Genomic DNA, 72,089 nt, shown 5'->3' on the forward strand with positions numbered 1-72,089 from the left:
AACTATAACACTGTAAATGCAGCTCTATATTGTTCTAGATTTTTAAGTTTAAAATAAATCCCTAAACCTAAACATTTTGATCCAGAAGAAGGCAAAAAACCTGAACACATCTTGTGACGCAGGGAAAAATTCCTTCTTGACCCATGGAAAAGGCGATCGGTTCTGAAGCCCTGGATCAAATGTATTATTATTACTCATGTGATTATATTATAATAGTCTGTCTCTATTATATATTGGGGGAATTTATCACGACTTTTACATGTGAATACCAGTGTATAAGCCGTGAAATTATAGCCGGAAATTATAGATAATGCCCCCTAGTGGTGGACTGTGGAGTGGGACGCCAGATAGAGGCACAGGCTATGTTTAATTACTATTCTACTTTTATTTAATCAATTCTATGAATATATTTTTATTATTATTACGAAATAATTACGGTTATCACTATGTTATTACTATAGTTATTACTATAAATTTTTCTCTGCTACAATATTACTATTTTATTATTACTCTGTTTTCTAATACTATGTTATTACTATTATTATGACCATTTTTCTATTACTATAATGTTACTATAATCTTTCTATTATTCTAACTATATTTTTGCGTTTTTTTCTTTTTTATTACTACATTATCACTATTATTATGACTAAATTATTAATATATATATATATATATATATATATATTATTACTATTGCTATATTATTACTAAGGTTTTTTATTGCTATATATTTTCTTTTTTTCACTACTATAATATTACTATTTTATTCTTACTATATTTTTTTTCCTTTTTTGCCATATTACTATCATTATTACTTATTACTACCATATTACTTCATATTACTATGACTACATTATTATAGCTATAAGATTACAAGTACGTTTTTTTTAACTATATTACTACTATTATTATTACAACTATAACATGAGTATATATTTTTTAAACTATGTTATCACTATTATTATGACTATAACATTACTAGTATATATTTTTAACTATATTACTACTATTATAATTACTATGACATTACTAGTATATATTTTTAGCTATGTTACTACTATTATCATTACTATGACATTACAAGAATATATTATTTAACTATATTTTTACTATTATTATGACTATATTTTTAATACTTTTTTATTGCTAAATTATTATTATTACTATATGATTACCAATAATCCTACAGCAGCCATCTTGCGCTGATGAAATATTGGCTGCCTGGGAGCAGGATCTTCAGCCAGGATCTTCTCTGGTGGCTGAGTGAAAATCGGCAGATGTTGTGCTGCCTCATCCTGCGTCTTCTTGGGGGCTCTGCTTCCTCTTCAGAGTCTTCCTTCCTTTTCCTCTTCTTCACCTGTGTTTTGATGAAGGATGGCCACTCTTCTTCCTCATCGAGGGCAGCACAGAGCTCCCTGACCATGGCCGCTCTAAATAACAGAGTCCTGTCCATGGCTCTTGCTCTGGGAGGTTCTTCCTGTTTTTCCTCTTCTTCTTTTCCGAGGAATTGCTGTTGGGCTGCAGCGTTGGTCGGCATCAGGCGCTCCATCTTGAACAGTGGAGATGGAAGAAGTCCTGCGTAGAAGGCCATCCGTCTCAGAAGCTCTTCTGGTGGGATGCTGGCGTAGACTGAAGAGGAAGAAAAACAATAACAGTTATTATTCTGATAACATCTCTATAGACAAGGACTGCAATATTAGATTAATGGGGTCTTACATCCAGCACCCCCACAGATCAGCTGATATACAGAGAAGGATACAGGAAGAAGACAGCGCCATTCTCTATGTAGTGCCAAGACAAGCTAAACTGCAGTGACTCTGTTCAACCACTACACAGAGAATGGCGCTGTCTGCTTTCTGTTTATCAGCTGATCTGTGGCAGAGCTGGGTGTTCATTGCCCCCCAACCTGATATCATGATCCTAGCAAAGTCACTGCCAGTCTACTTACAGGATCCATAGTCGGGATAATATCCAGTGTCCATTTTCTTTCTTCTCTCTTTGTCTCCAAAAACAAAATAAAAGTCCTGTTAATATTGGGTTTGGTAAATGTGAGACGTTTGACCTTGTCTTGTATAGTGACAACTGTGGCTGATATTGGGGCAGAGGACTAGACTCGTCTATCAGCAGCCGCCATGAAATAACCCAACACAAACTGACATAACGGCAGTGACATGAACAGCACTGGTCAATGGGGGGCGCTGATAGACGGGTCTGGTCTACTGGTAATGTCATTTTGGGGATTGTACTATATACAGGGGTTGGGGTTCCCAGTTACTATATACAGGGGTTGGGGTTCCCAGTAGGCCCTGAACCTGCAATAACTATACATGAGTATTTTAGGGCCTAAGGATAAAGTGGCGCAGTACCCCCACCTGTAATACATTACCCATCCGGCACTGACCTGTAACAGTCTGAAGATAACTGATTTTTTTCCTGGTTCAAAACTATTCCGTGCAATCCTATTGGCTGTTCGTTCATACCGTTGCTATAGTGACAGATGCAGCAGAGTATTTAAAGGGACACTATTTTCAGTAGAGATGATTTTAATGGATCTTTTCTTTTATATTATCTTAAACATTATGGGATAAAAAAAAGCATCTGATGGGGGATGTTTAGGTTTCTCTAGATATTGGTATACTCCAGTCCTGCCAGTCTCTTCTTACATGCATTTGGCGTGTGATTACTAGAGACAATTGCTGGCTTCAGCATCATGTTATAACTCTGGCATCAGGCCACTCATTACCAAGTCACAATGCTAATTATACACCTCCCAACTTTGGGCTGGAGAAAAAAGATCAAAAAGTCCCTCCCCTTTTTCTTAAACCACACCCATTGTTCCACCTCTTACCTCAACCCCAAATATAGTATGGCCCCACATAGTATAATGCCCCTTCCTGTGGCCAACCCCCCTAATGACCCATATAATACCCCATTATGCAAGTCAGCAAAATATAATATCCCCTCATTAATTTTATCATCCCTTCACTTTTGTTCCCCCACTTTTACTCATCTCCACAAGTTTATAATGTCTAAGATTTCTGTATGCCTGCCTCATTCCCCTCTACTCCTCATATTGTGGCTGCCTGTCCTCCATCTTCTTCATATTGTGGCCAAAGGAGACACAATGTGAAACAGAGGGCACAAAGGAGGAAATTATACTATCTGGAGGTGAAATAAAGGGGGAAGCAAAAGTCGTAGTACAATAAGAAGGGGCACTGCTGGGGGTGGGGTAAAAAAGGGGGAACTTGCTATGGGAGACAAAATAAGAGGGGGAGCTGTCTCCAAGGGGCACAATAGGAGAGGGAGCTTCTTCCTGGGGGACAGACACAATAAGGAGGAATAACGGAGGAAATTATACTATGTGGAGGTTAATAAAGGGTGAAGTAAAAGGCGTAGCTTATGGCAAAAAACATTTCTGCTGGACGCGTACCACGTCAAATCTTTATACCTCTTTCACTGCTATGAAATTTGGGAGGTTTGCTCTCCTGTATTATTTTGTTTGTATATGTCCCCCATGATCTGTAAATATGTTGTTCATATAGAAATAATAATTGATTATATTATTATTGGAGCCATGAGGGACCATCAGTAATAAGGATTTTCTGTCCACTAGAGCAGTGATTTTCAACCTTTTTTGAGCCGCGGCACACTTTTTATACTTAGGAAATCCTGGGGCACACCACCAACCAAAATAGCACAAAATGACACTAAAACAGTCTTACTATACATATAGTTAATAATATACATTGTAAATTTATTTTACTCACTCATTGTGAAACCTGGGCCTGTTTCTATAAACACAAAAGGGATATCCTGGCAGGAATGGTGGAAAGACACACACGAAGCTCTTCCTCAACAGTTCTCAGTTTCTCCCTGTTTTTAGTATATGGTGCTGATTATTATGTGGCTCATATACTGCAAAATAAAGGGGTACAATGAGAAGTACTATGGACATGAGGCCAGAGTACAAGTGCCAGCTCGTATACTCAGCATATGAGCTGGTACTTGTAGTACTCCAGCCTCATGACTATAGTATTTCTCATTTTACATTGCTCATTGTTATATGCAGTATATTGCTGGAGTACTACAAGTACCAGCTCATATGCTGAGTATTCTGCCAACAGTTCATATACTCAGGCCAAAGCTCATATAGTCAGCATTATTGGCGGGCATTACATTGGCAGTGGGCAAATGCGAGAGTCTCTCCGCTCTCAGGATGATGCGCCGGCCTCGGTGACGTCATTTTATCGCGCGAGGTTCAAAGCTTGCGCATGTGTTATTGTACACGTCTGCTACATTGTAAGAAGCCGTGACTGCGCATTGCTGGGAAACAAAACACAGGGGGGCATCATAGTTTGGGGAACTTTCCCCGCGGCACACCCGACCATGTGTCGCGGCACACTAGTGTGCCACGGCACACAGGTTGAAAATCACTGCACTAGAGGGACTTTGCTTGATCCAACCCCTATTATTTTCAGTGTAATTAGATCATTTTTCATGCTGAATTTGTCACATTGATAAATAGGACTAATTCCATTCAAAATATTCAACATGGTTTTTGGTCAGACCATACTACTAGCAATTGCCCACAGTTAAAATGGCCGCAGCTGGACTAATCCATTCGTAAATAACTGAGAGGTTACGTCACTTCCTGCGAGTGACACCTCAGCAGCTGCAGGCAGCCGTCTCCGCGCTCCTCTCCCGGGCCGCTGTACATGCGCTTCCATGATCTGTAATGATGGGAATTCCGGCTCTTCTTAGCAAGAAGAACTGGCTCATTAGGCTCCGCTCACTAAGAAGAGCCGCCTCTTCTTGCTCCTGAACGGCTCCCTATGAAATATACAATAGGGAACCGCAAGACAGTCTATAGGTTAAAGGGGGCGTGGTAAGTCGTTTAGGGGCGGGGTTCACTGACGGGAGCCGGCTCAGGTCGTTTACGAACAAGAGCCGGCTCTTTGTGCTGGCTCGTTCGCAAACCTCCCCCATTGGGTGTCTACATAGATCATACTCCTCACAACACATCTGAACAGGCTCTACCACTAATACATAAATTATAATAAACATCATTCCCCCTGAATAAATTATATAGAACCCCTAAATAAAAATATATAGGGTCTCAATTTATTATGGGGTTATATGATTTATTATTATTCATTATTGAGGATGTTTAACTTAGTGCCATATCTGCAGGCAGCATGTCAGCTGAGCAAAAGGAGCTGAGCAGGCTGTACATTGGGGCTCATTTACTTACCCGTCCATTGGAGTTCACCGAAAGTGCATTTTCAGACAATAATGCACTGTGCCGCGATTCACTAAGATCGTGCGCCCGATATCCTGCATGTGTCACTTCCCCGCTAAGATCCGATGGAGTTCAACTGTTTCTTAGGTGGTGCATGTAACTGCACTTAGTAAATCTGTTTACTTCATGTTGCAGAATGGTGGCGCAGCTCAGTAATAAATGTGGTGCACTAAGCACGTAACTTTTTCTAAAGTGTTGGAAAAGTACAACAAGTCACAAAAGGCACAAAAGTGGCGCAAAACTTGTGCAAGCTCCAAAGACATTCATTTCAGTGCAAAGATAGACAAAAAAGTGACACAGTGGGGACATTTACTAAGGGATTTGTGCCGCACTTTTTTCAGACTTTGCCTTTTTTTCAATGGTAAAACAGCTTGTACGGGGGGTATTTAAGTAGTGGGTGTGCTACCATTGTGTCGCATGTGACCCTTTTCGTGGCGCAGCTGCGCTGGCCTTTATCGACTCAATTTAGGGGGAGTGCCGCCGGATGGTCGGACTGATTCGGACTGAGCGCAGGATTTAACTTTCAAATTGTGTCGCAAACCCAGGCACTTAGATGCACCACTAAAAAGATGGTGAATTCTGTTGGACCTGAGTGGGGAACCGACAGATTCATGATATCAGGCGCACGATCTTAGTGAATTGCGGCACAGTGCATTATAATCGGACAATGCACTTTATGTGAACTCCGGTGACCGGGTAAGTAAATGTGCTCCAGTCAGTTTAATATATCTGGGCCAGTGTTCTTTCTGCAGGAAGTGGATTATAGAGCAGGAGCAGCTGAGCAGATTGTCTTTAGTGTTCTGCTGAAACGAGGTTATAGAGCAGGAGCTGCGCTGCAATAACCAGGCCTGGACGCTGCACAGATAATGTAGTAGTTTCTCTGTGTTGTTTCTGGTTCCAAAAAGCAACTGCATTCAGTTGATGTATGGGGTTGCCAGGTATCAGGAGCTGATGATAAAGATGACACATCATAAGGGCTCTTTCACATTGGCGTTTTTTTTTCAGGTCCATGGTACAGTGATTTCCAAGGATGCCTGACAAAGCCATTGATTCCCATAGGTTTTTTTTCACATTAGCTTGTATTTTCACTGATCCGTCGTCCGTGGAAAAAATTATGAAAATGTCTTATTTTTTCACTGATGAGACTGAAAAAACTGTTGCAATGTTAAACCTTCATTTTTTTCTTTTGCTGACAGGGAGACAAAACGAAAGCAAAATGGAAACAAAAAGCAATGGATGCGCAACTGAAGCTGAGCACCAACATCAATGTGAAAGAGCCCGTAGAACAGAACACTACCTCCCTAACAACTTAAAATAGAATAGTATATCATGGCGTCATTAAGGGGTATGGAGAGGGCTCGCAGACTGGTGATACAGGTTTTTTTTTCTGTTAATTTTTTTAAAGCGCTACCAAAACATAAAATCTAACTAGTCTATAAATTTGGTATCTTTGTGATTATACTGATCCAAAAAATAAGGAGAGGTGTCATTTGGAGCGCACAGTGAAAGCCATAAATACGAAACCCCCAAGAAAATGGTACAACTATATTTTTTTGGCAGTTAACCTGCATTTGGAATTTTTTTCCAGCTTTCCTACAGTGCATGCAGGGCTGGCACTAGCCCTGGGCATACCTGGGCAAGTGCCGGGGCCCAGTGCTGCTGGGGGGGCCCACATAAGGCTGTACATAAGAAATCCATATGGTGTGAGGGGGGCTTTATATAAAATAACCATGAGGGGGCTGTTTGGTATAATAAACTATGGAATATTTTAGGGAACAGGGGACTGTTTTAGTTTTTGAATTTTTAATGCTGCCATGTGAGTTCCCTGCAAAGGGGCCTATTACAGCTCTGTCGCCCAGGGGCCAACTGAAACCTGGAGCCAACCCTGAGTGCATGGAATATTATATGCTGACAATAGGAAGTACAAAACCTAAAGTACTAAAGAGCTACCACTAATGATTCAGTAAACCAAAGTATTAGCAAGTTCTTAATCATTGTATACAGATTCAGAAAGATTTTCAATTTGGTTCCAGATATGCCGTTTCAGGCCTTTTGTGTTCTATCTCCAAAGTCCCCGTTTGTCTCCTGTATTCTTTCTTTGACTATTGTAGCATGATAAAAGAACAGCAGAGGCTGGGAAAATAATGGAGACAAATGAGGCAATAATTTCTCATCAACATTACTATGCCATTATTAGTATATTGTGTCTGTTAAAGGAAATCTACCACACTGACATACTGCTGTGCCCCCTCTGACAGGATCTGTTTTTCTTTTAGCTTCTTATTCCCTTGTTTTTGCAAAAAAAGACTTTGCAAATTCTGCAATTAAGACTCAGGGGCTCCAGGCTCTATAGGTGTTAATTCAACTTGGAGCCCCTCAGGTTAATTTGCATAATAAGTAGCTAAAAGAAGAGAAGATCCTGCCAGAGGGGGCACATACCAGTATATCAGTGTGCTTGGTCTACAATCCTTCATCCTGGTAGTAGATGTACTTTACAATACACTTATAGGGGCTTATTTACGGTCCCGCAGCCGCATTTCAGTCGGCTTTCTGACTTTTTGGGGATCGCACCACCGGGACAGGGATTTAGAAGCGATCACATTTCATACGACACAAATCGTGGGGGGGGGGGGGAGGAGTTGAGGGGGCGTTGACGATCCAACGGATTTGGACAAACCGCGAGATTTAACTTCAAAATTGTGTCGAATACAATGCACTTACATGCACCGGGAAGAAGATGGTGAACTCCGTCGCACCTGAGCGGGGGACCGACACATGCAAGGAATCGGGCGCACAATCTCTGTATCTGAATGCAGCTGTGTATTCTCGTCAGGGAACTCACCTCGGGAAACGCACATGGATGGGTAATTAAATGTGCCCCATAGTGTTATAGTACGCAAGAATTTGTGATTATTTCATTGCTCATACGCCAGAAAACTGGCGTAGAAACAGTGGTTACTTCCCCCCATTGAGACAAGTGTTCTGTTATTTCCAATTTTTTTTTATGATACTGCAGAAATCTAGCATTCTGGCTGCCTATAGTCACCATTAGGGGGAGTCTAAGTTGCACCTCGACTTCACCAGAGCCTGCCGCAAAGCAGGATGGTCTTGCTGCGGCGGGGTACCACCAGGTCGTTCCACAGGTACAACTAGCCCGCGGTGGCTGCCAAGGTGACAGTCTGTACCCGGAGGAACGTCAGGAGAATAGCAGTGGAAGGCACACTAGGACTTACGTCAGGAATCGCAGGAGCTGGCACACAGGAACGCAGGACCACAGGAACGGACTGGCACACAGAAACACAGGACCACAGGAACGGACTGGCACACAGGAACGCAGGAACGGACTGCCATACAGGAACCGACTGGCACACAGGAATCACAGGAACTGAGGAATCACAGGAACGCAGGAATCACAGGAGAGCTTTCTCTTCAGGAAGTTTGAAGATCCGGCAAGGGTAACAGGAAGAGCCAGGGGAGGTAAGTGGTGCCGGGCACCGGAGGTACGCGGAGAGCCACAGGTGCGCCCGCAATCCGAGACAAGGATCGCGGGAGCACCCTTCGGCCTCCCCTCTTCTTCTTGGTCCCAAGAAGTCTCTGGAGGAGAGTCCGATCCAAAATGTTCTCTTCGGACTCCCAAGATCTCTTCTCAGGCCCGAACCCCTTCCAGTCTACAAGAAAGAACCGCTTACCCCTTACGATCTTCATGTCCAGAACCTCCTTAACTTCATATACATCTCAGGAATCCGCCTCAGGAGGAGGGGATTTCTGGGAGAAGCGGTTCAAGATGACTGGCTTCAGGAGGGAGACATGGAAGGAGTTCGGGATGCGCATAAATGGTGGAAGGCGGAGCTTGTAGGCCACTTGATTGATGCGCTTGATTACCTCATAGGGACCGAGGAACCGCGCACCATAGGAGACGGGGACGATCGCCGCTGGAGCCAGGGGAGGTAAGTGGTGCTGGGCACCGGAGGTACGCGGAGAGCCACGGGTGCGCCCGCGATCCGAGACAGGGATCGCGGGAGCACCCGTGACAATTGTTCTATGTGTAGTAGCCTCCAGCTCTAGCTCCCTTATACTGCTAATGACCTGTCTATAAAATAAGTCATTACCGTATTTTTCGGACTATAAGGCGCACAAGAAATCCTTTTGATTTTCTCAGAAATCAAAGGTGCGCCTTATAGTCCAGTGCGCCTTATATATGAACCGCACTTACAGACAACAGCTGCCTTGAACTGTGCACAGGTCTGCCACCTGCTGGTCATTCATCCTTATAATCAGGTGCGCCTTATAATCCGGTGTGCCTTATATATGAACCTAGACATTTTAGCAGGCATTTATTGATGGTGCGCCTTATAATCCGGTGTGCCTTATAGTCTGGAAAATACCAACACCACCCATCAGCCCTTCTAAACCCCTCTAATATTGGCACTAGGAACAGCTTATTGCTACAGATTCTATGGATTTCATTGTGGAAGAGCTGATTTGGGATGATAGATTCCCTGACAAATACCTTAGATGCCACGGCAACTATTGACCCACAGCAATTCAGGCGTTAAAATGCAGCAGAGTGTCCCACCCATGGTGCAGTCTATGCGCGCCTACCTACTATGTAACAGTTAATAACGAAACAGTAATGCATAATACCAAAAAAATATGTCTTAGCAAAGGATTGGGGGCTCAGAATCAGAAAAATGTAGTCCAAATCTACAAACAGATTGCAATGATTTGGCTTCTATTCAGAGGTTGCCTTTTCTTATAGGATATTTAACCCTTCCATCTCTTCCAGTGTGTCTTTTTGCTGAAGTAAACACGATCGCCTCTTCCTTTCCGCCCTGGCTTGATGATTAGGGAGGCCATTGATTACTGAAAACTAATTGCTAGGATCTATCTCTCTCTCCTATCGTGTTCGGTTGAGCTAAGTAGCATTTATCAGGATGTAATTAGATGGCTGTTTAGCTGGCTAGAGATGGAGCTAGGCTTATTTCTGCAGTACAACCAATACATCCCTCATAATGACAACAGCAAAGTTTTTGGTACCCAGAAATAAAACACTTTTGAATCATAAGGATGTAATGGATAGTTATCCCATTTTAATCAAATGTGTTTGATATTACTATTATATTAAAGCTCTATTTAAGGGCACCTAAAAAGTGTGCAATACTAAAAGCACAATAAGCATGTAATAACTGAGAGAGGTCCCTGACACGTGTATGTGGATCTGACCTCCCTGACACGTGTATGTGGATCTGACCTCCCTGACACGTGTATGTGGATCTGACCTCCCTGACACGTGTATGTGGATCTGACCTCCCTGTCACGTGCATGTGGATCTGACCTCCCTGACACGTGTATGTGGATCTGACCTCCCTGATACGTGCATGTGGAACTGACCTCCCTGTCACGTGCATGTGGATCTGACCTCCCTGACACGTGCATGTGGATCTGACCTCCCTGACACGTGTATGTGGATCTGACCTCCCTGACACGTGTATGTGGATCTGACCTCCCTGACACGTGTATGTGGATCTGACCTCCCTGACACGTGCATGTGGATCTGACATCCCTGACACGTGTATGTGGATCTGACCTCCCTGTCACGTGCATGTGGATCTGACCTCCCTGACACGTGCATGTGGATCTGACCTCCCTGTCACGTGCATGTGGATCTGACCTCCCTGACACGTGTATGTGGATCTGACCTCCCTGACACGTGTATGTGGATCTGACCTCCCTGACACGTGCATGTGGATCTGACCTCCCTGACACGTGTATGTGGATCTGACCTCCCTGACACGTGTATGTGGATCTGACCTCCCTGACACGTGTATGTGGATCTGACCTCCCTGACACGTGCATGTGGATCTGACCTCCCTGACACGTGTATGTGGATCTGACCTCGCTGACACGTGTATGTGGATCTGACCTCCCTGACACGTGTATGTGGATCTGACCTCCCTGACACGTGCATGTGGATCTGACCTCCCTGACACGTGCATGTGGATCTGACGTCCCTGACACGTGTATGTGGATCTGACCTCCCTGACACGTGTATGTGGATCTGACCTCCCTGACACGTGCATGTGGATCTGACCTCCCTGACACGTGCATGTGGATCTGACCTCCCTGACACGTGCATGTGGATCTGACCTCCCTGACACGTGCATGTGGATCTGACCTCCCTGTCACGTGCATGTGGATCTGACCTCCCTGACACGTGTATGTGGATCTGACCTCCCTGACACGTGTATGTGGATCTGACCTCCCTGACACGTGTATGTGGATTTGACCTCCCTGACACGTGTATGTGGATCTGACCTCCCTGACACGTGCATGTGGATCTGACATAGGCCCAGATATATTAACGTTTCTGCGCCAATATTGTGTCGCGGCTGCACTGTGTCCGTGTCACCCCGAAATTCTGTACCGAATTGTGTTGCTGTATGTTAAAGGTCCAAGACCTTGGTTAACACTTCCTGTACAGTGCAGGGGGTGCCAGATTGATGAAGACCATGCGCCAGTATACGATAATCAAAGAGGCAAACTGCACATACTATTGTGGCCGCGAAACAACACAGCAATGCAAAATTCTTTACATAGGCCTATGAAATATAGAATTTTTACAACTATAATAAAATGACATACAATACCCCATACAATGAGGCATGTAATTTGTTGTTGAGACACATTTATGTATGCATTATAGTGCATGCTGCATTATCCCACTAAGTTAGCTTAGGCATTGTTCCCCTGAAATATACTAATGTATACATTTAAAGGAAACCTACCATTTGATTTGATGCATTATGAACCAAACATACCTTGAGACTGCTGTAGCTACACTGGTGCAGGATCATATCTGGGTTAATCCCTGAGTTGAGTGCTTTTGCTGAAAAAACAATTATACATTGGGACCTTGGGAAAGCTGGATGAGGCTGGCTGCTGTACATAAACACATTACAAATGGAGCTTAGTCAAGACATGACTAATCAACCTAGGCTAGATCTCACATGCACAGCACCTGGTGGATGGTGCAGCAATTGATTATTCTGCCTTCAGGCGTAACCCAGGAATTACATAATCCTGTGCAGGAGCGAATAACTAATGTGCTAGGAGTAGCGCTGCAACAGCCACAGAAGTGCGAGATATGATCCTGCAGCAGTGTAGCTACAACAATCTCAAGGTATGTTTGCTTCATAATGCATCAAATCAAATGGTAGGTTTCCTTTAATTACAATGAACAGTGTTTTTCAAATTATAAAATTGTGTCTAATAGTGACATGATTGTCATTATGTCATTATTATAATAGTGATTTACATATATACTTCACCAGAACAAAGCTTATTACATAAATATAGCACCAGCATGCAGTTCAATACATAAATACAGTACTAGAACCAAGGTTCATACAGAAACACAGCAATTCACGATCCCTATATACATATATAGTATCCAAAATGATTTTACATATGTACAGTACCCCCATAATGAATGAATACATGCAGTCCCCCCTTTTAATTCATACCATGCACTCTGTAATAAATATAGATAGATACTGTGCCCCCTGTATTAGCTATATACTGTGCCCCCTATATTAAATACACTCCTCACTTTATTAGATATACACTGTGCTCCTCAGGTTCTGGCGTAGAAATAACCACAGCCGGCGACCTATCACACGTGAATAGTTGCCGGCTGCAGCAAGGGAGCAGGCTTGAGGACAGTAACGCCCTGCGCCGGCCCACTTCCACCCGGCCACTCCCTCCCTTCACGCTCCACTGTTGTGAAGGTGGCGGGGTGGGCTAAATAATCGCAAGTGCTAGCAATAAGCTGGCATTTGCGATTATTTCAGGGCTTCTACTCCACTGACGTGGCACAGAGCCCTGATACATATGCCTCAAGATGTTACTTAGCCCATAGAGTGAACACCAAAAAAAATGTTAGAAATCTACTCCACCCCCTTCCCCCACACACAAAAGAATTAATACTTTTTCCACAATAGGAAATAGTCACCTCAAAATAACATCACTTTACCAACCAGAGCCCTTCAGGCTCATTAGAAAATAATGGGCTCAAGCTGAGCCTGCACTGCAACCGAGCCCTGGAGAGTAAGGTGTGTGTAGCACATTTATTATATTTATACCCCCTTTGCTCCCTATTTAATAAAACTTAACCCCGGACAACCCCCTTTAACCCTTTAAAGGGAACCTACCACCACGATTCTACCTATAAAGGTAGATCGGGTGGTAGGTGGATGTAAGGGATGTGAGGATAGCTCTTTTTAGAGCTAATCCTCACGTCCCTGCTAACTTTTGGTAAACTTTATTGAACTAATATGTAAATTTAGTTATGCGGCTACTGGGGCGTGGAGTAGCCGGGCACGAGGCTACACAGCACGGCTACTCCACGCCCCAGTAGCCACATTACTCCTCCTACCCTGTTGCGTGCTCCTGCGCAAGCCGGCTACTGCGCATGCGCAGCCGCGGGCCTCATCATGACGGACGAGGACGCGCAGCTACGAGGAGCTGCGCGCCGCACACAACAGGGTAGGAGGAGTAACGTGGCTACTGGGGCGTGGAGTAGGTGGTAGGTTCCCTTTAAAAGAAATGTTTTACTAAGCTAGCTGCCAAAATAAAATATTGGGATACTGATTTTAGCGCTGTGTCCTCTCTAAAACATAAAATCACAGTTTATCTTTTGAAGTTTGGAACTTGTGGTACTGCGTGTCATCCAGAGCTCCTCCCACTGCTGATTGACAGCATTCCTCATTATTGTGCACAGGGAGAAAGCTGTCAATCAGCATTGCATAGCAGAGGATAGGCAGCTCCTCGTGAATACACAGGTCGCCTCAGTGTATGTAAGTGACTGAGGGGATTCCTGGCTTACACAAAGCTTGGCCATCGCTTTATGTGATTTCTAGAAAACTATACCCAGAGAAGCCTGAGAGACTGTTACTACTGAGAGGGATCAGTACAGGGATGGCTGGTAAGTGGTGGAGGGAGGTCTGGAAACAATGTGACAATTGTCCTTTATTTTTGTGTCACATAACATCCATTCTATAATATACATTTTGTGTCATAGAATACACAGAGAGGGCAGCATATAGAAGATCTACACATTATCATCAAGTTTCTCAATGCCATGACTAGACTAGATCTCTCTAAAATAAATGGTCTCTGTGTATGATGCATGGAGGGGGGCAGCTCGCACCCCACTCCCTGCATGCAGCAGACTTCTTGCTCCAGGCCAGTGTCATTCCAGCCTGAAGTCTGGGGGCGAGAGTCTCCCCCTGTGCCGCCCCCAGATCCCTGTTGCATCCCCAGGAGGAGGAGGAAGCAGAGATTTCCCCACTAGTGAGTTGCTGCAGCAGCAGGTTCCTGTGCTCAGACTTGCAGAGGCGGAGGTGGAAGCGGAGGCGGAGGGCTGCAGAGACTCCAGCTCAGAGCCACTCACCACTGCAATGTAACCCGGTGCCAGTCACCCCTCTGCCACCCTCATGTGCTGCACTGCTACCCCTGGCATCTGACAGCAGGTAAGCTCAGCCCTGTCCAGCACATCCACAGGGCACACTCATAGCCCAAGCCTCAGACACTGGTGCTCAACTTTTACCCTGTACATATATCCCCCCTCCACTATATGACTAGTACAAACTGTACTGCACTACACTATAGGTTGGCACCACATTGCCCAGGGACACCTGCTGCAGGAGGAAACCACAGTGTACGATGGCACCCAGATGTCTCCAGAAGTAGGAGAGGACTATAGTGGTTGTGGTGAATGATCCCATATATATATATATATATATATATATATATATATATATATATATAATGTTATATTGCTATGATGGTGCTCTATAGTTAGTCAAAGTGTACTCTATATGAATAATGTGTTGCTATTAAAATAGTATACTGGATATATATTAGTATATATATGTATATATAGTAATATATATTAGTAATATATGTATATACATGTATATATTCATGGGCTGTGTTATAACCATGCATTCTGTACACGATCATCAGATTATTAGATATGACCATGTGTGTTTTCACTCTATTTCTCAGTATATGACTTCTGGTTTACTATAATGTATATAACATGAACTGTAATATATAATATACAGACAGGTCTTGTCTATATGTATTTGTATAGATCTATTTATAACTTTGGAGCTATGGATCTGCATGGTCACCAGGACTAAACTCTCTGTATAATACCACCTGAGTGCTCTGCACCCTGTAGGAGAGACCTGGCAGAAGGCATTAGAGTTGCTGTGCCAGGGAGTAGTCCTCTACACTGCCACTTGGCAACAGAGAATAAAGTTATGTGGAAGCTCCTAATCAGAAATGATCATAGAGCTTCCTCCCAATAAATGAATAGGTGCGTATCTACTTTGGCTGGCACGTATTATGGCACAGCACTGGCTGGCGTTGTGGTTGGCACTGTGTCTCGTCTTGCATTCTTCATTTGGAAAAAGAATGTAGTGTTTCATTTTGCTTTGTGATAAGAATTGTGTCTTTATGTTATTATTGTACAACTGTGGATTTGGATTCTCCACTCATGTTTGCTTTCATATACAGCCCTGGATTTTGTGTGTGACGCTTCTGTTGCCTCGTCCGCTCCATGGTGTTTTACTGAATATAGGGATTGGCCAATAAGATTATCACATGCACAGTGGGTACCTACCTTTCATACATGTCTCTATGGACTCCCACACTCTGTTTTATTGCAGGTGGCTGCACTGATGCTGCCCCCACCTTGCTGAGGGTGGTGCAGCCTGAGGCAAGAGGCTCAACTTGCCTCATGGCTGCTGCACCTCTGCAACTCAGAGTTATAAAATAAGATTATCCAGAATGTTTATATTATGGAGAATACAAGTATTTACTAAAACAAGAGTGTGACAGGTCTGTTATTATAGGTAATAATTTTCCTGATTATTGTGTATAGCCATTTATATGGATACTGTTGTTGTTATTGAAGTCAGTTTATGGACCTTGTTGTAACATATAAAGTTGCTACAGCTGGAGCCTCTAGGTGACTCAAAGTGGTTAATACAGAAGATTACAGGTCCAATCATTTCAAAGAGATCCCAATGAGCGCTAGCATTGGGGCTATTTAGTGGTATAATTTCCAAAAGTGGCTTTGCACATAAAATGTGGACACCTCAAATATCATCTCACACAGCTTTCATAATAATATACTAATATTATACTAATAGTCTATGGAGCAGCATAGGAAACGTAGTCAGTTGTCTGCCCGGTATATAGGAGTATTAGAATTACATTTCAGGCTTCTCCATCACTGTGACAGCCTATTCTATTACCTTTGATTGGTAATTCCCAGATATATATCATTGTACTATATGCATCTTCTCTGCCTGTGATTTGGGAAAGATAATCATGTCCTCTTGTTCAGCAGCTGGAAACATATGCAATAACTGCATACAGGAGATTAAAACTGGATGGAAGAAAGTGATTTATTTTGTTTTATTAAAAATATGCCAATGCCAGTTCTGCCAGAGGAACCCAGATTAAAAAATAAAAATAAAAAGAACATTGCGGAGAGGAGTCTTCTGCCTGACACTGACTCTACACATAGAAAATGGTTGGTTACTCTGCTGAGAGGTGACAGCTTGGATTATTAGATATGTAATTGCTGGGGGAGAAGGCATAAAATATGATGTTTTTGTAATTACCCCAGTCTAATGAGGATTAAAGATATTGTACTTAAAATATCCCTGGAAGTGTGAAATCTGGACGGACAATGTCTTTGTGACTATTAAGATTCAGGGTTATTCTGGGAACGTGAGAACTATTTGGAGACTTTTGCTAATAAGAATCCTGACAGAGGTGTAATGTCTATCCTGCATATTTATGGTAATTTTCCTTTTTCTTCTGGATTTTAGACATGCATATTTTTTTCTATACTTTCTGAATGGCTGGACTCTTCCTGGTGTAAAATTACAGTTGTATTATGTACTTTTATCTCCGATATATCTTCTTATTGCTGCTTATCCATCCTGTTTCATGTTCTGTCACTTAAAGGAAACCTTACACCACAATGTACCTACTCCATATAAGTCTTGTTATGTAGGGCTATGGCTGCACATGCTGCTCCTTTCATGCCACAAATTCAGTTTAATAATAATTATTCTTTATTTAAATAGCGCACACAGATTACGCAGCTGCACAGATCTTTGCAAATCGGTCCCTGTCCCCAATGGAGCTCACAATCTAATCAACTTACCAGTAGTGTTTTGGAGTGTGGGAGGAAACCAGAGTACCCGGAGGAAACCCACGCAAACATAGAGAGAACATACAAACTCTTTACAGATGTTGACCTGGGTGGGATTCAAATCCAGGACCCCAGTACTGCAAGGCAGAAGTGCCACACACTCAGGCACCATGCCGCCCTGTCTAGGAATATGCAAATAAAGCTGAAGTGCTTTTAGGATCCTCTGCAGACCGCCACAGGGCTCTGGCTCCACATCTCGCTGAACTTAGGAGTGGCTTAGCTGAAGGGGGAAAGAAGATAGAAGGCGTTGGGTTTTTGAAGTGTAGCAGGTGCTTTGTTATTGCTCTGGAGCTGTAACCCTAAGGTCTCTCCTCAAAGCACTTCAGCCTTATTTGTATATATATGTATATATATATATATATATATATATATATATATATATATATATATATATATATTCAAGTGAAGCTTTGGCACAAAAGGTGCAGATTGGAAATAAAAACAATGGTATTGGTGGCATGTGTGGGTATAACCCTACCTTTTTTCTATTTATTTGATAAGAGTCTAGGATATCACACAATAACCTTAGCACTCTGTACTGAATAAAGTACCTTGGATTTTTTCACTGACCACTCTCATTAAAGGAAACCTACCACCAGGAACCTACCACCAAGAGGCGCAGTAGCCGAGGCTACACGGCACGGCTACTCCACGCCACAGTGGCCTCCTTGATCCTCCTACCCAGATATCTTCAGCGCACAGCTACAAGGAGCTTTGCGCCCTTGTGCGAAAAACCAGCGTTCTGCGTATGTGCAGTAGCTCCGCCTTTGGACCCGAGACCACGCAGCCAGCGGCCTGTGTTCTGCACATGCACAGAACGCCGGCTTCGTGGACGATGGTAGATATCTGGGTAGTTGGATCAAGGAGGGGCGTGGAGTAGCCGCGCTGTGTCGCCTCAGCTCTGGCTACCCCACGTCCCAGTAGCCTGTTTGCTAAATTAGCATATTACCACAATTAAAGATTAAAAAAGATAAAGTATACCTACATACATTAGATCCACCTACCACCGGATCTACCTTAATAGGTAGATCCGTGGTGGTAGGTTTCCTTGAACGTGACCTAGAGATTCATACTCATTTTACTAATTCGTCCAATGGCTGTGTCATGCGTGCAAACATGAAAAACATATGGTATATGTGTATTTTTTTAATCTATTTTGAGCCTCCCATCACTATACAAAATATATAGCTCAAAGGACATCTGCCACCAGGATCAAGGATTGTAAACCAAGCACACTAATGTGTGCCCCAATTGCAAGATCCGCTCTTCTTTCAGCTTCCTATACCCTTGCTTTTAAGAAAAAAAGGCTTTAAAAATTATGTAAATGAGCCTGAGGAGCTCTGGGCTCCATTAACACCTATGGAGCCTGGAACCCCTTAGTCTCATTTGCATAATTCTAAAAACTTTTTTTGTAATAACCAGGCCAGAGGGGCGCACACCAGTATGTCAGTGTGCTTGGTTTACAATTCTTGATCATGTTGATAGATGTCCTTTAAAATACTATGACGAAAAATATAGAACTTCCATTCCAAAATCCATTTTTGCTCTACAGACAGCAATGTAATGTAACTTTCCTCTATTTTTATACAACACTTACCGTATATACTCGAGTATAAGCCGACCCGAGTATAAGCCGAGGCCCCTAATTTTACCACAAAAAACTGGGAAAACCTATTGACTCCAGTATAAGCCGAGGGTGGGAAATGCATTGGTCACAGCCTCTCCAGTATGTAGCCAGCCAGCCCCTGCCCCAGTGTATATAGCCAGCCAGCCCCTGCCCCAGTGTATATAGCCAGCCAGCCCCTGCCCCAGCGTATATAGCCTGCCATCCCCTGCCCCAGTGTATATAGTCTGCCAGACCCTGCCCCAGTGTATATAGTCTGCCAGACCCTGCCCCAGTGTATATAGCCTGCCAGACCCTGCCCCAGTGTATATAGCTTGCCAGACCCTGCCCCAGTGTATATAGCTTGCCAGACCCTGCCCCAGTGTATATAGCTTGCCAGCCCCTGCCCCAGTGTATATAGCTTGCCAGCCCCTGCCCCAGTGTATATAGCTTGCCAGCCCCTGCCCCAGTGTATATAGCTTGCCAGCCCCTGCCCCAGTGTATATAGCTTGCCAGCCCCTGCCCCAGTGTATATAGCTTGCCAGCCCCTGCCCCAGTGTATATAGCCCCCCCCCTTCCCCGTCGTGCAGCACAACAATACCGGATGGATCGCACAGAAGATCTACGGGTGCCGCCAGAAAGGCGAGTTTTGATTTATTTATTTTTTTTGACTCGAGTATAAGCCGAGTTTGGGTTTTTCAGCACATTTTTTGTGCTGAAAAACTAGGCTTATACTCGAGTATATAAGGTACTTTCTATATATTTACATGCACTACTGATTTATGCACATAACATTGCTTACATCAAACACAGTTGGAGTTATATAGCAACTATAATGCGTGTAATGTGTCAAGTAACAATCCCACAAGACTTTTTACAATGTGGTTAATATTTTGTAAATTTAGAATAATTTTAACCCAGGTCGGGGTCAAATTTCATTGTACAAATGTAGCTCTGAATAACATGACTGGCTTAACCCATTAACCAGATGTGATAAATTAATCTGTAGTGTAAGTGAAATAGCCATTTTCTGTGTTTCTGATATAAAGAGAACCTGTCAAGACTATTTAAGAGCAATAAACTATCCATAGGTCCATATGGACCGGTGGTTTAGTGCCCCAAATTACCCTCTATGAGGTTTCTACTTGGGTACAATGAAAAAAAAAATTTATACTTACCTTCCCTCCTGAGCACCATGTGCCGATGCTGTGCTGAAAGTGAAGCCGGAGTAGTAGAGCATGGCGAGAAGACACAGCTGCAGATGTGAGTCCAATGTTCCTAGGGAAGTATAAATGTTTTTGTTTTTACATGGGGGCCAGGTAGAGTCCTGATACTGGCTGATTTTTGACCCTAAACCACAGGTCCATATGGACTTGAAGTTGGTTTAGAATCCCAAATCGGAGTGACAGGTCCTCTTTAAGTCATGGTAACCAGTGCTGCATCTCTAGTTATAATTGGGTACACTGTATCATACAAAAGTGTCATCATGTGGCAACAGGTGATTAAATGTCCCATAAGACAATAAATACAGACCCAATTCAATGACAAATCAAGCCATAAGCCCAAAAGCTTTATACAGTATAAGTTGCTATAGAAACAGTTTTCATTTACAGCGATCATCCTTATATATCAGATACTAGTAGAAAATCAGTATTACATTATAACTGTACAGTAATATCACCAATATACAACTCTGTATTATTCTGACCATGGATATCTCATCACATTAACCCAGGGGAGGTGCTCAGTAGCCTCTCTTATGTCTGTCTTGTAATGATACTGTTAAATCTACATTCATTTTGTGTGGACTATAGAAAATACTATAATTATAGAAAAACTATAAACATAACTTTGCCAATGCATTGCATTACTTGCCTTTTTCTGATCATGAATTACAACCATTGTCTTAGTCTTTAATTAAAAATGTTGCCTTCAGAGCTGAAATCTAAAGGATTCTTTTCTTTTTTGTTCTAATGACTTGCTTCTGTGAAGTAGAGCTGTAGTATTTTGATATACAGATCTTATAATGGGCCAGTGAAGTAATCTACATAAAGGTCATTTTGCAGGGAGAAGGGAGCTAATAATGATGTGCCATCATCTATAGTCAGTAGTGATGTAATGATGGGTCAGTGTTATCTATATAGTGGTCATTGTACAGGGAGGGGGAGGAGATAAGCTGTGACATCATCTATAGTCAGTAGTGATGTAATGATGGGTCAGTGTTATCTATATAGAGGTCTTTGTACAAGGAGGGGGAGGAGATAAACTGCGACATCATCTATTGTCAGTAGTGATGTAATGATGGGTCAGTGTTATCTATATAGAGGTCATTGTACTGGAGGGGGAGGAGATAAGCTGTGACATCATCTATTGTCAGTAGTGATGTAATGATGGGTCAGTGTTATCTATATAGAGGTCATTGTACAGGGAGGGGGAGGAGATAAGCTGTGACATCATCTATTGTCAGTAGTGATGTAATGATGGGTCAGTGTTATCTATATAGAGGTCATTGTACAGGGAGGGGGAGGAGATAAGCTGTGACATCATCTATAGTCAGTAGTGATGTAATGATGGGTCAGTGTTATCTATATAGAGGTCATTGTACAGGGAGGGGGAGGAGATAAGATGTGACATCATCTATAGTCAGTAGTGATGTAATGATGGGTCAGTGTTATCTATATAGAGGACATTGTACAGGGAGGGGGAGGAGATAAGCTGTGACATCATCTATTGTCAGTAATGATGTAATTATATGTCAGTGTTATCTATGTAGAGGTCATTGTGTGGGGAGGAGAGGAGATAAGCACTGCAGGAGATGTATAAAAGTTTTTTGTCTATTCTCAGGCAACCCCTTTAAAAATTTGATGAGTTTGAAAAAGGAGCCCGCTACTTAAAATTAGTGCTTAGTGTGACAAATCCAGTGTGGAAATAGGCGCGCAGGAGACTAAATGCAGAGTAAATATGAGGGCCTAACTGTTCTTGAACTCAGCACAGTTAATAGCTATGCTCGTCCAGAACAGGTATATATGTATATGAGGGGTCAAGTTTAAAAACCAGCCGGGAGCCTATGGTTTTAAAAATCACTCCAAAGGTTTAGGTCACATAGGCAAACACTATGGGGCACATTTACTTACCCGGTCCTGTTGTAATCCAGCGGCGCATTCTCCGACGAGGATTCAGGTCTTCCAGCAATTCACTATGGCGTGTGCCCGATGTCCACCAGGTGTCGCTGCTGCGCCGAGGTCCGCCGGAGTTCACCAATCTATTCCCGGTGCATGTGAGTGATTGATTTTGCGACACAATTAGTTTTTTAAATCCTGCGTTTTTTCCGAATCCGTCGGGTTTTCCGACGGCCACGCCCCCCGATTCCTGTCGCGTGAAAGCCGGCGCGATTGTGCCGAAATACGATCGCATGCGCCAAAATCCTGGCGAAATTCGTCGCGAAACGGAAAAATTCGGGCAACCCGACGAAAGTGCGGTCGCGGAGCACTTTGTAAATGAGCCCCTATAGGTCCCTGACCTGTGCAAAAGTATAAATTAGTTTTGTGTTACCCACTTCCCATAGCGTCTTCTTCCAGAGCTGATATTGAGAACATAGTGAAATGTCAATGCATTCTGTCATACCCTCAGGATACTAACTGACCAGAAAATAGCAATTGCCTTTTTAAGCCCCCCCCTGGAAACCCCTTTAATGTTAAATACTGTGACTGTGTTTCTAAGTTACTATATTGTATTTCTGATTTGGCTTGGAGCTACTTTGCGTTGTCAGGTGTTAATCATCTCGCGCTCCCGGTTGATCAGCATGGGACCGCACTGCAAACAACACATACTATAAAACCTCTCGCCTTCTGACAAACTAATCATACTCTTTTCCTCTTTTCTCATTTTTGTTTTTCCCATACATACACACACATATATATATATATATATATATATATATATATATATATATATATATATACAGTATATCACATGAAATCCTCCTGAAACCATGGTAACAGGAAGAGGACTTAAAAGCAGTCAGTTACTAGAATAAAAACTTTTCAGTTTACTCCCAATACGGCAATAGCGGCACGGCGTGGGATTTTCTATGGAGCTTGTGGCTACTGGGACCAAATTTAGAATTTGTGCCTAGACCCCCAACCATAATGTAGTGTGCTTGAGATTGGTCTCTTTTCTTACAGGCCCCTATGGCTCCTTAGACTGCTCATTTATGCCCCTGGCTCTATGCTATCAAGTTGTGCAGAAGTGGTCATATAAATATGGCTTTGGGCTGCATTCTCTGGGGGCTCAGTATGAATTGTTAATCCAAGTCAGGGTCATAATCAGGCCACTCCAGATGGTGGATTCGACTCACCCTAGCAGCCCAGTATCCCCAGGGACCCTCCTGGAGGCTAAACTTAATCCACTCTCCAACCTTTAGGTTGTGGAGGCGCTCCGACAGGTAGGCCGCATGATGAAACGGTGGGGAATTAAAACATCCCGGCCAATGTAGTCCTCACTGGCAAAGCTATACCCTGGTCAAAGTAGCGTACCTGTCCACTAGTATGATCTCGCTGCACCCAGACACCTTCATTTGAACGGCCCAGTATGTAGAGTTGGGCCTCCTTCTCCCAACATTGCTGCTCAGCAATGCTCTCCTGTGGGTTGCACCTCGATCACGTGGAGACAAGGCTGCTGGAGCAAGTGGTGGTACAGCAGCTATACACATGGGCTCTATGGGTGCAGCTAGGGGTGCAGTGGGCATGTTAGCGGCCTGCTGAGTGTCCACAGGCTCTCCAGTTTGACTAGTTGGGGACAGAGACTAGGGTCATACCTCTACAAAGTCTGTTTGCAGCAACAGATCTCTCGAAGGGATTGCGCAGCTATTACTGTAACAGTCTCTAGGGCTTCCAGAAACTCTGGTTCCTCCTCAGAGGGTAATGATCTGGGAAACGCCATGATGACTGATGAGTCATTGGCTTTTTTCCTTCTCCTTCCTGCAAGTTTCAGGAGCAGGGCTCGGTCACTGCTGGCCCAATATATAAAGAGGGTTTTTCCAACCAGTAGCATTTATTTGGCGGTAAGGTAATCTTCAGCTGCCTAGGTGTGCACATTGGCCCACCTTTATGAAGGGCTTTTTGGCCAGTTTTCTGTCAGACTTTGCCTGTTCTTTTCAGTACAAACGGATTGCACAGGTATTATAGAAGAGTTGAGACACATTTCTGGCGCATGCGATACAATTGTGGTGATGCAATTGAAGCTCCACTCCGCGCATACATGTACATGAGGGGTGTATGAAGAGGGCTCAAGGGCATATTGTAGCAAACCCCCACCGCTAATAATGTGTGCCGCCATCTTGGATCGCCGCTCTCCCGAACAGCATCGGGGGGTGGTGGTGGGGGGTCGATCGGTAGCAATGAAAATGTCGTCTCATTTTGCAAAAAATGACACCTAACACAGCTTCGTACACCAAAGTATGAAAAAGTTATTAGCATCAGAAGATGGTAAAAATGTTTTTTTCTTTTTTGTACATATTCGTTTAATTTTTGAAAATGTATTAAAACACAATAAAACCTATATTAATTGTACTGAGCCAAATAATAAAGCTGAAGTGTTATTTGGAGCGCACGATGAAAGTCGTACACAGAACGCCCGCAAGAACGTGACACGGACGTGTTTTTTTTTTTTTCAATTTTTCCACATTTGGAATATTTTCCAGCTTCCCAGTACACAGCATGGCATAATAAATAATGTGATGAATAAGTAAAATTTGTTACACATAAAATAAGCCCTCACACAGCTCTGTACACGGAAAAGTGAAAAAGTTATGGATTTTTGAAGGTGGAGAGCAAGAAATGAGAGAAAAAATCCTGCGTCCTTAAGGGGTTAATGAATCGGCATTATACACAGGCAGAGCACTTTTAGTGAGGTTTCCTACATTCTTTGTAAATATGCCCCATTAATTCTTATAATGCCAGAGCAGTGCTCCCACAGCACGGCACACCATAAAACACAACTCAGTCGTGCCGGGGCCTTAAAGGGGTGTTCCCACTTTGGCAAATTAATGTTATTGTTTGTATGATGAAAAATGATACAATTTTCCAATATACTTTCTGTATCAATTCCTCACAGTTTTCTAGATCTATGCTTGCTGTCCTGCTATAGAAAGCTTCATTGTTTATTCCCAGTGGACAAAACTCTGACCATGGTCACACAGGTGCACGGCTAGTTAGTACCACAGAGAGTAATCAGAGCTGTGGGTTATAACGAGCCGTGCACCTGTGTGACATCACATGACAAGGGATATAACGAGCCGTGCACTTGTGCGACCATGGTCAGATTTCTATCCACTACAAATAAACACTGAAGCTTTCTATAGAATAACAGCAAGCAGAGATATAGAAAACTGTTAGGAATTGATACAAAAAGTATATTAGAAATTTGTACAACTTTTCAATTTTTAACCAATATCAATTACTTGTTAAAATGGGAATACCCCTTTAAGCCTTTCCAGGCAGCAGGATAAGGTTCATGGTTAGGTTAGCAGTACAGTTCAATAAAGCCAGTATAAGGCACAGAAGTGAATATCCTGTTCATGACGCCACTTGGCGCTTTATCCCAATGGGGTTGACAGTGGATAAGGGGACAGTTAGGTGGTTATAACTAGATGTTCAGGTTTGGTAGTGGCCTTACAACCGGAGTCACGGTGGCTAGGTCCTAAACTATGTCCTCAAACTACCACAATAGTTGCCTCATCTGAAAATAGTGTAACTGCCAAACTTGTTGCCTTCTTGTAAGTTAACTTTACAGTTATACAGTTACATCTGTCTTTTACCACCATTATACATAATGTAGCAGCACTAACATTCCATGAAACAGTGGTGCACCTTCTCATCTCCTATTCTGTGGAAATTGTTAGAAAATTTGTAGAAAAATGTCTTTAAAAGTCCAGATAACATATTGTTAGTCTGCTGCGTGACATATTTCACCTATCAATGCATATTCTTAAGTTGTTTTACATTCATATCTTCATCAGGACTATTGAAACGCTATTTTTAACCATCTCCTGATGGAGAAATAGGAACTTGGATTTCTTAGATATAGGCTGCAGATGACTGCCTCGGGTCTGCTGTCTCAGCAGCTTACTGTCCCTTGATATTATTGCAAACTAATGACAACTGTGTAATTGCTATAATCATACAATAATAATGAGTCCTGTCCATTCCAAACATAGGCTGATATGAATTCTGCTGTTCCACCAGAGAACTTGCAATATGTGATTTTTATCTTACTTTAATAAAGTAGTTATTCCGCAAATGACTGAGAGTGTTGTAGGACCCAGAGGCAATTCTTGACTGAAGGTTTATGGTAACCCTCTGACCAACGATGCTCAGGTAATGCCTAACTGCCATTGCTCAAGAGCACAGAACATAAAAAACAAATTTCTAGGGGCAGCTCCTGAAAAAAAGCTAAAGATATATTAATAAGATTAAGCTATGATCATACTCTATGATCTGCTATAACTTGTTATATCCATTGTACTTACAGTCCTGCTGATTGGATAGAATCATTGTAACCCTGAAATCATCCCAGTAAAAAGTCTTGTTCTTTAATCCAACTTTATTGTTGCTAATGCAACCCTTGAGCTCTACCACTGATTACTATTAATGTAGCATTTTATAAAATAATTTAAAAAAATGCTATACCAAACTTTTCATACAAAGGTGGATGCATATTTTTAGCCAGACTCCATCCAGCTCTATGAGAGCACCAACAAGAGCTGAGACTTTTGCTTGCTAGTCTCCCTTAAACTCTCATAAGAAACTCTGTGAGATGTGGGTACAATCTATATACAATTTGCTCAACTCCCCTTGCTCCATAGCACCATGTACATATAGGACACTATGTATAATCAGCTCAGCACCTTCTACTCTATAACATGCTGCCTGCAGAAGGAGGGGGCTATAGAAAAAATTGGCTATTGTGGGGCATTTAGCTATTGGCTACTATTGGGCAGGCACCATGACCATGGACTTTTTTGGGTAGGTACCGTGACTATAGGCTACTGTTGGGCAGGCTCTGTAACTATAGGCTACTGTATGTGGCAGGCACTGTGACTATTGGCTACTGTGGGGCACTGTGACTGTTTGTTCCTGTAGGACAGTATGACTATTGGGTAAAAGGAGGCACTATAACTTTTGGCTACTGGGGGCAGTGACGCTATTGGCTACTCGTTGACACTGTGACTATTGACTAAAAGGGATTACTGTGTACTCTTGTATGCGGAGACTGTGACTTTTGGCACCTTTGGGGAACTTATTGGCTATGAAGGTGTCTAAAGTTATTGAACAATATATTCAATTTTGTTGTTGCCCTCAAAGATCTTATCTTAGAAATCTACAATCAAAGTCAAGCATGATAAACCAGGGACACCTACTCATGGATCCATGCACCATTGTAAAATCAACATCTAAAATTGGGCTAATGAGACCGGAGGACTCCTAGGGCTCCTTTATGCTGCAGCTTCAAAGGATGTTAGACTTTATCCCCCTCCCACTGCAGCACTTAACCCCTCCCTCTGCCTGATGTAATCTCACTGCAGCAGAGGAAGTTACAACAGACAGTGGAAGGGCTAAGTGTAACGACCTATGAATCTGCAGGACTAAGGGGCTCTGCAAACTCTCCCAGGAGAGTGTAAGGCTCATTAGAATAATTTTAGTAGGAAGGAGACCATGGATAACAGTTATAAGGAGATTACCGCAGTCACTGTACCTGGATCTAGGTGTAGGTGTCTTTGGTTTATCAAAATGGATTTTGATGGTAGATTTTGATGGTAGATTTCCTTTATTGGTATTACTGTTTAAATGTTACTACTAAACAATTCACTGAACTGTTAAGGAGTGTATTAAAGGGGTATTCCCATCTGGAAATTCACATTTAATTTAATTCATTTACGATATGTAAACATTTCTTCAATTGGATGTTATTAAAAAAAATCTTCCTTTATGAAGATAATTTCTCATAAATGTAGCCATGTTGAAATGAGATAGCTTCCTCGGATATGACCACCTCACATTTTGGCAGTAGTGGCCAGACATGCGCTATTGAGCCCTGCCTGGCTGCAGTGTTCATAACTACGGGGAGGCTGTGAGACATACAGTAACTTCCAGATATTTCATATACAAAAACCTTTTGTTTCTTTGAGCAATCACTCCAGCAGAGGTGGCCGTATCCAAGAACACAGTCTTGTTTCTAAGGGACCATATGACTACCTTAATGAGAAATTATCTTCACACAAGTAAAAAAATGTAATAACATCTAATTGAAGAAATGTATATGTACGGCAGATCAATGAAACTGAATGCGAATGCCCAGAAGAGAATACCCCTTTAATTTATACAGTATAAGAATGACAATCAGCCATTTTAATGGCTTTGATAATGAGTTTGACATCCCAGGTAGGTAGCCAACAATGTAATGCCATGTTTTGTGCTAAGGTTGTCTTTTTAGATCATGGTTGTAGAAAGCTCATTGCCGTGTCCATCTACTACAATAATATCTGTCCATATCTTTTGTTTTTCTCTGTTGTGTTGGAAGGAAATTAACACAAGGAACACATTATAATACACGTTGCACTTTGATTTGTGGCCTTCTGTATTTGTTAACTAATTTACAGCTTGGCTGGGGAGTCTAAACGAGGAATTCATTGGTATCTGTGGAATACAAATGAGTACAGTAGTACTTGGGGAGAGCAGATATTGCTGGGTGTTTCCAAATAAAGAATAATGGATCGTGAATTTACTTACTTCATTATCCTTTATCCGACTTGATTTCTATCTTCATCCAAAATATAGTTTTCTGTCACAACAGGGAATTTATTTTTGTTTCTTACAAACGCTGTTCAGAGGGTTTTAATGAGTTTTGAGATTTGCAAGAAGACGTCTGTGATCACTGGTTAGATAGTAGAAAGTACAAAGGATAAGAAAACAATATTTACTATCATAATATGTCTTCTGATCGTTTCTTTAAAAAAAAAAATGTTTTGCAGCAAATATGTGATGACGTAATTTTGTGACATGTTGAGGGTCGCTCATTTAGTCCACGGTTTGTAAGAAGACCATTTCCATTCCCCAGATCAAACCCTCACCTGGAAAGCAATTTGGATATAGATTAGGGCTTCTTTCATTCGTTGTCCACATTCAACCACATTGGTTACAGGCAAAAATGGCCAATGCTGGTTTTGGAAACAAGGGTATTTAAAATACCCTAATAGAGTCACCCATTTTGTACTGGTAAGTTTCCCCTTTGCCTGCAGGAGATATAAGACTTATGGCTCGCTAGAAGCCACTTTTGGGATTTCCTCTGACATTCCTATTGTGCTGACTTCTGGTGGATCAGGAGGCTGTTTTCTTATTACTCACATGCGAATGTCCTTGTCTAAGTAATAAGCACATGCCCCCTGGCATCCCGGAAGTCCGCAGTCACGGGATGTCATAGGAAGTCCTGAAAGTGTCTGCTGTCTGATCACTATCGCGGCTCCATCAAGGAAAGGGGTGAGTACAATACCTGGTAAACTTTTTTTTATATGCGTTTAATCCATTTAAGTTCCAATAGGTGGACCAATAGGAAGTGTAAAATTAGACTGCTGATCCATAAGCATGAAAAGTTACACATTTGAGTTTAGCCAGTGTTCATTAAACTCTAAACTTCCAAACTAGTTGTGAAGGAAAACGTGACGTTTCGGACCCCTGAGGGGTACGTAAGGTCACTTAATTATACTTTTATAGACACTCCCAGAATGCATGGGTTCTGATAGGCGCAGGAAGTGATTTAAAGTTGTCCACAAAACTTCCAGTTAAGCAGAGTACAAATACACAGGTAGAACTACAAGTATCAGCATTCCGTATGTTAGTTATCTCATGTGTGTGCCTAATGGATCTTTCCTCTGCACTTGATGATAAACGGTTTCCCAGACAAAAGAAGAAAACATCAGGGGTGTTGTGATACCAAAAAATAAGAAGATAAGGCAGCACTCCTGGAAAGCTTGATGTGTATTCACCCATTGTGGAAGGTGCGACGTTTCAGCCCCTCAATGGAGCCATTTTCAAGCATAAAAGTGAAGGTTACAAACGGAGTATAAATGTACTCCCACGAAGTGACATAAGCAATCAATAGCATGATTTGTTACAGGTCTACAAAAAAGGGAATATTTACATATAAATCCATACAACAGTGAAACAATAATTACAAAGTGTACAAGGTAAAGGCAAGATAACATAAATATAATATGTGCATTACGGACTGACTCACAACTACCTATGGGCCAGCAAGTATAGTGTTAATCCTGCGTCATAGTGTTGCTACTTTACCAAATGACGCTATCAGCTTAGACAAAAAAAGTTGTTTTGTATATATCTACCGGACCATATTAGGCTGAGGCAATAAAAGCAGCTATTGAAAGTAAGCATACCTGGCATCGTGTCAGGCATAGGGGGGTCTGTAGCCACACCAGTCATGTTCAGATCGCCATGCATGCATGAAGCTGCCAGCCGACACGGGGAGACCAGACTCAGCTTAATGACGTGACCCGATCAGCAACAGCCTACTATGAAGCCTCGTATGTATGGCAAATCGTCATAGTCGTTGAGGGAAAATTGGCCATGAATTCAAGATACTAGCTCAATCAGTCTCTTATACGAAAGGCTTAATGTAGTACCTGGTAGACGTCCCGGTATTAAAGTCAGCCGAATTGCCCAGGACAATCCACTATAATAGGTCAACTACAATTAATGTGTCACTTAAGGTACAGGGGGCTAGATCGGTCGCTGTGTATACCTAGGGACTAAATGTGTTGCGGTAATAAGCCACAATGTGTCAAGACATGAGATAACAGAAAACAAGTATAGCTAGGGCATTATCTCGACATTTTTACAAGGTCCGCGTGACATACGCGGATATATATATATATAAGTCCATAAAAAAGGGTATCCCAAGGTGTTTATTGACATGTCCATTTTCAGCCATCAGTGGAAAATAATTGAATAAGTACAAAGTGATTACATAGTAACATAACAAGATAACATCCTTATACTGAAACAAACGACATAACCGCAATAACCTATGGAGGACCATGGGACATAGTTCAGACCAGAGGACCCAGATCAAAGTCAATGTTCATCCCAATGGGATATACATTTGTAAACGGTGAACCCACTCAGTTTCACGTTTTTTAAACAATCATTGTCTATCTCCACCCCGTCTTAGTGGGGGGATATGATCAATAATGGCTATTTGAAGTTGGTGTATGTCATGACCCGCTTCCCTAAAATGACGAGGAACAGGGAGTTCTATTTTGTTGGAATACATGGATATTTTAGCACATATACAACATAGTCTTAGCTTATATGACGTGCCAATTTGCCAGTAATCGGATGTGTGAAAGTTTCACCTTTAACAATATGCTTACAACTTTCACACTGTAGAAAAGGATAACACCCAGGTTCAATGATAGTGGCAGTGTTGTTGCCCTTGGGGGATCCAGGGTCACAATTTATCCCATAAGTTTTTTGTTCTTTTAAAGGAAAATAAGGAGGGATATTTGAATTCCTCCACTTCCCTGTAATAATCAGAGAGGATAGACCAATGCTTCTGTATCAGTCTGATGGCTTGTTCACTGTGCGATCCATATGTCATCACAAATGGAATTCTTTTCAAAGTGAAATTTGGTCTAGTACTTCTGGAAAGTAGGGATACCTTATCCTGTGGCATGGCCCTCATTTTATGTTGTTCCACCAATTTTTTTGGAGTAACCCCTGTTGATAAATTTCTGCAACATTTCATTAAGCCGTGCTTCTACCTGCATGGGGTCATCTATAATTCTCATAACTCTTTACATTTGACCATATGCACTCTCAAAAGGAAAGTTGGTATTACGGTCAGTGGGCTTTTCAAACAGGTCTTTCGTATGTTTTGTGCCTTCAATGGAAACCGTGGTGTCCAAAAATTGTACAGCTGAAAAGGAATTGGTCATTGTAAATTTAATGTCTGGGTCCATGGTGCTGAAGAAATCAAGGAAAGACTTAAGTCCCAATAAGTCCCAGGTCCAGACTAGGAAGCCATCATTGTTAAAGTGCCACCATCCCAGTACATGTTTATAGAATGGTGATGGATATATCGAAGTCTCCTCCAAGTTGGCCATGAAAGATTTGCATATTACCACAACACATTTAGTCCCTAGGTATACACAGCGACCGATCTTGTCCCCTGTACCTTAAGTGACACCATGCTGGTAGACTATTCTGAGTGCTTGACACATTCATTGTAGTTGACCTATTATAGTGGATTGTCACAGGTCTCGAGCAATTCGGCTGACTTTAATACCGGGACGTCTACCAGGTACTACAGTAAGCCTTTCGTATAAGAGACTGATTGAGCTAGTATCTTGCATTTACAGGCAATTTTCCCTCAACGACTATGACGATTTGCCATACATACGAGGCTTCATAGTAGGCTGTTGCTGATCAGGTCACGTCATTAAGCTGAGTCTGGTCTCCGTGTGTCAGCCGGCGGCTTCATGCATGCATGGCGATCTGAACTTGACTGGTGTGGCTACAGACCCCCCTATGCCTGACACGATGCCAGGTATGCCTACTTTCAATAGCTGCTTTTATTGCCTTAGCCTAATATGGTCCGCTAGATACATACAAAACAACTTTTTTTGTCTAAGCTGATAGCGTCATATGGTAAAGAAGCAACACTGTGACGCAGGATTAACACTATACTTGCTGGCTGAGGGCTTCCATAGGTAGTTGTGAGTCAGTCTGTTATGTGCATATTATATTTATGTTATCTTGCCTTCACCTTGTACACTTTTTAATTATTATTTCACTGTTGTATGGATTTATATGTAAATATTCCCTTTTTTGCATTGTATGCACCTAATGTAGACCTGTAACAAATCATGCTATTGATTGCTTATGTCACTTCCTGGGAGTACATTTATATTCCGTTTGTAACCTTCACTTTTATGCTTGAAAATAGCTCCATTGAGGGGCTGAAACGTTGCACCTTCCACAATGGTTAAATACACATCAAGCTTTCCAGGAGTGCAGCTTTATCTTCTTATTTTTTGGCTGCTTATGCTCACTTTGAGTCCAGTCAGTGGAGGCTTGCACCCACATTGGGACTTTAGTCCACTTTTTCACAGTGCTGCTCTTTTTCACAGTTTTTCTAATCGGGGGTGTTATGATAATATTAGGTGCTGGCACACCTCTGCACACCCCAAGTCCAGAAACTCAGAGAAGTCATAGCTTCTTAAGGGGAAGTCGTAGGGTCAGGGTTCTGGTATAATTGGATTGGGGTGAATCCCTGGATAGCATTGATACCAAACCTGACCCATTTACTATGGTCCCATCCCGAGATATGTATATCTCTGGACCCAATGGTGCTAGAGCTTTGGGAAGTTGGGCAATGTAAACCCCTGACGATAAGAAATCCAAAAAATGTAGTTGCCCTTGGGCTGAGATGGACCATCCCTCCATAACTGTCCCTAACCAACGTATTGGTCTGATATTTTTTAGTGTTTGTAGTGTTAGATAACACTCTAGATAGCTCTATTAGGCTAATTAAGCTAAGGCTGGGGGAAGTAAGTGATATGGGTGGCTAGGGTCACTAGACCATGGACCAACAGACAACACGATCTACGCTAGACTGTGGACTAACTGCAGAATTTACACTAGACTAGATTTAGGGATGACTAATTGCAGCCTTGTAAACATGAAGTATATTCAATGCTGTTCTTGTTGTTAACTAGACAATGGACTCAAGGAACACTTAGCTTACATTGGACTATGCTAATAGAGTAACTTAAACTAGCCCCTAAGATCTAACATCTGTAGCCCCCAAATATAAAGCTGTATATTACAATTTGTACAATAATATTATATTACAATATTACATTTTATATATAATTTTCAGTATATGTATCTATGTTAATAAAGATGAGTATATTTCTATTTTGGTGTCACAGTCTTGCTTTTTTTTTTCCTCTTTTGAGGGTGTAAAATAGAGTATATATATTTACAGTCTTTTGGGGCAGCGGACTGGGTGCTACCATTAATACAGGGGCACACATTGGGGCAGATTTACTTACCCGGTCCATTCGCGATCCAGTGGCGCGTTCTCTGCGGGGGATTCGGGTCTTCCGGCGATTCACTAAGGCAGTTCCTCCGACGTCCACCAGGTTTCGCTGCTGTGCATTTTTTTTAAAAATGCGGTGGTTTTTGTTACGCCCCCGATTTCTGTCGCGTGCCCCCCGATGCGCCACAATCCGATCGTGTGCGCCAAAAACCCGAGGCAATTCAGGAAAAATCGGCACAAATCGGAAATATTCGGGTAACACGTCGGGAAAACGCGAATCGGGCCCTTAGTAAATGACCCCCAATGTCTTTGGAACCGGTTTGAGTTCCTTTCTTTTTCCCCGCTTTTCTGTTCCTTATTTTTGATAAATCGTTCTTTCTAGTGCAAAGTCAGACAGAAACTTGGCGCGAACGCTTAAATAATCAATGTGGGCCAGGGTGCTAAATCTGATGTAAATAATGATGAAATGTGGAAGTAAAGATCTGCAGCTTGTGTTCATTGTTTCCTAATATTATTGTGGAAGAAAACTATCAACTAATGACTTGTTCACAAACCTAACAAGATTTTATCACATATTAAGTATTTTAGAAACATTTCAGCACATTAATTAATGCTAATAAATGAGCAGACACATACTTGCTTTTAGGCAAATAACCCAAAAAGGCAGATGAATCTACTTTATGTTGACTTGCAGTCCAGATGGCGGATTTGTCTAGTGATGCTAAATCTACCAATTAGAGAATATTTAATTGAAAAATGGAACTGCCTTGAATTCAGTTTCACTTTTTGGAAAAGATAGGCCTAAGCAAGTCTCTTAGGGCTCTTTACATTGGTGTTGTTTTTCACGTCCGTGCAGGGCCGCCACTAGGAAGTTTGGGGCCCCTGACTGTCAAATTTTTTGGGCACTACCACAGAATGTTTATCCGGACTTATGTGCACATCAAGTTACCCCGTCCTGAGAAGGGAGGAGCATTTGCTGTGACTTGGGGCCCCTTTTCCTCCTTGGGGTCCCCTAAACACAGTCACACCAAACCCCCCTTGATGGCAGCCATGCCTCCATGGCTCAGTGATTTCCATAGATGCCTCACAAAACCATTGATTCCTATGGGTGTTTTCACATTGGCTTGTATTTTTACTTATCTATTGTGCATGGAAAAAATTATGAAACATGTCCAATATTTTTCACCGATGTGGATTACGGAAGGCAATAGAGGTCTATGGGTCCGCAAAAAAACGAATGCATCACGGAGAGCCTGATTTTCCAAATTTTTTTGGATAGATAATATATAGAGATTGATATCATCACTTCCAGGACACCTTGTTCTTCATGCGGACAATAGTTCCTAATGACAATGGCTGTATAAATGAGGTTGTTGGCCTGCAGTTTTAATACAGTCAGTCTCCTGGTTACGTACAAGATAGATTCTGTAGGTTTGTTCTTAAATTGAATTTGTATGTAAGTCAGAACTGTATATTTTATAATTATAACCCCAGCCAGAATTGTCTTGGGTCTCTGTGACAATTGGATTTTAAAAATGTTGGGTTGTCATGAGAACCAGTTAACCAATTAACAATAAATCTTAATTGCAGACACCTGTGATAACTATTATACTGTAGCTGTTTATTGTAGCCTAGGGCTTAAAGGGGTATTCCCATCTGGGCATTTACATTTAATTAAGTTCATTTGCCATATGTAAACATTTCTTCAATTGGAAGTTAATAAAAAAAATGTTCCTGTGTGAAGATAATGGGGCAGATTTACTTACCCGGTCCATTCGCGATCCAGCGGCGCGTTCTCTGAGCTGGATTCGGGTCCGGTCGGGTTTTATTAAGGTAGTTCCTCCCCCGTCCACCAGGTGGCGCTGCTGCGCTGAAGTTCCCCGGAACGCACTGAAATACACCGAGCCGGGCTGAGTGAAGGTAAGTGCAAGCTCCATGACACATTTATTTTTAAAAATGCAGCGGTTTTTCGGAATCCGTCGAGTTTCATGCCAGCGCTGATGCGCCACAATTCGTTCGCGGGCGCCAAAATCCCGGGGCAATTCAGGGGAAATCGGCACAAATCGGAAATATTCGGGTAACACGTCGAGAAAACGCGAATCGGGCCCTTAGTAAATGACCCCCACTGTGTACAACCTGCTCAGCTCCTCCTGTTCTACAACATGTCACCTGCAGATAGGAAACAGTAAAATCTGTTTGGCTGCTTTATAACACACTGGCCCATTTGTGACACTTAACCGGTTCGCGACCGCCCGCCGTGTATTCACGGCGGCGGTCGCGTCGCGCTGCATGGAGAGGGCTCACGGGCTGAGCCCTCTCCATAGCCGGTAAGTCTTTGCTGCATATTGCAGCAAAGGCTTACCGGTAACATCCGCGATCTGTGCTAGCACCGATCGCGGGTGTTTTTACAGCGTGGGCTGCCGGCAAAGCTGCCGGCAGCCTCAAACAGATAGCGGCGCGATCCGTCTCCATGGTAGCCTTGGGTCTTCCGAAGACCCGAGGCTATTTCGTTTTAACCCCTTCATTACAATGTGCTGATAGCACATTGTAATGAATGAGGAAGAAAATCCCCATATACTGCCATACTGTAGTATGGCAGTATATGATAGGATCGATCAGACAACCTAGGGTTAAAGTACCCTAGGAAGTCTGAAAAATAGTATAAATAAAATTAAAAAAAAGTTTAAAAAAAAAAAATTATAATAAAAAAACCTAAAATTTCAAATCACCCCCCTTTCCCTAGAACTGACATAAATATAAATAAACAGTAAAAATCATAAACACATCAGGTATCGACGCGTCCGAAAATGCCCGATCCATCAAAATATGATAACGGTTTTTCAATGCATTTAACCCCGTAACGGAAAATAGCGCCCAAAGTCGAAAATGGCACTTTTTTGCCATTTTGAAAAATCTAAAAAAATCTATAAAAAGTGATCAAAAGGTCGCACAGTACTAAAAATGATATCATTGAAAATATTATCAAATTTTGAAAAAATGACACCACCCACAGCTCCGTACACCAAAGTATAAAAAAGTTATTAGCGCTAGAAGTTGGCAAAATCAAAAAAACTATTTTTGTACAGGAGGTTTTAATTTTTGTAAATGTATGAAAACATTATAAAACCTATACAAATTTGGTATCCCCTTAATCGTAACCGACCCAAAGAATAAAGTAGACATGTCAATTGGGGCGCTCAGTGAAAGACGTAATATCCAAGCCCACAAGAAAATGGCGCAAATGCGTTTTTTCACCATTTTCACTGCATTTGGAATTTTTTTCCCGCTTCCGAGTACATGGCATGGAATATTTAATACCATCATTATGAAGTGCAATTTGTTACGCAGAAAACAAGCCATCACACAGCTCTTTACGTGTAAAAATAAAAAAGTTATAGATTTTTGAAGGTGGGGAGTGAAAAATGGACATGAAAAAAACAGGAAAGGGCCCGGTCCTTAACCGGTTAACAACAGAATGGTGTCACACACTGTATGTAAAAGGTGCATGAAAAATAAAAAGGGTGAACACTTCCTGAGCAGTGCAGGGTGCGCCAGATAATTGAAGACCTTGCACCCTATAATTGGCGCAGTTTGCCTCACTTTTGATAAATCTGGTCCACTGGCTGCAGAAAGCCATACTCTTCTGTATGTAAACCTTGCTCAGCTCCTACTGTTGCCTGCAGATTGGACAGTATTTTCATGGTGACATGTTTCTTTTAAATTGTTCATAGGAAACAAGTCTTTATCGATGAGGATTTATAAATGGAGTGTTGTCATCATCATTGTGCTGGATCATTACACTCCCCTCCTCCAGCTACTCCACATTCCTCCCTCTTTCCTTTCATTGTTCACTTATTAGAAATGAGTGAATTATCCAGTGAAAAACATCTGGCGTGGTGACTCTTCACTGCCGCCTGAATAGGGGGTCCATGGAATCAGCGTTTTGTGTGACTTTGTAGTCGTACAACAGATCTTATGGAGCCGCTATAGTGCTATAAATTACAGGTACACAGAGAATCGCCTGGTGCACTGGTGTGCATTACTTCATAATAATAGGAATCTTTATTTATATAGCGCCATCATATTCTGTGGCGCTTTACAAATCATAGGGGACATATACAAATAAAATAAGACATTACAGAGCACAAACAGTCATATGGAACAATAGGAACGTGGGCCCTGGTCACAAAAGCTTACAGTCTATGAGGATGAGGGGGTGACACAAGACCTTACAGTCTATGAGGATGAGGGGGTGACACAAGAGCTTACAGTCTATGAGGATGAGGGGGTGACACAAGACCTTACAGTCTATGAGGATGAGGGGGTGACACAAGAGCTTACAGTCTATGAGGATGAGGGGGTGACACAAGAGCTTACAGTCTATGAGGATGAGGGGGTGACACAAGCTTACAGTCTATGAGGATGAAGGGGGTGACACAAGAGCTTACAGTCTATGAGGATGAGGGGGTGACACAAGAGCTTACAGTCTATGAGGATGAGGGGGTGACACAAGAGCTTACAGTCTATGAGTATGAGGGGGTGACACAAGAGCTTACAGTCTATGAGGATGAGGGGGTGGCACAAGAGCTTACAATCGATGAGGATGAGGGGGTGGCACAAGAGCTTACAATCGATGAGGATAAAGGGGGTGACACAAGAGCTTACAGTCTATGAGGATGAGGGGGTGACACAAGAGCTTACAGTCTATGAGGATGAGGGGGTGACACAAGACCTTACAGTCTATGAGGATGAGGGGGTGACACAAGAGCTTACAGTCTATGAGGATGAGGGGGTGACACAAGACCTTACAGTCTATGAGGATGAGGGGGTGACACAAGAGCTTACAGTCTATGAGGATGAGGGGGTGACACAAGCTTACAGTCTATGAGGATGAAGGGGGTGACACAAGAGCTTACAGTCTATGAGGATGAGGGGGTGACACAAGAGCTTACAGTCTATGAGGATGAGGGGGTGACACAAGAGCTTACAGTCTATGAGGATGAGGGGGTGACACAAGAGCTTACAGTCTATGAGGATGAGGGGGTGGCACAAGAGCTTACAATCGATGAGGATGAGGGGGTGGCACAAGAGCTTACAATCGATGAGGATAAAGGGGGTGACACAAGAGCTTACAGTCTATGAGGATGAGGGGGTGACACAAGAGCTTACAGTCTATGAGGATGAGGGGTGACACAAGAGCTTACCATCTATGAGGATGAGGGGTGACACAAGAGTTTACAGTCTATGAGGATGAGGGAGTGACACAAGAGGAATAAGAGCTTGTATAATGGTCCAGCCATTGTTTTATAAGGGAATGGAATAAAAATAATTTAATAAATAAAAATGCTGCTTGAACCAGTCATCAGCCGCCATCTTATATACAAAGTTCAAAGTCAGTGGGACTGCAGAAAAGCCTGGAGCTTGGTAATTGTAGTTACAGTTAGTGAGTGTGATAGGCTTTGCCTAAAGAGATGGGTTTTAAAAGCACTTTTGAAACTTTGGAGGTTGGGTATTAGTCTCATAGCGTGGGGAAGGACATTCCAGACAATTGGTGCAGCTCGAGAGAAGTCCTGGAAATGTGAGTGAGAGGTTCTAATTAAGGTAAAGATTAATTACTTAGTAATAGGGACCAATCAAATTAATACAGTCTTGTTACATTCACGGCATCAGGCTTCTGTTGGGTGACATACTAAAAGCATATAATATACTGAGGGTGCTGTTATACAATATATAGAAAAGCAATGGAAAGCTCAATACAAAATGCAAGCTCTTGTGAATTTTGAGGACTGTGGCACTTATAAACTTTGTTAGTTTTAGTAAATAATTAGCTTAATTCCTACTTATTCCTTGCATGGCAAGCAGATGTCAGCAAATAATTGTTAATAAAAATGTTTAAAATTAATAGGATATGGAATGAGTTTTCAGTAGGTAGTAGTTCCTATGGTCCATACTATTTCCTGTGAATTAAAGTGCCCCTTCACTTTCATTGCCTTCAGACAGTGGTTTAAAGACTGTAGTTTGAAATATGTATGTATTTTTGACCCCTTAAAGGGCACCTACCACCCTGATTCTACCTATAACTCGTAACTGCGTGCCCTCGTCCGAGTCCCCCGGCATCTGCGGCCTTCTGCGCATGCGCAGTAGCTCCAGCCCCGGAGCTGCGGCCGCGCAGCCGAAGGCCTGCGTTTTGCGCATGTGCAAAACGCAGGGGACCAGGACGAGGGCGCGCAGCTACGAGGAGCTGCGCGCCGAAGATTAAATGGTAGGCGGAGTAATGTGGCTACTGGGGCATGGAGTAGCCGCGACTAGTAGCCTCATGTCCGGCTACTCCACGCCCCAGTAGCCGCATAAAAAAATTTACATACACCTGCTATAAAGTTTTCTAAAAGACACCCGGGACGTGAGGATTAGCCCAAAAAAGGGCTATCCTCACGTCCCATTCATCCACCTACCACCCCTTCTACCTTTATAGGTGGAATCGGGGTGGTAGGTTCCCTTTAAGGAGGCAGGGCTTTTTTTCTTACTTCTCGCTCTCCACCTTCAAAAATCCACAACAATTCATTTTTCCATGTGCAGAGCCTTGTAAGGACTTATTTAGTGCGGAACAAATTTTACTTCTCTGTCACATTATTATTCCATGCCATGTACTGGGAAACACGTTCGTGTCACGTTCTTGTGGGCTCAGTTTTTAGGACTTTCACTGTGCGCTCCAAATAACACCTTTACTTTATTCTTTGGTTCGGTGCGATCGCGGTGATACCATATTTATACAGGTTTTATTGTGTTTCAAATACATTTTCAAAAATTAAACTAATGTGTATAAAAAAGAAAAAAAACATTCTGCCATCTTCTGACACGAATACCTTTTTCATACTTTGGTGTAAGGAGCTGTGGTAGGTGTAATTTTTTGCGAAATGAGTCGATGTTTTCGGGGTCTGTGCGACATTTTGGTCACTTTTTCTTTCATTTTTTATGTGATGTGAAATGGTGTAAAAGTCGCGTTTGGGCGCTATTTGGGACATTTGGGCGCTATTTTCTGTTATGTGGTTCAAAGCCGGCAATAACCGTTTTTATATTTTGATATATCGGGCATTTTGAGGTGCGGCGATACCTATTGTGTCTGTGTTTTTTACAGTTTTATATTTTATATCAGTTCTAGGGAAAGGAGGGTGAGTTGAACTTTTAGGTTTATTACTTTTTAAATTATTTTTGAAACCTTTTTTTTTTTTTTTTACAACTTTTTGCATTAACCCTAGATGGTCTGATCGTTCCTACCATATACTGCAATTCTACTGTAATGCAGTATATGGCAGTTTTGCATAGCATTCATTACAATGATCCACTGGCTCATTGTAACGAATCTTCAGAAACAGACAGCCGACCGCGGTTATTAGAAGTGTATGAAGAGGAGGTTCACAGAACAGGAGCAGTATACTGTGCTGTACCCAAAGATACTGAATATAAGTAATAGTGCAGTGCCTAATATATATATATATATATATATATATATATATATATATATATATATATATATATGGTAGAACTGTGTTTGGCCCTTATATACAGAATAGGAGCAGCAGTACTGTGCTGTACCCATATATATAGCAGTACTATGCACTGCCTACACATGCAGTATAGACGTAGTGACAATGTGCTCTGTGTATATTTATCTTTCTTAAAAAGTTTAGGATAAAAAATATATTTTTCTTCTGTATGTTTTTCTCCCTATAAACCAGATTCCCACAATACATGAAAGTAGAATCTTTATTATTGCAGGAATGTAGAACGTTGTCGGAGAAGGTTAAACGTTAATGAATCCTCTTACTAAAAGTCAGCTTTACCCAGGCAGCGAGAGAAAAGGAATTTTCAATGGAACTTAAGGGAAAAGGACCTTTACTTGGCTCTGTGCTTATAATAGTATCTCCTGCTGCTTACACATGTTTGATGTGAGATAGAAATAGCATTGGCAACCTGTGTGGTCTGTGCGCTCTTTAATGTCCTTGACTTCTGTAGTTGAATCTTATTTAAAAAATGGATTCTTGCTGCATCAATGGAATTGAAATAAGGAAGGGATGACCAATAATAGAAATAAACTCATAATGTATCATCATTTATATTGTAAGTAAATATTTCTATATATGTTTGTAAATGTTATTCTTGTTTAATAAATCTTGATTAATCATTTATGTAGTTGTAGGCTTAGAACAAACTAGATACTACATTTATGTAATATTGGTCCTTTCAGTATAAATTATAAACTGATGCTTTTGCTTTCAGATTCCTCTTATTCAGGTCTAGTGTAAGATTTATGCCAACTTTTCACTGGAATACACAAATATGGACATTATGACTGCCCTATTCCTGGGCTGGTCATAAGTATACAGCCCCTTTGCTCAGTATTGAGTAGAAGCCCTGTTTCTTGAGCTAGTACAGCCAGGACTCTTCTTGGGGATGAATCATTAAGTTTTACACACCTGGATGTGGAGATCCTCTGCCTCTTCCTTGCAGATCCTCTCCAGTTCCTTCAGGATGGATGGTGAACGTTGATGGACGCCATTTTGAAGTCTCTCCAGAGATGCTCAATTGGGTTTAGGTCACACCCCTATGCCCCCACCATGTGTCACTGTTGGGATTGTATTTGGCAGGTGATGAGCGGTGCCTGGTTTTCTCCACACATATCGCTTAGAAATAACACCAAAAAGTTCAATCTTTGTCTCATTAGACCAGAGAATCGTATTCCTCATAGTCTTTTCATAGTTTTTAATGCAAACCGTATGTGGCTTTCATATGTCTTGCACTGAGAAGAGGCTTCCATCGCCATAAAGCCCCTGCATGTCAGTTAAATATAAGTGTCACAGCAAAGGAGCTTCTCCTTACCAGACACGGTAGACCTAAAAACTTGCAATCGGGAATGAGCAACATGTGTTTTCCCGGTAAAACAAAACAAAATATCTATTGCTTCTTCCAGAATGCAAATGAATGGGTCTAAACAAATTAGACCTAAACTGCTGTGCTTGAATTGCGTTTCAAAGTGCAATTTAAGCGTGAACATAGTCTAATAAGGTAAACAATGAAGAACTGTGCTTGTTAGAAAACAAAGAAAAACAAACAAGGAACATATATACAACTGTAAGGGGGACATAAACTCAAATCACAAAAACCATAAAGGAAAGTAAAATGAAAAGAGGGAGGGGGGAAGAGGAAGAAGTGGACTGTATGTTCTGCAGTCACCCAGAGATCCATGACTTCTGATATTGATTATGAATGCCACAGTTTCCACACTTTCATGAATCGTGGCACAGGGTTATCCAAGGTTGCCGTTAAATGTTCCATGTTATGGACCTCATGTAGAGGAGGAGTTTAACTTCCAATACCTTGCTTTCAGGCATGCTATGAGAATGAGAAGGCAAAGTTTGATGGTAATTTTTTCTATAAGCATAGGGGTAATTTAACAGATAAAATAGGGGGTGCTGAAGAATATGCAATGAAGTGACCAAACCACTTGGACCTCTCACCAGAAGGAATAGATTTTCAAACAGTTCGATAAGACGTGCTGCTTTATACCCCCTGGTTTTCTGCACTGCCAGAAAATGTTGGGAGTATTTGGGTGTATGTGGTGTAACTAAAATGGGGTGTGGTACCAGTGATACAGGAGTTTGTATTAGTTCTTCTTGTCGGTAGTGCAGAGTCTTTATGCCAAATCTGCTGCCAGGTCGTCTGTTACAATATTTAATAGCTGTTTGATTCTGAGAACAATGTAACCACCAACCTTGTAGCCTTTATTTTAGTAAATTTGTTTTATAGACTTCAGTTTTTTCTGCCTGTATCTTTCCACCACCCCTGATTGTAAAACACTCTACCACCAATGTGCAGATCCTAATTATTTGCTGTTCCTCCCCTTTCCAGCCTGCTTACGTTATGGTGTGTGGCTATCGATAAACTTCAATAATTCCCTGAGCAAATAAGAATAAATGTTTTAATTACTTTCCATCAATCCAGTAAATGATACATTTATGATAAGTACTGTGTAAGTTAATATGAGGTTAATTGTAAAATTGATCCATGTAATACTAATATTCAGAGGATTTTATATAATCACTTCATTTGCATTATTACATTGTAAGTGTAATTCCGACATCTTATATACAGCTCCGGAGACATTAGCTGTCATATACTAAGATCTAAATTACTTTATATTTACCATTTGTTGTTCTGATTGACTTCCCTTACTATCTAGTTTCCCATGTTACCCATTATTCTTATATATTGGAAGTTATAGATTATGAGGATAGAACAATAGTCACTATAGATTGTATTTGCAAGTGATAGAAAGTATCAGCGTTTCTCTATGTGCACCCGGATGAAGGATAAAGTCTCCGGATAGTGGCTAATGATAGTGGTTCATACCACAGCAGAGATAGCAAATAGTTTCAAATTTATGGAGGTAAAGATTATTTGAAATATTCTGTAGCACCGAAATTTGATTACTGATGAAAAGGACCATAATATAGGTATAAAATGATAGCCCTGCCCCCCTTCCATATCCATTGTAAATGAAAAAAATTATAGTTCTGGCATTGCACATCTTTGCCTAATTATTAAACGAGGAAGAAAATTCCAAGAAAGAAAATGTAATTCGTGACTTTGACAACTGTTGTTTTACTGCAGGTGTCTCAGTATTTGCAAGACTTTGCCTTGCTCAAACATTCTGGCGGAGCAGATTTCAGAGACTTGTGTGCAAAACAATATTTATTTTTGGTAGGAGATTCAGATGGTGCACTCTCATAACAGCAAGCGGGATGCGAGGGGAGAAATCCTACTGAGACTCTACTGTATATGCAGAAAAATCATGTCCCCCATGGATTTCATTATATACAGGCAGTCCCCAGGTTACATATAGGATAGGCTCTTTAGGTATGTACTTCAGCTGAATTTGTATGTAAGTGAGAACTGTATATTATATCATTGTAACTCTTGTAACAAAACATTTCTTTGCCTCTGTGACAATTAGATTTTTAAAAATTTTGTGCTGTCATGGGAACAAGGACTATCAGTAAAACTTCATTACAGGCACCTTACAGCTGATCATTACAGCCTGAGCTTCATCAGAGGTCACAGTGAGCAGAGAGGTCCGTCTTGTCTGTAAGTCGGATGTCCTTAAGTTGGGGACCGCCTGCATGACCTATCTCATACGTATGTTCAGGAAAGCCAAATGGGGCAAGTAAGATATTTAGTAAGTACAAGAAACCATTTCCTAGTATAAGTTACTTATATTATATAGGGGGATACAAAACACTTGACAAAGGTTTTCTATTCATAGTTAGAGTTGTGATCTTAAAGGGGTTGTCCAATTATTAGAAAAATGTATCAGGTGGACTGGGGAGGGACTTCAAGACAAACATCCAGGCAGCCTGGCAAGCCCACTTATCTCCTAACCCAGCGCCTGATGCAGCGCTGGTGCAGGAACGGGTGGGAGTGCCAGGCCGATGGAAGCTGTCAGAGCATGCCCTGTAAACAGATGGGACATGGCTGTGACAGTCCGCAGCGCTGAGGAAGTGAGTAAAGCTGTAATTTTTTTAATAAGGCCCTCCCTAGTCCACCTGATACATTTTTGTAATAGATGGACAGCCCCTTTAAGCTCTATTTAGACTATATTTGCACCATTCATGAAATGTATGGGGCAGATTTACTTACCCGGTCCATTCGCGATCCAGCGGCGCATTCTCTGCGGTGGATTTGAGTCCGGCCGAGATTCACTAAGGTAGTTCCTCCTACGTCCATCAGGTGGCGCTGCTGCGCTGAAGTCCGCCGAAATGCACTCAAGTTCACCGGTCTATTCATAGCGAAGGTAAGTGCAAGCTTCGCGACACTTTTTTTTTTAAATGCGGCGGGATTTCCGAATCCGTCGGGTTTTCGTTCGGCCACGCCCCCCCCATTTTCGTCACGGGCATGCCAGCGCCGATGCGCCAGAATCCGATCGCGTGCGCCAAAATCCTGGGGCAATTCAGGGGAAATCGGCGCAAATTGGAAATATTCGGGTAACACGTGGGTAAAACGCGAATCGGGCCCTTGGTAAATGACCCCCTATATGTCTGGAGGATTTTTAGATATATACCTCCAGTGGAAGTTGTGACATTTTCTAGTGAAACCCAAATTTATTAGCACAAATAAAACTTATGCAATTCATGGCTTTTAGCAATCTTCCATATATTTCTTGCCCAGTGTTCAAACACTTATGGTCATGAAAAACATCTGAGATCCATTTGTCATTCCTGTTTAAAAGGAATGTGTCTTCTGAGAAACTCGGGGACTGACAATGCCGAGAATGGGAATAGTATGCAAGGAGTCCCTTCTTCTCCGCAGAGCAGAACAACCATGAATCTATCTCAATACATTATGCACACACCAGTGTAGCCTCTCACCAAAAAAATAATTTAAAAAAATGTATGTTAAAATATAAATATCAAAACGATATTACCTTGAAAATCTAGTTATATCATGATATACAAATCTGGACATATTCAGCTAAGAAGGAACTAAAGGAAGGGCACAGCTGTATGTTTTTACAGGAAAAAAAGAGCACATACCATAATCATCTACTGTACATTATGTATATTTGGTTGTATAGAGGTCTGTATTCTGCACATACGGCCAACATGTTCAGTGTCTGAAAATCATCTATTGAGAATCAGTGTACAGTAGTACCTAGAATTATGAACACTTTTACACAAATTGGTTTATATGTAATTATGTGAGCCCTCCCCACCCTCTACTATGCTGTACCTCCCCCTCTCACAAAATTGTACACAACATTGAAGAAGCAGAAGAAATAAGGGGGCTAGATGTTGTACTACACATGACTAAATATTTTTGGGGTGTAAAATGAATTGTCTGAATTTAGGACACAATTATTAATTATTAAAGGGTTTGCCCACATATGAGAAAGCTTACAAGGGTAGCTTGAACATGCACTCCAGCCAGTGATATTGGAGTCATGTTCATGGGACATCATAGGAAGTCCCATAAGCGGGTGACAATGGTTCACATGACCAGTGTCTCTTTTAGACACAAGGGGAAAGCTTGGCAGGGTAAGCACAATATGGGTAACCCTATTAGGGCATTGTACTTATTCAAGTACACCAATTTGTGGCCAACCCCTACAGTATAAGGCAGATTATTCATGCTGAGACATAATGGGGCACATTTACTAAGAACAGTGCAGTCAGTACTATGTGCAGTTTGCCTGTGTAGTGTGCAGAGGGCGCTAGATATGGGATTTGTAACGCCCTCTTCATGAATCTGATGTCCTCTGCACTGCTCCAACAGAATGCACCACTTTTTTTGGTGCACCTTCAAAATGGGGTTACGGTAAACTACTGTCGGACTTTCAATGTTAAATCTCTAGCGCGTAGTCCGACTGCGCACCGGTCGCGCGTGACAATTATGTGACGCGGACAATTCTTAAATACCTGTGCACACAGTTTGAACCTAAAAGAACGTGCAAAGTCCAACAGAAAACTGGTGCATGACCCTTAGTAAATGTGCCCCAATGTGAACAGGTACCATGTAATGTAAACCAATCAATAAGATTAGCGTATGCCATTCTCCAATTGAAATTTTTTTTCTTTTCTTCTTCTTTTCAATTGTGTTTTTATTGAAAGTATTTTTCATGGTTATACAACAACATAGAAAATGGACAGAAAATAAAATCTATGGTAAATAGATAAGGTAAATGGTAAAAAGTAATAGGTGTTAGGTAATTAGCTAATTGTAGTAAAACAATATGCAAGTTACAGTAAGAGCAGTAAATCTAATAATGGATTGAACCAGTGCTTACACACAACACATGACACACGGACCACAATGGAGGGAAAAGGGAGGTAAGAGGGGGAATAGGTTCAGCCATTCAGGTTCCTTTCCATAGACCCATAAATATCCAACAGTTTCTACTCCTTAGTAAAAGTGGAGACTGTATTATTTAAAGGGCCCATCAAGTGCTCCAAGCCACATACCTCCTGAATGCTAGCCTGGCAGCGTGAGCGGAGATGTCCACTTCCAATGGCTGGCAATCAGACACCATGGGGCAGATTTACTTACCTGGTCCTGTCGCAATCCCGCGGTGCGTTGTCCGACGAGGATTCGGGTCTGTTGTGATTCACGAAGCTCCTGCGCCCGAGTTCCTGCATCCGTCGCTTCTGCGCCGAGGTCCGCCGGAGTTCACCTGCTTCTTCCCGGTGCTTGTAAGTGCGTGTCTTGCAACACATTTCTAAATGTCAATCCCGCCCCCTGATTTCTGTCGCGCACAAGCCGGCACCAATGTGACAAAATCCGATCGCGTGCGCCAAATCCCGGGGCAAATCGCCGCAAAACAGAAATCGTCGGGAAACCTGACGAAAATGTGTCTGAGGAACCCTTAGTAAATGAGCCCCCTTGTGTAAGATAAGTCTTAAAGTAGTTTTAGATATCTGGAAAGGGAGACATTCAGGAGGTAAAACAACGGGGTAGGGGTATCTGTAAAGAGGTAACTGAGTATAAGATTGGAACCTCCCTTCAAAAGGCAGCACTGACTTCCATGACAGCATCAGCATCAGAGGTATCCGGGAAAAGCTGGTGCAATTTTGATGGTGTATGGTACCAATGACAAAGAAATTTGTGTTTATTTTTCTTATAGAAAATGCACATAGATGTTTTGGCTGCTGTATGCCAAATTTAATGCCCTATCTCCTTCTCAATGGGGGCTCCAGCAATGGCTTCCCACTTAGCCATGTAGTGAGGACAAATCGGAATAGGCTGAGGATTCTCTTAACCTCACTTTAGTGAGAAAGGCAGCAGCCAGTCATCATATCCAAGCGAATAGTAGGTGAAGAGGCATCTGTACATGTGTGTATCTCTCTATATGTGTCTGCTGGGTTCACTCATTTAATGTTTGATATTATAAGATTGTATTATATAGAAATGATTGTAACATGATATTTCTTGTCTTTCTTTCTATAGTTGTTAGCAACAATAAGAATATACCATTAATAATGGATGAAGGCGTTGATGTTACGACGGAAAGTAACTCTCTTATCAAAGCGGTTTACCAAAGTAGGCTACGTCTTACACGACTTCTATTGGAAGGTGGAGCATATATCAATGAAAGCAATGATCGTGGAGAAACACCACTTATGATAGCTTGTAAAACTAAACATGTTGATCACCAAAGTGTTAGCAAAGTCAAAATGATTAAATATCTTCTAGAAAACAATGCAGATCCAAACATTCAAGACAAATTTGGAAAAACAGCCTTAATGCATGCTTGCTTGGAGAATGCTGGATCTGAGGTGGTATCTATGCTTTTAGAGAGTGGAGCTGATCCCAGTCTACAGGACCATACTGGATTCTCAGCCCTTGTTTATGCTGTCAACTCAGAGGACAAGGAAACTCTCAAGATCCTACTAAATGCTTGTAAGGCCAAGGGTAAAGAAGTTATAATCATCACAACTGACAAGTCTCCATCAGGTAGACAGACTACAAGACAGTATCTGAATGTGCCACCTTCTCCAGGCATTGATCATAATTCCCCTACTCAATGTACGTCACCTTCTGAGATCGAGTTAAAGACTTCTCCGACACCAATTTCAAATGCTTTTGAAGCAGAAAAGGAATTGTTTAACTTTAAAGAGGCTGATACATCCATTGATTTAAATGGTTTTTCTGAGCCAGGCTCCCCAACAAAAAAGCCTCATATGATGTATGTTGGAGCAAAGTTGCCACTCCTTCAGAGACTGCACTCCGAGCCCTGGTTGAAGATACCTCCATCCTTGCTCCATCAGCACAAAGTGTCTTCTCTTCAGGAGGAACTACAAGATATAACCCCTGAAGAAGAGCTCTCCCTGAAAATGAATGGCTTAGTATATTCAAAGCGTTACTTCACTCGACATCAGAGCATTGATGTGAAAGATACTGCTCATCTTCTAAAAACATTTGACTCATCAGGTCCAAGAAAACTCTCATATGATGAGATACATTCACAAACACTTTACCCTGAAGGAACACCAAGCAAATCTGAAAACCCTGTAGACCAAGACCCTGATGCAGTGAACACAATTTCTGTTTCAAGTCTAAGGAGCATAGTTCAAAGAAGAAATCTAGGTGCTAACCATTACAGCTCTGATTCCCAACTCACAAGGAATCATGGTTTGGCCACAACAGAGGACAGTAAATCTCTTTTAGAAAAAAAGAAGATGTTTTCTCCCCCTTCCTTGCTGTCTGGCTCCAGAGAATCTCTAGAAAATGTTTCTGTGACGGCATTAAGTAGAAGGAACCATGCACTTCTTGAGAGGCGTGGATCTGGTGCTTTACTCTTAGACCACATAAGTCAAACTAGACCAGGCTTTCTTCCACCGCTCAATGTGAACCCCCATCCACCTATTCCAGATATCAGTTGCCATAGTAAAGTATCAAATGTGATTTTCCCAGCGCCATGCACAAAGCCCCTTGTCCCCTCCGCACCACTTTTTCCGAAAGAGTCAAAAAGCAAGAAAATGCTTCTGCGCAGACATTCAATGCACACAGAACAGATTAAACAACTTGTGAACTTTGAAGAGATACTTGGCTGAGGGAAGCCATTGGAACTATCTTACTGGCGCTCTCTCTCTCTAGACAGCACCTGCTGCACACAATGCTTCAGACCTTTTCTGCAAAGAAAACAGATCCGTTCAGCTTATGCTGGATAAATTATTCAAGCAGTGAAATGCTTGCTAGTTAGCAGTAATCACATTTTTCTCTACAATATAAATGAATTGCTGCGCTACATTTGCAGCTTTTATTTTTATCAGCGAAGCAGGCTGTAAGGAATGCAGTATGGAGAAATTATAGATACCGGTTACCAAGACTGAAAGAGAAGGCAGATGTGGCTTCAGAAAGTCAAAGGCTCAAGCTCATGATCGGCGAGACCGTTTGTGATTTTCTTCTTATGAATCGCATCAGTGCTTTGTATGTGCCATGTGATCCAGAGATTCACTGAGTATTTCTGGTGTACTGAGTACCTGGGGGTATTCGTAGAGCACCTCTATCTCTCTGAGTGAATGAACACAGAAGTTAATTGATATAAATATATATATTGGTTCCTTTAAAGAACTTATATAGTGACGTAACTCGATATCTCATGTTTATTGACCGGGCTATTAGTAGCCTCAAGAACTTCCTAAAAATGTTGGTAACTATTAAGAGGAAGTGTTTGAAGACCAAGGTGGAGAACTTCACTTCATGTTTTTTATGAGGATTTATTTATTGGTATTATAACTGTTGCAATCTTTCTTATATTGTTATGAAATGTGTTTGCAAAGGGTTTTTACGTTATTGATGCACCTAAATGGTACAAGTGTGCCTTGGGTTCACTACCAGTAGACTGGATTGGATTGAAGAAGATTCTACTTTCCTGGAACGGCAAATACTTGATTTTTTTCCCTTTTGCATGTGGGTACAATGATATAGTAATATGTCCTCTGTTGGCAACACAAGGGCTAATTTGTAGTATAGAAGACAAGGTAAGGTCAACAACGTATATTGACTGGTAATATTACAAAATGCTACAAACAACAGCGCTGGCATTAAGGCCAGTTCTAATAAACTGCATGTATAGATGTGTAACTGGTAAATCTGTGCATTACAAGGTACATGTGGAGCAGTTTATTTAACCAAAGAGAGCGGCAAAGGTAAAAGGCTCAAGCTCATGATGGAGGTCATAAATACCAAATATATCATCAATATAGCGGCACCATTTTGTCTGTAGATAAAATTGAGCATTTACTAGAATAGCTCTACAAATAATAAAAGGTTACAGCCTGGTCCTGAGCTGCAGTCTTAATCCTACAGGCTTCAGAGCTGTAATCTTCCAGAGCGTAATGTAGTGGTTGCATGCTAGAAAATGCCATTACCCCAGGCACCGTGCAGTCATCAGATGTTGTACAAAGTTACAGCCTTTATTCAGTAGAGAAGTAATTATAAGTCTGTCTATGAATGCAATTATGGGGAACTTTAACCCATACATTGGCCAATGCAATGTATTTATGGAGTTAATTAACTTTTTATGTAAATTATAAAAAAAACCATATTTTTAAGCTGAATGAAACGGAAGCTCTCATGTACATGATTCATGTATATCCAAGGTGTATTGCGATTTCTTTTGTAAAATGAAAATGCTTTATAGTAATAGCTGACTGTGACTTTAATGATGACATATACAGGATATTATTTCTAATGATTTATTTGTATTGTGTATATAAGAAGTGACAAACACTGTGCAATGAAGGAAAATTAAAGGAACACTCCAGGCAAGACCGATTTACTGTGTTCTGAGAGGGTGGGGCCTGACACAGATTCTATACCTGCCCCATTATTCCTATCGTTGGAGTGTTTCTTTATAGATTCAATGTTAATTTTAATTTAATTAAAAAAGTTACTGAATGAGGATGTAATCCTATCGATTCTACTGATACAGGAAGAGTGATGTTTTTGTATTTCAAATATTAAAATGCACATTTATTTATTTATTTATTGCTCTGAGGTATCTACCATATGTATAGTATTTATGTGTATAGTATTTATGGCTCTATTTTTCGGTAATATTCAATTTATTGATCTATGACACACATTTGTATTAGTATCATTATTGTTCAGATTATAATTATGATCTGACATCTCGTTCCATTAGTATTGCACATGGTCATTAGGCTTACCACCTTAGAGCTTAGCCATGCTCACTTTCTGTATAGTTCTCTATGTAAAGCATATTAGTGCTTAGACTTAGTGCAATTCCTTAGCTGTGTAGGCTTTATGGAGTATGTGTTTTATGAGCACAATTAATATAACAAATCTGATTGCTGCTGTTTCTAGTTATTGTTAGAACGCACTTTTTTTCTGCTTGGTCATCTGATAATCAGCGTATATGGCCAAACAAAATAGGTCACACCTACTAATGTGATATCGTTCTTTTACAACATGCTCCACACTGGATGCTGTCAGACATAAGTGGTTCAGATTTTTATTGAACCAAATAGCACAAATTCCAAAGTAATTAGTCTATAAGTGGCTTAAAGCCCATAGATGGACTCAAACAGTGTTATACTAGTACAAGTATTTCTATAGACGTCTAGCAAATTGACAGAATGCACTGAAAAGCTTTAGTAGTGACAGCGGTGAATTGACTTGAACTTGGATTGTATTAGCTCTCGATTAAGAAGGTGAAGATACAAGTTATTTTGTTAACTAACTATATTAAGTGATGCATTGTTTTATTAATTTTAGGCATTGGAGAATTTTAAGGAAAAGACTGTGAGCATCTGCATGGTGATTAATTACTGTCAGCTTAAGAGGAACTTTCCTAATCTACAGCAACTCCAAATCTACAGGGCCCACTCCTGGCACATTTGAAATTTTTTCTTTAGCCACTACCATTCCCAAACAATTGGGACTTATATAGAAATTAAGTTTGCCACTGTCAAGTGGGTGGTCCTTTGCTGGAGGTGCCACCCACCTGATTGTAGAAAGCCTAATTAGCTTATTGACCATATATGCCAAAACTTGTAACTGTGATTACTCTGGAAGAATACAATCCATTGCTCACAAGCATGTTTGTTCCCAGAAACTTGCTCTGTGCGCTTGTTGGATGTTCCAGACTGAATTTCACATCTCCAAACTGAATAGATATGCTGGGTTTAGTTCAGTTCAGTTCAATTGAGGTTCTGTCCGGGAAATCCAACTACCGCACAGGGCAGGTTTTTTGGACTGAACTCACACTTGGGCAATGGGCTTAAGAGATAGAGAATATAGGGTGCACAACTTATAGAATACTAAGCATTAGAATGGATGTAAGTGGTCAAAGTGGTCAAAGAGATTGTATCAAGAATATAATTTATCCCCGAGGAATAAATTAGGGTTTAACTAACCCTACAAATTGTGATAACAGGGAGACCCCCCCCTCCCCCCCCCATAAGAATACAGTGGCAAACTAAGTGGGAGACCCAATGGTCGACCATTACCACTTAGAATTTAATTCCCATCCTTTGAGGAAAGTTTTATTGTAATTTGAGGTACACCTTCCTCAAAAAGCAAAACCTAGGCACTGTCTTGGGCCTAATGCAGGACCTGAAAGAGTAATGAATAAAAAATGGCTGCATTAAATGTAACACTTTTTAATGGATAAAGTTTTTTTTAATTGCCCATGTGACTGTAGAGCTTGTTCTAGTTAGAACCATTTTTACTTGTCACTCATAGACTATAGTTTATAAGAATCTGTGAAAAACAGATGCCACATGGATGTAACTCACCAACTGAAAAATGGGATTTGGATTGATTGTGTGAATATAGCCTGATTCTAGCTTTGAGTCATCCTCCTCAAACCCTGCACTAGGAATAATACAGCGTATAAGTTTTGCTTGGATTGTTTTATCTCCCATCTAAGGCCAGGTTAGCATTCTATGTTTTTTCAGTGGACCTTATACTGTTTACACCCCACTATAGCCAAGAGCAAAGTGTGATTAGCAGAGAATATTATTACTCTCTCATAGGTGACACATTTTCTTTAAACTTTGGACCATGCATTTTGTACTAAAGCTGTGCCCAGAGTCGGCAAAAATCAGGAACAAAAACCATTGGCATTTAAAGAACATCTTCACTAGGATGAAGGATTGTAAACCAGTGGCGTTTATGGGCTGATGGGCCTCAGTGCAAAGTCTGTCCAGGCCCCCGACTATAATGTAGGGTTTATAGTAATAGTCTTCTCATATGGGAAAGTGACACCATAATGGCCCCATAAACCTCTTGGGCCCTGGTGCGACCGCAACCTCTGCACCCCCTCAAGTTACGCCCCTGTTGTAAACCAAGAACAATGACATACAGGTGTGTGCCCCTTCTGGCACAATCTGCTATTCTTTTAGGTTCTCACGTCCTGTTTATTTAAAAAAAGGCTTTCAAAATTATGCAAACTAGCCTGAGGGGCTCAGGGCCCCATAGGTGTTAATGGAGCTTGGAGCCCCATAGGCTCTTTTGGATAAGCCTTTTTTTCTTATAAAGCAGGGCATAAGAAGCATAAATAAGAGTAGATCCTACCAGAGGGGACACACACCAGTATGTCAGTGTACTTAATTTACAATCCTTACATCCTGGTGGTAGGTGTCCTTTAAGATGAAGTAGTGGGTCATCCTCTGATGACACCTTCAAGCTAAACAAGGGGGTTATGTTGAAAAAATTGCTTTTTAAGATGTTTTCTATTGCTATTGAAATTAGGTTGATAGCTATAATGTATATAAGTATTGACTCACCCTCCTACATTATGTTATACCAATTGGTCAAATCAAGTCTTATTTATTCACTGTGTATATAGACCTGATGAACAAAGATTATCATACCCAGAAATGGCATGGGTCTGACAATACACAACACTGCGATCATGCCTTTAATGACAATTCCCTTACCTGTATATAGTAAATGACATGTAACATGTTTTTTATATTGTTGCGTTTATTGCTTTGCTCTAGTATTCGGAGAAGAAGTAACTGCTTTAAGCCCTCACTGTGTGAGTGACCAATCTACTGTATATGATATAAGTATGGTTATGTGATCTGCCATTATTGTTATTGTATTTACCTGGATTTATTTTTGTAGTTATATTACAGCTAAACATTTGGTTAAATCTGTGAGAACTACTTTAAACTTGTGCAAGGATTACTGAGAAGAAGTCAAAATGGCTCCCACTGCCATTATAACATTTAATCGGATAGAGCAGGGCCTAAAACCCTGCTTCCTATTTTCCTTGTTGAAAATCTTTATTGACACACTCCTTTACAAGCGCCTAACTTCCTAGGCTACATACCTACTTGGCTACATGGCAGTACATGTAGAGAGATACTTCTTTGGGTAGGTTCAGAATGACCATGTGAACAAGAATAATTGAGGAGACAAGGATTACGATTGTCCACACTGGTTGCCTCAATGGCACGAATATCCATAATGTCCTATATTTATATTTTAGTCATATCTTTCCAGAAAATTGATTTATTTAGTTCTGTTGCTTCAATTGCATCATATTCCACAGTGTTGTACTGAAATTAACATTTACAGCACATCCTATAGACACCACACTAATACTTGGGACAGTTTTAGGCTGGCGGCCATTTTTGTTGTTGTTGCTGCACAATGATTATTATATGTCAGCGCCACAAATTAGCTCCTTTTCCGCTACATGCTTTTACTGATACGTGTGTTTTTACTGATACTTTGTAAGTATACACAAATAAAAATCCTTTCTTTACCCTGGAGGTCTGCACTATCTTTCCATTTGCTCCCTGGTATAGGATCTACAGTACCCCACATTTACGGGGGTGATACGAGGACTGGCTCTGGATCCATAGGAGGGAGATGGAACCCATTTTTAACCTGTGAACAGGTGGTGAGACCACTCATTCTGTTTGAACTACTATTTCTTGATAAGAGTTGAGCACTGACAATGACTGACTGTGTTGTTTTCGTTTTTTTGGGGAGATTACTGAGTAGCTCCTCACATTTTATTCTCCTGCTTCAGAACAGTCAATTTTCTACATTTATAGCCCCATGTTTATAGAAGACCATCACATTTACTTACCTGGTCCTGTCGTGGTCCCCGCTGTGCATTGCCCGACGATCATTGACTCTGGCACGATTCACTAAGACCATGCGCCTGATATCCTGCATGTGTCACTTCCCCTCTACCGCCGGAGTTCACCTTGTTCTTCCCGGTGTATGTAACTGCATGTCTTGCGCCACAATTTAAATGTTAAATCCTGCACTCAGACCGAATCCGTCGGATCGGTAGGCGGTTCGCCCCCCGATTTGTGTCTCATGAAAGCCGGTGCGTGCGCCATAATACCCTTTTAAATGTTGTGCAAATCGGACCCTTAGTAAATGAGCCCCATTATCTATGAAATGTTTATGTTTATTTCAGCATTAAAGTTTGATATATTTCCTCCTGTACTGTATATGTTTGCATGCACAGTATATTACTTGGTGCCATAAACAAAGGGGGAGATTTATCAGAAGTTTCTGAGATAAAACTGTTCTAGTTGCCCATGGAAACCAATCATAGCTCAGATTCCATTCATAAACAGCTGTGGGAAAATGAAAGCTGATCTCTGATTGGTTGCCATGGGCAACTAGAACAGCGCTGCTCTCAAACACTTCTGATATCCATTTGTGTTATCACAGAACTGTAGATGGTTTATATGTTATAAATGCAGCATGTGACAATTATTGTGATATTGATCTGATATTGTTCCCTACAGGTCAGTGTAATGTAGAATTGGAGACATTAAACAATAATGTGATATGTAGGTTCGTTATGAAACCAAGCAGAAGAATGCTGTTGCGTTTGTGACGTTATTTCCTTAATCTTTCCTATGGCTGGTGTTTTTGTAGCTTAGTGTAAATTTTGCTTCTGTCTTTTGAGCCTAAACCAGGAGTGGGTTCACTAGGAATGGGAAATAAAAGGGAGTCCTTATTCTATCCTGTATATTAGTCAGGATTACCTATATGTCTGTAGACACAATCTGAGATATAATTGTTCTCATGCCGTTTTCCATATGCAGAAGTTATCATTTTCACCATTGGATAATTGAAAGAGATTTTTAGGGCTAAAAATATTGGTCTCCTATCTCAAGGATAAGTCCTAAATTTATCAGATTTGTGGGGGTTCAATACACAGAGCCCCGCAGATCAACCGGTCTCAGCAGCTGACAAACAGGGAATGTAAAACGAGGCAAATAGTGCTGTTCCCAGTGTGGTGACTAAGCTGCAGTTCAGCCACTACACAGAAGAACGGAGCTGTCTGCTTTCTGTTCCATTCGTTGTGATAAGAACAGCTGATCTGTGGGGGTGCGGGTTATAAGACCCACAGAAAATAGCCCATAAAACCCTTTAAAGTTTTTTTTTTTAAATAATATTTATTTTTAAAAGTGATACCGTATATACTCAAATTTAAGCAAAGTTTTTCAGCACAAAAAAATGTGCTGGGAGCTGGCTATATACTGGGGGGAGGCTGTGACTATTGCATTTCTCACCCTCGGCTTATACTCGAGTCAATAGGTTTCCCCAGGTTTTTTATGGTAAAATAAGGGGCCTCGGCTTAGTCTGGGGACGGCTTATACTCGAGTATATATACGGAAATATCAAGGCCTGGAATTTGCCTGAAATACATGCATGATGTGTCATGTATGGAACATTATTGAAAACACTTTATTTTAATGTCTTAGCTTGGGCAACAATAGAACTGAATGGTAAAATACTTAAGGGTGTCCAAAAAAAGTTTATAGCTTTAATCCCATATCCAAAGAGATGAATGAATCCGGTGAGTCACCCCGGTTATTCAACTCTATTGCAGGTTGAATCCTTTTTTTAACAATAGGTTTTTATTTGGTTTTTCTGTTTCTGATTTACATACAATTAGTTCTGAAGAAGAATTCATGTGCTGACATAAGCAAATAAACATAATGGGGGTTATTTAACATTATTTGTCCATTGTTTTTTTGGCATGAGTCTCACATTAGTCTCATTGAGGTTTTTTGAGACTTTTTGCTGCTAAAAAGTCTCACAGGACTACATACACCTCTTCATTAATCTGGCCTAAACATAGAACTAACTACTGCTAGTTCAACACCCTGCAAAGCCAGATTCATGACATGAGACTTTTGCAAAAAGTCTCAAACTTACTCTAGTCCCCTGCTGGTCTATGTGCTGAGACTTTTTATGCATTTTGATACTTTTTTGGGACTTTTTGAAAAAAATCCCAGACAGAAAATAGAACATAAGAACATTTATTAAAGGGCCAAAGCCATTTTAATGAATCTGATGGGCAGCGGAGCTCCAAAAATAGACATAGAACTGTCCAAATAAGCTGGTTTAAGGGGTGGGGCTACATAAGCAGCTACAAAACAAACAGCAAAAACAAGAAAAAAGGGCCACTAGAGTCTATTCTAAAAAATTATTCTAATTTGCATACTGCAACCACAAATCCCATTTTTCCAGAAATTCTGTGTCGGTAGTGTACCTTTTTAATTAATATTTTTTTTTCATATAGATAGGTTTGTCTGAAATTATTCAAGACCCTTTTTATTTCTGGACTTATGGGGGTCTACTAGTGGGATGCAATTGCTTTCCTGGTGCAAGCCAACATTCTCGAAAATCGCCCATCTGGATGCATATGGTATATCATCTATATTCAAATTAAGGAGCGCTAATTCAGTGCTCAGCTCATGCTCAATATTCCACATTGCCTTAATAAAAGTCAGCACTTCTTGTCAGAAAGGTCTATTGCAGGTTAAATCTAATATCAATCAGTGTCATTCACTCCTGGGTAGAAGTTGACTTGACATAAAAATTTAGGGGACATTATAAAATAGCTATATTTGGTCTACATCCATGTCTACCTTCTGGATTGCACATCATATCCAATTCCTGATGCTCTTTTGCTTTTCAAGGTGTCTTGATATTCTTAAAGAATGAATTAAGGTTTGCAGACAATTTGCAAGAAGTGTAATGTGTGAAATGAAATTGTTCAACACAAATATATGTATCATATATACTAAATGTACAAATAAAGTCTCATTTTGTGGTATTTCATGTCTGGTTCTTCTTTAAAGCAATAAATATTCCCTCGAGGGACTACAGCGAGTCGCCAGGTTACGTACAAGGTAGTTTCTGTAGGTTTGTTCTTAAGTTGAATTTGTATGTAAGTCAGAACCATATACTTTGTAATTGTAACCTCGCCAAATAATTTTTGGTCTCTGTGACAATTGGATTTTAAAAATGTTGGATCGTCATAAGAACCAGGAGTAACAATAAATCTTAATTGCAGACACCTGTGATAACTGTTATAGCTGTTTATTGTAGCCTAAGGCTAAAGTACAGTAAATTACCAATTACCACAGGTCCGTTTGTAACTAGGGGTCGTCTGTAAGTCGGGTGTTCTTAAGTAGGGGACCGCCTGTACTAGACATTTATAGAACATTGCTAAAACAATATAATAGAATACAGAAACCACCAAATATCTGATGACTTTGGGAGAGGGGATTAAGTTATCAGGTCCTGCAGTATAGAATTCTGTGTCACAAAGTCACAAAAAGAATGGCGTAGAAGTGGAGCAACGTCTACGGGACAATTTGAAAAGCAAAAAATCAGCCACACTGTCATTTGCGACTTAATTTTTCATGTTACAATAATCGTCTATTTTCATCACTCCCATTGATATAGTTCAGACCAACGCTCCATTCTTGCAGGCAGTGGGACGGAAAAATAAAAAGGTTTTCCAAAACTGGCCTATACAAGCAGTCCCTGGGTTACATACAAGATAGGGTCTGTAGGTTTGTTCTTAAGTTGAGTTTGTAAAGTTGGAACCGTATACATTATTGTAACCCCAGTCAAAATTTTTTTGGATTGTCATAAGAACCAATATAATATAAAGCTTAATTACAGACACCTGTGATAACTGTTAAAGCAGATTATTGTAGCCTAGGACTAAAGTACAGTAAATTACCAAAATCCAGAGGCCCGTTTGTAACTAGGGGTCGTATGTAAGTCAGGTGTTCTTAAGTAGGGGACCGTCTGTATTTAGCAGCTGGAAGCAGACAGCTCTTTTACATCACAATTCTGTACAGTAAGTTGTGACAGGTGAGTGATATTTTCAGTAAATGTCCTTTCAGCACTTTTATGCTCAATTTAGCAATTATTTTTCTGGGTCTTTAAACAGTCAGGAGATTACCGGAAAAATATAAGTTCTCTCCCCATTGTGGTGACTCTATAAGAGTCACATGTTATCAGCAATGAGTAAATGAATCAGAAGCACAACACGATTTATACATCTGCTACCAATGGCGATGACGCCTGGATTCCTGCGTTTCTAAGTGATGTCTAAGCCATCGCTTCATTCTGCGCTTTGTTTTGCAGGTGTTGAGATAATGTCAAGTAGGTTCCATTGAACAGTAAGTACAGAGACTCCTCTATTACAACCACACAAAGAATTTGAGATTGAGACAGCTGGTTGGGGAGGTTTTTAATAGTCTGAGGATAATTGCCTTTAAAGATTAGTTCCTATGCAACAATATTTCTTATGACTAAAATCTGCATTTTGATGGAAAATGCCAGAATATCAGCAGCATTTATTTAGAATATTATAGTTACAGATGTGGGAGACACTTTTTGAAAACATTTTTTCAGAAATTCCGAAGTGTTGTATGAGATAATTAATTAATGATCAAATAAAATGTGGTCATGAGTTTAGTTTTCGGCCCACGGTGACTCCACTTTTTAGTCAACTTAAACTTATGATCCTGGCACCACCTGGAATATAAAAAAAATCAAAGAAGCAACCATTTTGGTCAGCATTTGCACAGTTGAAAGGTATCTTATAGGACATCTTTTGCCATAATGACATACTAGGACAACCACTTTGTTATGTTTAAGGACAAGTCCAATTTGATCTGCAAAAATGTAAAAAGGTTCTCTAAAGAATAAGTGCATATACTTTCATAGCACATAGTTTCTGTAATAATATAAGAAAATAGTATAAAGAATATATATATATGCAAGAAAATTGACTCTGCCTCCTGAAGGTTGTCCATCTCTGTCAGTTATAAAAATTACAAATATATATTATTAGTAAAAATGTTTTAACATTTTCTCTGATTTTTAGAAGTGTTCCTGTCATGCTGCTGCATATGGTATATAATCTATATTCAAATTAAGGAGCACTGATTCAGGGTTTAGATCATGCTTAATATTCCATATTGCCTTAATAAAAGTCAGCACTTCTTGTCAGAAAGGTCTATTGCAGGTTAAATCTAATATCAATCAGTGTCATTCACTCCTGGGTAGAAGTTGACTTGACATAAAAATTTAGGGGACATTATAAAATAGCTATATTTGGTCTACATCCATGTCTACCTTCTGGATTGCACATCATATCCAATTCCTGATGCTCTTTTGCTTTTCAAGGTGTCTTGATATTCTTAAAGAATGAATTAAGGTTTGCAGACAATTTGCAAGAAGTGTAATGTGTGAAATGAAATTGTTCAACACAAATATATGTATCACATATACTAAATATATATTATTAGTAAAAATGTGATCAAATTTTCTCTAAATTTGAGAAGTGTCCCTGTCATGCTGCTGTTTTGGAACAGAAAGTAAGAAGGAAAAGAAAGCTAGATCAACCCAACTGTCCCTACCTGCTTGCCTATCCAACCACAGATGGTAGGTGAGAACTGGAAAGTGAGCAGACAAAAGTGAGCAGACAATATCAGAGTTCTGGGCAAGAGAGGGATCAGACAGGTCCCCTGACATCTACAAAAACCAGACTAGCAGAGGAGGAATGTGAAGTGGAGGAGGCATCTGTTTATTACAAGTAACTTAACCGTCAGTAGCTGCAAACAAAGCCAACCCGAGACAGACGGGTGAGGTGTAAATCAGTTACGACTGCTAGGAGTGAAATATGGCAGTGTTTAGACTAGTACAGGACACAATACAAACAGTCCATCTTCGGCTGCATATTATGGGCAAAGGTTAGCACTGAAGCCGGAACAGGGTACAGATGTTACAGCCCTGCTGTAACATCTGTACCCTGTAGCCCTGCTACTCTACTTTAAGGGATTGGTTGCATAGTCCGTAAAAATACTGTCTGAGGACACTGATCAGTTAAAAATATTGGGGCACATTTACTTACCCAGTCCCTGCATGATCCCCAAGGTGCGTTGCCCTTGATCCGGCATGTGTCGCTTCCCCGCTCAGGTCAGCCGGAGTTCACCTTCTTCTTCCCGGTGTATTTGAGTGCATTGTCTTGCGACACAATTTGAATTTTAAATCCCGCGCTGAGTCCGAATGAGTCGGGTTGTCCGACGGCCATGCCCCCCGATTTGTGACGCATGAAAGTTGGCGCTACATGAAAGTTGGCGTGCGCCAAAACCCCCTGTTTAATGCGAGGCAAAACGCAAATAGTCAGGAAACCTGACGGAAATGTGGTCCGCGGACCCTTAGTAAATGTGCGCCTGGAGACCGGAGACAGCAGATCTCCAGCGGGAACTGCAGACCACGCGGCACGAACAACTTCTGCCGCGTGGTCTGCAGTTCCCGCTGGAGATCTGCTGTCTCCGGTAGCGGGGACCTATGTAAGTATGGTCCGCTGCCATCCTCCACCTCCCCCTCACTTTCCCCACTCACCTTCCCCGCGTCGCCGCGTCTCTTCTCCGCGTCGCGTCCCGTCGGGTCTCCGCTCCGCCCCCGGACCTCCGCCACGCCCCCGGACCCCGCGCCTTATAGTCCGATGCGCCTATATATGGAATTATTACATATATAAGGCGCATCGGACTAATGCGCCTTATATTCCGGTGCGCCTAATGGCCCGGAAAATACTGTACTACACTGTCATAAAACACTAAAGCTTCTCGCAAATCACTGGTGACCGATACTGATCGCATGTGTTTCAATAGAAATGCTAATTTCTAAATGCAATGTAAACGCCCCATAGTATTTGCAGAGAGCTGGTGAGGTCACCAGCTCTCTGCAAATCTCGCGCTCACTGCTACGCTGCCACTTTAGCCGGCTGCATCTTACAGAGAGCCGGTCACACCACCGCCTCTCTGAAAACTCTATAGGCGGAACACAACAGGGACTAAGAAGTAAATAAATTAAATCCGTGCGGTGTGGGGGGGGGGGGGCGCTCGGCAGACTAATTTGCATACCAAATAGTTATACTAAATAATGTGGCCATTCCAGGTTTTAACAAAAGAATATTTCAGCACAGCATGGGACTGGGGGGGGGGGGTGAGTACTAAGCATCTACCATCAGTGATTCTGATGGTAAATGTCCTTTAAGGATTCCAAGTTTGGCCAAATTTTCAACCACTGATGCCCATCTGACATCAGAGATCCAAATAATTGTATTGATTACTTGGGAAAAGTGGGAGCTAGAAAAGGGAAAGAAGTGCTTGTCCGTCGCTACTTACTTTTTGGCTACTTAGTTTAGTTGGTGAACACAACCCACTTCTATAGACCCCTTTTTTCAAGTAGGGGTCTTGTAGGTCAGACTGTCCTTTTACACAACGTAATGCTTGTCATCATTGTCATCATTAAATAAGACTAGACTACAATAACTTGTGCCGTTTTAGTAGATTGGGACCACTACAAGCCCAGTAACTGTAAATTCTCTCACAGCGAGAATTTAGCCTGGCATTACGTTTAGGAAGTCTGTGTGATGTTCATGTTGATTTCTTCAGGGATTTAGTCATAAGGCACGGCCAATTCTCATCAATTACATGTTTAATGCATCAGATAGCATTGTGGAAAGAAATGTGAGTGATTATTTCTTGCGGGGGCTGGCAAGGTCACTATCGCTAATCCACAAGATGAAGGAGGAAGGAAAGATGAGAAGTCATAGGAGAGGAAATTGCTGCAAATGGGAATGTGTTCAGTGTCAGACATTCACTTTCCAACAGATTTTACTATTACTTGATCACCAGGTGCTGATCAAGTAATAGTAAAAGCTGCTGTATATCAGTGATGTGTTCATATAAGTGTAATTAAACTACCTGCAGTTCACATCTGGCTGTTATCCTGGGATTCGCTGCTCAAGGATGGGTCACCGCTAAAGTCAATCACAGGCGGCGGCGGTGACCTCTCCGCAGTGGTGGGCCGTGTGCAGGGACAGTGCTAGCCTTTAGGCTACTTGAAGTGAAAATTCTGCTGAAACCCTTTTAAGCTTTTTCCTATGCCTGCTCAGGAGAGAAATTTATTTGTGCAAAAAAATTTAAACATTTTACCGCAATTATTTTTCAAACATCCATTTATATACCTAACACCACTGACCCAACACCACTGACCCATGTCACAGCTTATCTCCTCCCCCTGCATGTACAATGACCTCTATATAGATAACACTGACCCATCATTACATCACTACTGACAATAGATGATGTCACAGCTTATCTCCTCCCCCTCCCTGTACAATGACCTCTATATAGATAACACTGACCCATCATTACATCACTACTGACAATAGATGATGTCACAGCTTATCTCCTCCCCCTCCATGTACAATGGCATCTATATAGATAACACTGACCCATCATTACATCACTACTGACAATAGATGATATCACAGCTTATCTCCTCCCCCTCCCTGTACAATGTCCTCTATATAGATAACAATGACCCATCATTACATCATTACTGACAATAGATGATGTCACAGCTTATCTCCTCCCCCTCCCTGTACAATGTCCTCTATATAGATAACAATGACCCAATATTATATCACTACTGACAATAGATGATGTCACATCTTATCTCCTCCCCCTCCCTGTACAATGACCTCTATATAGATAACACTGACCCATCATTACATCATTACTGACAATAGATGATGTCACAGCTTATCTCCTCCCCCTCCATGTACAATGGCCTCTATATAGATAACACTGACCCATCATTACATCATTACTGACAATAGATGATGTCACAGATTATCTCCTCCCCCTCCCTGTACAATTACCTCTATATAGATAACACTGACCCATAATTACATCACTACTGACAATAGATGATGTCACAGCTTATCTCCTCCCCCTCCATGTACAATTACCTCTATATAGATAACACTGACCCATCATTACATCACTACTGACAATAGATGATGTCACAGCTTATCTCCTCCCTGTACAATGACCTCTATATAGATAACACTGACCCATAATTACATCACTGCTGACAATAGATGATGTCACAGCTTATCTCCTCCCCCTCCCTGTACAATGACCTCTATATAGCTAACACTGACCCATAATTACATCACTGCTGACAATAGATGATGTCACACCTTATCTCCTCCTCCTCCCTGTACAATGACCTGTATATAGATAACTATGACCCATCATTACATCACTACTGACAATATACGATGTCACAGCTTATCTCCTCCCACTCCCTGTACAATGACCTCTATATAGATAACTATGACCCATCATTACATCACTACTGACAATAGATGATGCCACAGCTAATTTTCTCCTCCATCCTGCATCCATCTTTGTAGCTCATTTTTAAGGAATGTGACTGATCTGCAATACCAAGCTCAGCCACTATACTATTTGTGGTAGTCCGCTTGGTAGGACATAAATAGAGTGCAGCGTTAATCTGAGTGGTTCAGTCTCTTTAATGAGTATTAAGGAACAAATAGGATCTGGAAATTATGATCATATGATAATCAATCTGATAAATACAACAGATGATACAATAACGACAGACTAGGAATATGTATCTGATATAGTGCAGTCTTCCTTATGTAATTGCTCTTCCAATAGTCACATTGCTCTGGGGTTGATGTAAGTGTTATTACCGAGTTACTATCAATTCACAAATATTAAAAACACATGATAAAAGTGTAACTATGGAAACCGGCCTAGAACATTCATGTACAATTAAAATGTAAGGCACTTAGAAAGATCAACATCACAGCACACGACACGACTGTATATGGAGGACACCTCACTGGGGATCAGTGCATCATGTCACAAGTCACCCATAGGAGAAAATAATTCATTCTCTTTCAGTATAGACATAATCATACTATAAGCAAAAATCATGCAATAACATTCAAAAAATGACGACTACACAACTAATGGTAGTTAATATTTTATGCAGCACTAATTTTCCTGTAAATAGATGGAAGTTCTGACAGATCCTATTATAAACAATCTAATATGTTAATCATCAATGTGACCATCCACACTTAAGGTGAGGCAAATTAACATATTATTAGAGAAGTGACACAAAAACTAACAGATCAGAATAAAATGAGGCAGGTAAGTACAGCAGAGGAAAAGAGAAAACAAGAATTTTTCAGGAATAAATATTAATAATTTTAAGTGAACTTGTCACCTTTTCTGACAAGTCTTTATTGATGAGATAACAATTATAAAACTTAGTTCTTAATGGGGATTGCTCATGAAAGAAAGTTCTCAAATTTGACTCCCCTAGTGATGTTTACACAATAAAGATCATTTTAACCCATTACATTACAATGGGGGGACTAGAATACAATGATGGATTACTAAATATGGGATTATTCAGTTTAGAAAAAAGACAACTAAGGGGAGACCTCATTACAATGTACAAATACCTGTACGCTCAAGGGGGCATCCTCTATGCCTAGAGGAGAGGCGGTTCTACCCCCCCCCCTATAGACAGTGGAAAACATCTACGCCTAGAAGAGAGGTGGTTCTACCATCACCATAGACAGGGGGCATCCTCTACACCTAGAGGAGATGTGGTTCTACCATCACCATAGACAGGGGACAACATCTACACCTAGAGGAAAGGTGGTTCTACCAACCCCATAGACAGGGGACATCCTCTACACCTAGAGGAGAGGCGGTTCTACCATCACCATAGACTGGGGACATCCTCTACACCTAGAGGAGAAGCGGTTCTAACATCACCATAGACAGGGGACATCCTCTACATCTACAGGAGAGGTGATTCTACCATCGTCATGAACAGGGGACATCCTCTACATCTAGAAGAGAGGAGGTTCTACCATCACCATAGACAGGGGACATCCTCAACACCTAGAGGAGAGGCAGTTCTACCATCACCATAGGCAGGCGGCATCCTCTACACCTAAAGGAGAGGCGGATCTACGATCACCATAGTCAGGGGACATCCTCTACACCTTGAGGAGAGGAGAGAGGAGGTTCTACCATCACCATAGAAAGGGGACAACATCTACGCCTAGAAGAGAGGAGGTTCTACCATCACCATAGACAGGGGACAACATCTACGCCTAGAACAGAGGAGGTTCTAACATCACCATAGACAGGGGACAACATCTAGGCCTAGAAGAGAGGAGGTTCTACCATCACCATAGAAAGGGGGCAACCTCTACGCCTAGAAGAGAGGAGGTTCTACCATCACCATAGACAGGGGACAACATCTACACCTTGAAGAGAGGAGGTTCTATCATTACCACAGAAAGGGGACAACATCTACGCCTAGAAGAGAGGAGGTTCTACCATCACCATAGACAGGGACATCCTCTACACCTTGAGGAGAGGAGGTTCTACCATCACCATAGAAAGGGGACAACATCTACGCCTAGAAGAGAGGAGGTTCTACCATCACCATAGACAGGGGACAACATCTACGCCTTGAAGAGAGGAGGTTCTACCATCACCATAGACAGGGGACAACATCTACGCCTTAAAGAGAGGAGGTTCTACCATCACCATAGAAAGGGGACAACATCTACGCCTAGAAGAGGGGAGGTTCTACCATCACCATAGACAGGGGACAACATCTATGCCTTGAAGAGAGGAGGTTCTACCATCACCATAGACAGGGGACAACATCTATGCCTTGAAGAGAGGAGGTTCTACCATCACCATAGACAGGGGACAACATCTACGCCTTAAAGAGAGGAGGTTCTACCATCACCATAGACAGGGGACAACATCTACGCCTAGAAGAGAGGAGGTTCTACCATCACCATAGACAGGGGACAACATCTACGCCTAGAAGAGAGGAGGTTCTACCATCACCATAGACAGGGGACAACATGTACGCCTAGAAGAGAGGAGGTTCTACCATCACCATAGACAGGGGACAACATCTACGCCTTAAAGAGAGGAGGTTCTACCATCACCATAAACAGGGGACAACATCTACGCCTTGAAGAGAGGAGGTTCTACCATCACCATAGACAGGGGACAACATCTACGCCTAGAAGAGAGGAGGATATTGCAGTATATGGCACTAAATAGGATTCATTACAATGTGCCAAAGGCGAATCTGCAGATGCTGTATAGCCTCGGTTGCCATGGGAACCGATCACTGCACCCTGAAGACGTCACAGGAAGTGGCGCATATGTGAAAAATAGTCCAGAAGCGCCACAAATTTTTGCATTAAAATGGCCTTTCTGGTGCTCGGTTGGGCACCACATTTATCATGCAAATTGTATGCATGCCCCATGTTAAAGGGGTGCCAAAACAAAGTTGGTGCATTCGGTCAGATTCTGTCGGGGCGCCAGATTCATGAAGAACGTGCGCCGCAAATCCTGAATCTTGTGCCCTCTGCAGACTATACAGGCAAACTGCACATAGTACAGACTGTCTTTAGTAAATGTGGACCCCTATAATGATACCTCTAACAATGTAATTATATCCAAAGAGAACAAATGACTAGAGAATAAAATAGAAATGACAACCCAATGAATACAGAACAAAACAGCCCAATAAAATATATAATTATGTCACAGGTATAAAGAATAAAACAAGAATAAGGCTCCATTGAAAGAACTGCTCAAAGTTGAAATAAAAAACTAGTGTTCACAATAGCACAAAGGTGAATCTGGCAGGGTGAGTTGGAGAGGGCTAGCAAAAAGTCCCACATATATCACCACTTTTTCAAGTTTCCTCGCGTTTGTATTCAGAAGAGAATTCAGAACCTGTCCCACCGGATCATGGACATTGGGAGGTATGTGTACTGTGACGCCACTGTGCTGGATTATCCTTGTACTGTGACATCACTGTGTGCATTATTCCTGTACAGTGATACCACTATTTGTATTATTCATGCAGTGTGACATCACTTTCTATTCTAATCTAAATCTATTGAAACGTGCTGCTGAAAGTGTCATGTTATAGTTGGGGTCCCAATACAAATTTTACAATGGGGACCCTGCAGATAAGACACCGTGGGGCTCATTTACTAAGGGTCCGAACGCCGCACTTTCGTCGGGTTTCCCGAATATTCCCGATTTGCGCCGAATTGCCCCGGGTTTTTGGTGCACACGTCGGCCTTCAAGCGACAGAAATCGGGGTGCGTGGCCGTCGGGTTCGGAAAAACCGTGGAATTTAAAAAAGAATTTGTGTCGCAAGATCAGCACTTACATGCACCGGGACGAAGAAGGTGAACTCCAGCGGACCTCGGCGCAGCAGCAACACTTGCTGGATATCGGGCACACAATCTTAGAGAATGCCGGCAGACCCGAATCAGTGTTGGACAACGCACCGAGAGATCACGACTGGACCAGGTTAGTAAATGTGCCCCCGTGTCTCCTTTATAACACACAGTCGGCAGATAAAATACAATATACAATCTACTGAGCTAGTCCTGCTCTATAACATGCTGCCTGTAGTTATCACTGCATTTACATGGTGACAGGTTCCCCTTAAATCCTTCTTGCACATCCTAGTTTACGTTCTGCTGGGGTTTTTTTTTTATCAGACATATAGTAAATGAGGCAAAGTGTTCCCAGCATGTAAACCTAGTATAATATTACACACATAACAGTTGTGAACCTCGGGGAACATCTCCTCATTAGTCTATGTGATGTTTTGGAGCATAAAGTGTGACATGGTTTGATCATTTGCATTATCTTGTCTTTGATGCTGGATTCCAAAGGCTGGCAGCCACCTGTGCCCAATGGAGCTTTTCCTCCATCCAGTTTTGGGTTCAGAGTCCTATAAAGAGTATAAATATGACTTTGCATCAGAAGGTTTAAAAGTGTATAGCAACAGCACAACATGAGAAAACAAATTGATCAGTCGCTCTCTATAATTTTCCTCAGCGGAGCCCCAGGAAATGTGTTCCTCGGAAATGCTTTGGAGTGTTCATGTAAATCAGTGCAGGAACTTGAAGGACAAAATGTCCCTTAGTAATGTAAGTAGTCATGGAAAAGGAATAAAGTCCAATCTTCAATGATGAATGATTTTGCTGTGAAAAAGTCTCATCACATTGCTGCGAAGGTCATACATTACCCCTACACACACATTGGGGCACATTAACTAAGGCCCTTGCGCCAGTTTTCTGTTGGACTTTGCATGCTCTTTTATGTGCAAATTGCTAGCACATGTATTTAAGAAGTGTCCGCGCTATACCTGTCGCACGCTGAACTATTCTTCACACAAAACAAATTTCCTCCCTGAAAAGGGTGTTCCATTCTGACTATGCGCCACCTTTAACAAGTAAAGTCCGACAGAAGTGTGTTGCACGCAATGGGGCAGATTTATCAAGTGTCTGAAAGTCAGAATATTTCCAGTTGCCCATGGCAACCAATCACTGCTCAGCTTTCACTGCTCATGAATATTTTAAAGGGGAGCTGTGATTGGTTCCGCGGGGCCCTTTGTAAATGAGCCCCAATAGCTTTGAAAGACGTGGGAGTGCAGCAGCCGATCCTCAGTAATCATGTTTAGCTAGGGACCAGGATCCAGTGTTTACGTAAACAGCCAGAAACGGAGCGGCGCTTTGAGACTCACTCGGAGCTCCAACATCAGATGTGAATATTTTATTGGATTATAAATGTAGCGACGTGTTTCAGCTCCAGACCGGAGCTTTCATCAGGCATCAGCCTCAAAGCTCCACTCCGTTCTCCTTTTCGGGCTGTTTACATTATACGGGCAAACTGCAATTTACACTGGTTTAAGTAAATGTGCCCCATTTTATTGTTAAAGTAACATTTTTAGTTGTCTATAGATGTGTTTTAAACATTGTCCCATCACAGATAACATCTGATTTGACTTTGGAAAGTACATCTATACACTTCCTCTAAGCACCACTAAGTACCATTTTCCCACTGTAATGTCTATAGACACCTTAAAAGGACATTTGTCCATCAACCTCACTTTGTAACTTTTATAAGTCTATTAAGACTTTCTTAAGTCTGCATAATATTATACCATGTTACATACTGACATAGATGCCAATGACT

At 41.4% G+C, this 72,089-nt stretch overlaps 1 protein-coding gene across 1 annotated transcript; it reads left to right on the top strand.

Annotated features, from left to right (window-relative positions):
- Window positions 1-14,672: 14,672 nt before the first annotated feature.
- Window positions 14,673-52,502, top strand: ANKRD34B (ankyrin repeat domain 34B). The gene is made up of 2 exons (XM_072139113.1): window positions 14,673-14,832; window positions 49,318-52,502. Exon 2 carries the CDS (start codon window positions 49,350-49,352, stop codon window positions 50,922-50,924), a length of 1,575 nt encoding a protein of 524 aa, XP_071995214.1. The 5' UTR covers window positions 14,673-14,832; window positions 49,318-49,349; the 3' UTR covers window positions 50,925-52,502.
- Window positions 52,503-72,089: the final 19,587 nt, after the last annotated feature.

The sequence above is a fragment of the Engystomops pustulosus genome, chromosome 1 (genome assembly GCF_040894005.1).
Source record: "Engystomops pustulosus chromosome 1, aEngPut4.maternal, whole genome shotgun sequence".
Lineage (NCBI taxonomy): Eukaryota > Metazoa > Chordata > Amphibia > Anura > Leptodactylidae > Engystomops > Engystomops pustulosus.

What these genes read in the sequence shown, in the direction of transcription:
- ANKRD34B (XM_072139113.1), top strand. Translation starts at nt 49,350, where the DNA reads ATGGATGAAGGCGTTGATGTTACGACGGAAAGTAACTCTCTTATCAAA.